Here is a 72,089-nt window from a genome sequence, read left to right as displayed (position 1 = left end):
GAAAGTAAAGAATGCATGCAGTTTCCGGTTGTTGACTGGTTGTCACTAAAACGTTGATAGCAACAAGGACCCTACACGGCGGTTACTTCCCTTGGTTATACAACTTGCGAAAAAAAGCTTTTTTCTTTCGAAACGGCTGTAAAGTAGAGTTATGTTCATTAACCTTAGTCTAACATTTTGAAAAAAATGTGTGCATTTTTACCCCATTTTGACTAGGTGGACTACATTTAGACTTGTTTTTATTTTCATAAATCCTACCGCCTTTGAGATTGGTCCAAGATTAATTATAATAGATTTTAAGAAAGCATTTCAAAAACATTGTCTAGTCCATACAGTATACATAAACAAATGCACCCCTCCATGCCATATAAGTCACGCGTAACAACTCACCGCTTCTTCTATTTTAGTGTTCTGAACGTATGGTTTCTAAAATTTTCATCATATGTCATTTCAGGATTGCTGACTGAAAGATGTGGCAGCAAATCACATACGCAGCCGATATACATCTCCAATCCTTCCAAGATATTCAGAAGTCCTCATGTCTACATTCAAGTACTCGTCTGCGAGCGTCCTGGTGGTGTTGTCTTGACGCAGACAACGGACGTTGTCTCCTCGCTCCAAGTCCTCAGACTGTCAACACAATTATTTCAATTTGTTTATAAAACTGATAATTTGGTTTCAGCCTATGATACGATCTCTTACAGTAACTTTATATTTTAAATAGCTTAGAAATCGTATTACCTCGAAATCTAGAGTCTTTGGTTCATCTGGTCTGAGCTGTGCCCGCGCACGGTTGGCAGCCCGCTTCAACAAAGATTTCTTTGGACGTGCCACGTTGTCTCGGCCACGGTGCTCGAGAAGAACTTCTTCTGCAATCGTCATTGCCGGCCATTTATCCCTATATATAAAAATCTATGTATTTTATTTTGGTTCTTTCGCTAAATATTTAACTCACCGTCCGTTCTAGCGTCGGCATGTCGGCATCTTCATCCTCATTAAAGACAATTATCAAAGTACAACACCTTCAAACACAATACAGGTGTTTCCTTTGATTTAAAAGTAGGCCTTTCTGGACCAGGCTTTCTAAACCGGGCCTTTCTGGTACTGGGCTTTTTTGACCCGACTCCTGTCATTTCAATAAAGCGCAATTAAAAAAAAGATTATACTGAAGTATATATAATCGTCAAAAAGCGTTTTTCAAGAAATATCTTCAATTATTACGCGTCATGACGTCAGTAAATAGCTATGCACGCGAAATAACCAAGATTCAGCGGTTACGAAATAACCAGATCCCTTTTCCACAGTAGACGCGTTGATGGCATAGTGTCTCGAAAACTGTTGTCTGCTCTAGAGGATTACCTCAACCTCGATGTTGATAGGGAATTCCTGGGAACTGTCAGATGGCTGAATTGTCACAAATAACGTTATTTTCCTGAATTATTTTAATATTACACTTGTTGCATACTTGCAAACATTATATAAAGCGCGATTGCTTGCCACATGGACACATTTTTTGTAAATGTTTGAGATTTAAGTTAACCACCATCCACGTCAACAGTTAAATAAAAAGTGTACCAGTTATTCGGATATTGATAATATTCGATGTAATCACTATCTAGATTTGGTTAGTTGCTGGCCTAAAACTTTTATGAAAGACGAAACCTCTCTGTCTTAACAGACTTTTTGGGCGACTCCAATAGTGTCCAACGTTTAAAAAAGTTGATCATCTCCAAAATGATGAGGGTCAGGTTCAGGAAAAGTTTGCTAATAAAACTTGGAATTCTTACTTTGGTTTTGCTGTTTACTATACCATACTTCATGAGTAAACTTGACGATTCAAGCAAACAAGATAGCTTGAAACGGAGAAGTTGGAATAAGGTAATATAGTTTTAAGCATTTTTTCCTTGTTCATTAGTGAATGAAACTAGTAATTTTCTGGAAGCCGTGCAGTTTTTGTTTAATGTAGGCTAGTGATGTTTCATAAATTTTGCTTTATGTGGCTGCTATGTCTATGTAATTCCCCAAAACATTATGAAAATCCATATCTCTAAGAAGAATGGAGATATTCGTGAATAATATTTCTTAATGTTCTGCTGTGACATCTAACACGATAAGTTCTGTCTCTGTATTGATACTGTTCTAAAACCAAGAATCATAAAGTAGTGAAGACTTATCAGTTAATGTTACTTCTAAGAAACATTTTTTTATATTATCAGCTCGCCAGTGATGTGAAAGAAATGTTCCCATTCAATGATGCCAAAAAGAATGTGATGCCCAACCCTCTTGAACGTCACGCAAATGATTCAAGTGCAACACAGAAAGTTTACGGTCCAAGAGCCGAGTTAAAGAAGGGTGTCTTGGGAAATTATGAGCCTGACTATAAAATAGCTCATGGTCCAGGTACAATTTCATAATTAAGTGTCTAGAAAGATGTTGATCGTGTGTAATTATTATTGCAAATTAATTTTATATTTAGGCTTATAGCAGTATTTATACTGATATAGCAACGTAGTGTCTACTTGCTGTGTGAAGAGTTGATGACTCAATCCTTACCAGTGCACATTTAAGGAATTAACACAGTTCTTTACTCTATTTTTTTTTAAATGAAATTTACTCAAAATTTCATTTATATCTGGTAACAACAATTAAATTCATTAAAATAGCCTTTGATTGGTTTTCCAATTTTGGGAATCAGACCAAATATTTACTTTCCCTTATCAGAGATTCAAACTGATCAATTAATAATCAAATATTTTCATCCATGCAATAACATTTCCAAGTTGTAGTCAATTTCAGTATTTTATAATTTCATATTCATTATGCATTTTTGTACTTATGCATTCTACTGTTTGCAAATGAATTTAGACTTTGAAGGTTTCGGGACATTGAATGATCATAGCTTTTGCTCCACCCAAATACACCACCTGAATTCTGAATCAAGTGCAACATCTATAGCCTGTCAATTGATTTCATACATTAAAGAAAGCTGACAGTGATTAAGTGTATTCTTCTACAAGTCAAGGTTTATGTTATTGCTAGGCCGCAGGCTTATACACTTACAAAGGGTCCATAGTTTGCCTTGGTTTCATTTAAACGAGCCAATTAAATAGTAGCCTAAAGTTATGCTCTATGAACAGCCAAAAACTTTTGTTAGAAACCACTTTTGCTGCGGTACAATTTGACTGTATCTTTGTTGCAAAATGGCATTATGTTTGTGCTTGTATTAGCTAATTGATTAGTAGGCTATGCTGAGTTTATTTGCAAACAGTTATATGTATTGTCTGTCATGCTATTAAAATTATTTTCATTTCAAATTGATGTACCTAAAAATCAGTATCCATTTTCAAAGGAAAAGAGACTGAAATGATGAATGGCCATAGTCTACAAACTATCACAGACAATTAGGTTGCAGTTATGTCAGCTGATTGATGTGTTGTTTCAGGTGAGGGAGGCCAGCCTGTGTTTGCCAGCATGGAGGAAAAAGCAGCAGCTGACCAATCGGTTCGTGAGTTCGGTTTCAACATGGTGGTCAGTGACAAAATCTCCCTGGACAGGACAATACCAGACACACGCATGGATGAGTATGTGGAAGTGATTCAGTATATTGAGAATCATTGTCAACAAACAGACAATAGGGCAAAAGTTGCAGGTGTTGAACAAATGGGCATGTAAGCAAATTCCATGAAGCACTATAGTGTATCATGGGAATTTGCTCGCTTGCCCGACTGCATACATAGATCATAAAGGAAAGAAAAAATGCAATCAATATTTATATTTACATTTTAGGTAATTGTTCATTTGGTTGAACTAGCAGTATCTTCTGCAATTCAGAATTTCTTATTTAAACAGACATATGTATAAAAGAATATCTGATATTTGTAACCTTGTATATAATTGCACTTATCCAATCAAAGAGCAATATTGAAATGAACTTTGACATTATAACTCCAAGATCAAGTTCTATCTACACAAATGACTAGGCAAATGTAAGTATTTAAGAATGCATTCTGTGTTATGAGTATGCTTTTAGGAAAGTGAACCAACAGTTACTGATGTTTAGATAAATTTGTTTAATATTATTAATGTGCTCATTATTATGTTGAACTATAAGGTTTATACGTTCAGTCTGATGGATCTAAAATAAACATGTTTGTACCCCTTGATTGATATATCTAGGGGCTATATATGATGCACATGCGATTTCTGTGACAGTTCAATTTGTTGAACAAGAGTAACAGTCTTTTAATTGGAAAAAAATGGGCTGAATTCTTGTACTCACACACACGAACCTTAACAGCAATGTTGGTCAGCATAGAAAATTGTACGCTTGCAATTTGTGTGACTTTGTTTTTAATTTTGGTTTTACAAGAGTTATGGGCCTTGAGTGAATGACAAAGTCAAAATAGGTCTGAAAGGTATTACTAGTAATTAGGCTGACCTAACAATAGCAGAATGTTAATGCATGCTCTGAGACTTCTCTAGTTGAAATCATTTATGTATTATGTTTGATGCAGATATCATCTGAAATGTTGCAGTTATCAACTAAATGTACTGTCTGTTATTCAGGTGTAAGTACTGGAACTACCCAACGCTGAAAGAGCTGCCAACAGCGAGTGTGATCCTGGTCTTCCACAATGAGGGCTGGTCCACGCTGATCAGGACGGTCCACAGTGTCGTCAATATGTCTCCTCCAGAACTTCTTAAGGAAGTTGTCATGGTAGATGATTTTAGTGACAAAGGTATGGTACATTACAAAAGTTCCTGTTGCTTTCATTTTATGTTAGTTCAGAACTAATATAAGACTAATGCTACTTTCGTATTATGAAGTATACCAACTTTAATAAATATCACCTATGAGGCAGAAATTTATGCAGGTATTATGGAGTTTGTCAATATATTTCCACATATACATAGCAGAAAATTTACTTAATGTGAAAATTGTCACAGTTTCATAGGTGTCACAAAGAAACACAACATAAGAACTTTGCTGGTATTTTCAAAGTTTAAAAAAACCTTTATGAACATGTATCACAGCATCACAGCACTTGTTACGGTGTCTTTACTTCTATAATCATACAGAGCTCTACAGCTATGATATTTGATAAATACATTTTTAAACTTAATGTATTTTATGGCTCCAACTTTTGATGTGCGGTAGGTAATTTAAACAGTGAGTTAACACTAATCATTACATGTACGTTTTTTTCAGCGCACTTAAAGGAGCCCATGGAGAAATACATAGCAGAATACAACAAGAAGCACAACAACGTGGTGAAGCTGTACCGCAACCCAGAGCGTATGGGGCTGATCCGAACCCGTACACGCGGGGCCGAACTCTCTACGGCAGATGTCATCATATTCCTGGATGCCCATTGTGAACCCAATAGGAACTGGCTTGTGCCCCTCCTTGCAAGGATTGCTTATGATAGGTACTTGTGGAATCTTGCTATGATTTGATACATACATATTGCTACATGTATTTTGAATACATTTTGATACTGCAAAATCTTCATTCAGTGTTACGGTATCTTTGAATATCTTATAGATTATTGCTAGAGGTACACTGACTATGTTATTTTTTTGTAATACAGGTTTTAATTCATTAAACCAATCATAAAACATAATGTAAATAACTTTATACAATATTTTAGGACAATCATGGCAGTGCCCATAGTAGATGGTATCAACTGGGACAACTTTGCGTACGCGTCTGTATATGGCGCCGCCACAGCCCACCACAGAGGCATATTTGAGTGGGGCTTCCTTTACAAGGAAAGTCAGGTGCCACAGAAAGAGCTATCCCGCAGACAACACAACAGTGAACCATACAGGTGAATGTGCATAATTGGCTTCATAACAGGTGAATGTGCATCATTGGCCTCATACAGTTGAATGTGCATGATTCATGGCCTCATGCAAGTGAGTGTGCCTGATTCATGGCCTCATGCTAGTGAGTGTGCATGATTCATGGCCTCATGCAAGTGAGTGTGCATGATTCATGACCTCATGCTAGTGAGTGTGCATGATTCATGGCCTCATGCAAGCGAGTGTGCCTGATTCATGGCCTCATGCAAGTGAGTGTGCCTGATTCATGGCCTCATGCAAGTGAGTGTGCCTGATTCATGGTCTCATGCAAGTGAGTGTGCATGATTCATGGCCTCAGGCAAGTGAGTGTGCCTGATTCATGGCCTCATGCAAGTGAGTGTGCATGATTCATGGCCTCATGCAAGTGAGTGTGCGTGAAACATGGCCTCATGCAAGTGAGTGTGCGTGATTCATGGCCTCATACAGTTGAATGTGCATGATTCATGGCCTCATGCAAGTGAGTGTGCCTGATTCATGGCCTCATGCTAGTGAGTGTGCATGATTCATGGCCTCATGCAAGTGAGTGTGCCTGATTCATGGCCTCATGCAAGTGAGTGTGCATGATTCATGGCCTCATGCAAGTGAGTGTGCGTGATTCATGGCCTCATGCAAGTGAGTGTGCATGATTCATGGCCTCATGCAAGTGAGTGTGCGTGATTCATGGCCTCATGCAAGTGAGTGTGCATGATTCATGGCCTCATGCAAGTTAGTGTGCATGATTCATGGCCTCATGCAAGTGAGTGTGCATGATTCATGGCCTCATGCAAGTGAGTGTGCCTGATTCATGGCCTCATGCAAGTGAGTGTGCGTGATTCATGGCCTCATGCAAGTGAGTGTGCTTGATTCATGGCCTCATGCAAGTGAGTGTGCGTGATTCATGGCCTCTTGCAAGTGAGTGTGCGTGATTCATGGCATCATGCAAGTGAGTGTGCCTGATTCATGGCCTCATGCAAGTGAGTGTGCGTGATTCATGGCCTCATGCAAGTGAGTGTGCCTGATTCATGGTCTCATGCAAGTGAGTGTGACTGATTCATGGCCTCATGCAAGTGAGTTTGCATGATTCATGGTCTCATGCAAGTTGTGTGCATGATTCATGGCCTCATACAGGTGAATGTGTGTGATTCATAGCCTCATGCAAGTGAGAGTGAATGATTCATGGCCTCATGCTAGTGAGTGTGCATGAGTCATGGTCTCATGCTAGTGAGTGTGCATGATTCATGGTCTCATGCTAGTGAGTGTGCATGATTCATGGCCTCATGCTAGTGAGTGTGCATGATTTATGGCCTCATGCAAGTGAGTGTGCATGATTCATGGCCTCATGCTAGTGAGTGTGCATGATTCATGGTCTCATGCTAGTGAATGTGCGTGATTCAAGGCCTCATGCAAGTGAGTGTGCGTGATTCATGGCCTCATGCAAGTGAGTGTGCTTGATTCATGGCCTCATGCAAGTGAGTGTGCATGAGTCATGGCCTCATGCAAGTGAGTGTGCGTGATTCATGGCCTCATGCAAGTGAGTGTGCATGATTCATGGCCTCATGCAAGTGAGTTTGCATGATTCATGGTCTCATGCAAGTTGTGTGCATGATTCATGGCCTCATACAGGTGAATGTGTGTGATTCATAGCCTCATGCAAGTGAGAGTGAATGATTCATGGCCTCATGCTAGTGAGTGTGCATGAGTCATGGTCTCATGCTAGTGAGTGTGCATGATTCATGGTCTCATGCTAGTGAGTGTGCATGATTCATGGCCTCATGCTAGTGAGTGTGCATGATTTATGGCCTCATGCAAGTGAGTGTGCATGATTCATGGCCTCATGCTAGTGAGTGTGCATGATTCATGGCCTCATGCAAGTGAGTGTGCGTGATTCATGGCCTCATGCAAGTGAGTGTGCATGATTCATGGCCTCATGCAAGTTAGTGTGCATGATTCATGGCCTCATGCAAGTGAGTGTGCATGATTCATGGCCTCATGCAAGTGAGTGTGCCTGATTCATGGCCTCATGCAAGTGAGTGTGCGTGATTCATGGCCTCATGCAAGTGAGTGTGCTTGATTCATGGCCTCATGCAAGTGAGTGTGCGTGATTCATGGCCTCTTGCAAGTGAGTGTGCGTGATTCATGGCATCATGCAAGTGAGTGTGCCTGATTCATGGCCTCATGCAAGTGAGTGTGCGTGATTCATGGCCTCATGCAAGTGAGTGTGCCTGATTCATGGTCTCATGCAAGTGAGTGTGACTGATTCATGGCCTCATGCAAGTGAGTTTGCATGATTCATGGTCTCATGCAAGTTGTGTGCATGATTCATGGCCTCATACAGGTGAATGTGTGTGATTCATAGCCTCATGCAAGTGAGAGTGAATGATTCATGGCCTCATGCTAGTGAGTGTGCATGAGTCATGGTCTCATGCTAGTGAGTGTGCATGATTCATGGTCTCATGCTAGTGAGTGTGCATGATTCATGGCCTCATGCTAGTGAGTGTGCCTGATTCATGGTCTCATGCAAGTGAGTGTGACTGATTCATGGCCTCATGCAAGTGAGTTTGCATGATTCATGGTCTCATGCAAGTTGTGTGCATGATTCATGGCCTCATACAGGTGAATGTGTGTGATTCATAGCCTCATGCAAGTGAGAGTGAATGATTCATGGCCTCATGCTAGTGAGTGTGCATGAGTCATGGTCTCATGCTAGTGAGTGTGCATGACTCATGGTCTCATGCTAGTGAGTGTGCATGATTCATGGCCTCATGCAAGTGAGTGTGCGTGATTCATGGCCTCATGCTAGTGAGTGTGCATGATTTATGGCCTCATGCAAGTGAGTGTGCATGATTCATGGCCTCATGCTAGTGAGTGTGCATGATTCATGGTCTCATGCTAGTGAATGTGCGTGATTCAAGGCCTCATGCAAGTGAGTGTGCGTGATTCATGGCCTCATGCAAGTGAGTGTGCTTGATTCATGGCCTCATGCAAGTGAGTGTGCATGATTCATGGCCTCATGCAAGTGAGTGTGCGTGATTCATGGCCTCATGCAAGTGAGTGTGACTGATTCATGGCCTCATGCAAGTGAGTTTGCATGATTCATGGTCTCATGCAAGTTGTGTGCATAATTCATGGCCTCATACAGGTGAATGTGTGTGATTCATAGCCTCATGCAAGTGAGAGTGAATGATTCATGGCCTCATGCTAGTGAGTGTGCATGATTCATGGTCTCATGCTAGTGAGTGTGCATGATTCATGGTCTCATGCTAGTGAGTGTGCATGATTCATGGCCTCATGCTAGTGAGTGTGCATGATTTATGGCCTCATGCAAGTGAGTGTGCATGATTCATGGCCTCATGCTAGTGAGTGTGCATGATTCATGGTCTCATGCTAGTGAATGTGCATGATTCATGGTCTCATGCTAGTGAGTGTGCATGATTCATGGCCTCATGCTAGTGAGTGTGCATGAGTCATGGTCTCATGCAAGTGAATGTGCATGATTCATGGCCTTATACAGGTTAATGTGCGTGATGCATGGACTCATGCAAATGAATGAGCATGATTCATGGCCTCTTACAAGTAAATGTGCCTGATTCATGGCCTCATACAGGTAAACGTTCCTGATTCATGGCCTCATACAGTTGATTGTGCCTGATTCATGGCCTCATACAGGTAAACGTGCCTGATTCATGGCCTCATGCAGGTAAATGTGCCTGATTCATGGCCTCATGCAGGTAAATGTGCCTGATTCATGGCCTCATACAGGTAAATGTGCCTGATTCATGGCCTCATGCAGGTAAATGTGCCTGATTCATGGCCTCATGCAGGTAAATGTGCCTGATTCATGGCCTCATGCAGGTAAATGTGCCTGATTCATGGCCTCATGCAGGTAAATGTGCCTGATTCATGGCCTCATGCAGGTAAATGTGCCTGATTCATGGCCTCATTCAGGTAAATATGCCTGATTCATGGCCTCATGCAGGTAAATGTGCCTGATTCATGGCCTCTTAAAGGTAAATGTGCCTGATTCATGGCCTCATGCAGCTAAATGTGCCTGATTCATGGCCTCATAAAGGTGAATGTGCCTGATTCATGGCCTCATGCAGGTAAATGTGCCTGATTCATGGCCTCATGCAGGTAAATGTGCCTGATTCATGGCCTCATACAGGTAAATGTGCCTGATTCATGGCCTCATGCAGGTAAATGTGCCTGATTCATAATTGTGCATGGTTCACCGCATATAGGTGCTTTTGTGAACAATGTTTTCTCAGCAGCGATAGCCGCAATGCGTGATGATAATGTTGTCTAAGAATATTCAAAGAACTGAACAAAGTAATATGTTTCATTATTTTTTAATTCAATATTTTTGTATTGCAAAATTTTGATAAGCATTAAATTTTTGTAATGGTTTGTTTAAGAGCTAAATGCCAACTTGTGCATTATGTGTGGCGCTAGTTGCAATCACTTATTGAAACAGTTTTAACCATTGTAACTCCATATATACAGGTCTCCGACCCATGCTGGTGGGCTATTTGCCATGGACAGGAAGTATTTCTTTGAGCTTGGTGCCTATGACGAGGGGCTTCAGATATGGGGAGGCGAAAACTTTGAACTCTCTTTTAAGGTTTGTTTTTATCTCTGTGCAATATTTTCAAATTTATTTCAATGAAAGGAAACCGGCTAGAAGTATTTTTACTTGAAATCAAATAGTAATAGTTAGATGGTTAATTTTTTTCTGTTATGAATCCACTCACAGAGGTTGTTATAACATGTTCTTTATTGGATGGATGGCTACCAGTATTTTGTAAACTGTAACTATGTTTTCCATTTAAATAATGAGATAAATTACTGTTGTAGGAAATATGGCATACCTACATGTATTAGTGTATCATTTTGTATGATTGAAGATCTGGCAGTGTGGGGGGAGCGTTGAGTGGGTGCCATGTTCCCATGTCGGACATGTATACAGAAACCACATGCCATATGGCTTCGGGAAAGTAGATGTCAAGATCCCAGTCATACTGCTGGTAACATTCTGATTCCTTATAGTTTCTTAGAAAATAAACTGATATTCGGGTAACTTTTCTAAGGGTTAAAAGTAAATGATGTCAGAAATACCCAAATCAATACATACAGTCTTTCAAATAGACGTAAATGTTGTTGTTTTATGTGGCAAAAATAGTTACTCGTACAATGTAGTTCCAGATAAGCTTTAAAACAAAAATGTATTCAATTCACCTAGAAGACTGGTGGGCATTGAAATAAGGAGTAAAGGTGAAAGAGATTGTGTTATCTTGTGTGATGCAGAATAATGAAGGAAATACAAACAATTTTGCTCATATTCTTTTCTGTCCTGTGTGTAGAACTACATGCGTGTGGTGGAAGTGTGGCTGGACGACGACTTTAAGGAGTATTTCTACACGCGGGAGCCGAGCGTGCGGGGATACCCCATCGGGGATCTCTCCAAGCAGCTCCAGTTCAAAAAGGACCACAATTGCAAGAGTTTCCGCTGGTTTATGGACAACATAGCGTACGAGGTGTATGACAAGTTCCCTATACTGCCCCCAAATAAGGCATGGGGAGAGGTAGGTGTAGGTGAAACCTTAAGGGGAAATAGATATCCAGGAGTTGCCCATCATAGAGCTTCAATGTGATTTAACTTGTGTAGTTTACAATGGTATACAGACAGAAACAAAATTGTATAAGCCTGTTAAAAAAAAATAATGTGCATTTGGAACTCATAGATTTGGAAATATTGTCACTTTTGAATTTATAAATTTAATTTATTTAATTGCATAAAGTTATTGAAAGCATTTAAGGTGTTCAAATATAAAAACAATTGTAGATTTTGATGTATTTGGCTTTATTTTTTGTGTCACATACAGGTATGTTATGTAACGTTTTTAGCTTACTGAGCTATTGGGAGACGTTCTTTGTCCTGCATCCAGTATCAAAATTTTGAAACTTTCTAAAATCTCTGAAACCCCATGGACCAGACCCATGATATTTGATATGCGGCATCAGGTAGTGGTTCTTTACCTAGATGATTCAGATTATGTCCCTGGGGTCAAAAGTGGACCAGCCCCTAGGGTCACAAGTTTTCTACATACTTAAGTAAAATCTAGTAAAATTCTTCTCTGAAACTGCAAGGCTAAGACTTAATCATAATTGAAATGGTATGTAGCCTCATGTAGTGGTTGTTAACCAATATTCTTAATAACCATTGACTAGTTAGTAATTTAAATAGACAGTGAGCGATGTAGGACCATTTTGGCCCTTTTGTTTAGACATGTTATTCCTTTAACAAAATACTATCCATGGTCTCTCAGTCGCTTTTTGTATAAAAGTAAATATAAGTATTTTGCTTCCCTTTTCTTTTACAGGTGAAGCAGAAGAAGGGAATGCTTTGCTGGGATACGCTCGGCCAGTCTGTTGGTGGTGGACCAATCGGTGTCAGCCATTGTCATCACTACGGTGGTAACCAGGTGGGTTGTCGCCGGCCAAGCCCGGTGACCTCAACACAGCTTGTATTACCTTAGACCACCATATTGTGCTGATCTAGAATCTATTACTAACACAGTCTTACTAACATACTCTTTATATCCTTAATGCACATAACCTTTATGCATTACATGCACAATTCTTCTTATATTGTTAACCATTTCATATAATACCTTTAACATCAGGGAAGCACAATATTACTAGTATGCATATTAACTTGCTATCCCATACAGATTTTCTGCTCTTTTAAAGCTGAAAGCTATATATTTTAAGATATTTCATTTTGAATTAACCTAGTCGATGTTGGATTGCATTCCGAGACTTATTTCTAACTTTTCCTACCAGCAGGCATTCGCCACATTACTAGTACTAACTGTATTTATCAATCAATTTTTAAAATGTGCATGTAAATCAATTTGTTTATTTATGCTACACATTGTAAGAAGCCTATTTCTGTTCACTCTGTTTCTTTTCACTCATTTTTTTGCTATCTCTATGGTGTCTTTACAAAACTTGGCAAAGTTTGCAATCTCTGAAGCTAACTTACTTACCTCCCTTGATGTACTGCCTAATTGCCTCCCTTGATATACTGACCCAAGGAACAGAAAGACTGCTCTGATTTTAAAGCCAAAACTAAAACAATTTGCAAAATTAGTATAGATTTTCATCATTATCAAATAACAGCTAATTAAACTAATTTTTGTGGTCAAACTTTAAAAGCATTATTCTCATAACTATTTTCACACATGTAGTGCGACATAGATAACTTGACGGAATATGAACACACCAAATCATGTGTTATATTTGAAATCAAATACTTTATGTCATACAAAAAGTCCTACTCAGGATACTGTGAAATAGATTCAGCACGTATGTTTGTCCTGGGTGACTGTAAGTAGAGTGTGACATCACAGGGCTTGTCAGGTCGGCCCCCACCGGCTGCCCCGGGGTGGTGACTCTTTCACATTTTCAACAGCTGGGCAGGAAAACACTTGCACATGCCTCTCATACTAAAAAGTCCGTTTGAATTTTTAGATTTGTAGGGGATTTTCTGTAATGACTAACAGTCTTGTGGTGCTTTAGATTGCTTCAGATTGCTTTGTCTCATATCTCTATTATACTTTAATATACTTGATTTTTTTAATATTTTGAAACACTTTTTATCTGGTAATAGTTGCATGTGTGAGTGCTTTACAGTCTTAGCATGCTTGGTGTGGTAAGTATGGTCATTTCTTTTCTTAAATTATATCGCTAAGAAAAGACTTTAAATTGTCTGGATTATGATATTATTTCAATATGATATTAATGTTGTATAAAATAAATCTGCTTCTTACAGAAAATAATTTTGCTCACCTGCATATATTTGTTTAATCTTAATACATGTACATATGTTTTGTGAAATCCAATGAGTGGAGGTAGAAATTTCTATGTAACGAACATGGATGGTTTATTACACAGATGTTTCGGTTGAACACCAAGGGTCAGATAGGGGTTGGTGAGCGGTGTATTACAGCCCCGGGCGGAGACACCCTCCACATGAGCTTCTGTGCCACAGAGCCCACAGGGCCTTGGGAGTGGGATGAGGTAGATGCATGTTTTCACTATCTTGTTGCTCATCACTTGAGGAAATATGAAAATTTGCATGATTCTTTCAGTATACCATTTGGAAAACAAGGAACTAAAAAGCAAATATTCAAGACCAATCCTGTCAATTATAGTATGCAGGGGTATTTTCCCAGTAGTCAAATAGAGGATGATTATTTGTTATAGAGGGATATTGATTTGATTTTATCAAGTGAGCACAGAAAGCCGTATCTTCTGTAACAGACTGCACAAATTGGTATGTGCCCCTGTCGGGGTTCGAACCCACGACCTCTCGCTCTGCAGGCGGACACTCTACCGCGTCGCTATAAAAGCTAGCTCTATAGCGAGACAGTTTAAGTGCCGCTATATACATCGTATACCCGGTTACACATTCCCCCTCCATTTTGAAATTCGTCCTCGAATTTCGGAGACTATGGTCAATTCACAATGACCTTGAGGCATATCGTATAACACGGGTCCCTCGTTGGGCGCCAAATGTAACAGACTGCACAAATTGCTATGTGCCCCTGTCGGGGTTCGAACCCACGACCTCTCGCTCTGCAGGCGGACACTCTACCGCGTCGCTATAAAAGCTAGCTCTATAGCGAGACAATATAAGTGCCGCTATATACATCGTATACCCAGTTACACTTCACAAGTGAAAATATCATATTTCAGTGTTTACAAGATGCAATATATTCAATATCTCACTGAATCAAACAGAAATTTTTATTTTATGATTCAAAGTCACTACATTAAATTATGCGTGAATATAACATGGTAATGAAAATGGTATCATTGATATTTTGTCCCAGCACCTTACATGCTTATGGTTAAGTTGGATAGCAAAACTGGAGTGATGTCAAAATGTTATATTTCTAATATTGTTTATAAACCACTGAAAAGGATATAATGAAATGGTGTTTAATCCTATGTTTCAATGTACTGCAGACGTCTGGCCTGTTCCGTAATAGAGACTATCAGAAGTGTGTGGAGGCAGGCCACGACAACAAGTTGCACCTGGTCCGCTGTGAGCCGGACAAGTCCGCCCAGATGTGGATCATCAATGAGATCAAGACCTGGGACAGATGATCCACTCAGGACGGGGGATAATCTTGTGTTGTGTACTTACGGCCCGCAGGAGATTCTGCTTGGCTCTCTCTCTTTGTCTTACATTATGGGGATAGGGCAACTATGTTAGACTGTGATTGATTTTGGAAGGGTATTTAAGGGAACTGGTTTTGGAAAATATACCTGTTAATGTAGATTAGATGTGATTACTATACAAAACATTGCCAATCCTGTATTGATTTAAAGAGATACATGTAGCTACAGTGACATTGAATTTGTGTTTGAACATGAACAGATAGTTAATACGGTGGTGGGTTAATCTGATGAACTATTTTACATAAACTGGAATATGATATTTTTATCTTGTAGTTATTGGTACTATATCAGTTATTGGTGCCTTGCAATGTTTGTCATGTATTTTAACTATTGTTTATCTAAGTATATTTATTTTTACATGTGTTTTAAATCTGGACAATTTTATGCATGGTGTTTGTTTATAAATATTACTTCTAGGTAAAAATCTACTTACATTATGTACAAACTTTCTGCTCATTTGTACAAATTAGCCCAGATTGCTGTACCAAAGACTCTGTTCATGAAATGCTGTTATTTGTGCTCAATAACATTATACACTGTGACAAAAATATCTCTTAATTTTGTAAAAAGGAATCAATATTGAAAAATTATATTTCTGTATTGAATTTTATATATTTTCCATAAAACATAAACCATGTATTCTTATTACCGGTACATAGTAACATTAAAACCAAGAAACTTTTTCCTTTAAGGAGTTCAGTGTAAAAGGGCATTCCAAATCTGTGTGTAACAGGTTATCAGACCAAAGTCATCAACATAGTTATCATTTTTCTGCAAATATGCATTAATGGCCTATTAAAAGACAGGCTAATATTTATTATGTATTGTAAAAATCAACCAAAATGTACATAACATATTTTATCTGCTTGTTCTCTGAAAGCCATACCGGATGTTTCTGAACCTGTGCACATTTACATTAACTGATGTTATTTTTGTATACTTTACATTCATATTGTCCCTATGTTTCCATTTAAATGACCAGAAATGACTTGTGTGTATAATTGGTAAAACCAGGTGAATTGTGGGCTTTATAGGATTCACGCTTGTCGTCCCATCTGTCTGTCTGTCGTCCTGCTTTTGTGTTGTCAATATCTTTCTTATTCAAGGTTGGATTTTGAAAATATTTGGCAGAAGTGACCACCATACCATAAGGATGTGTTGCGCACATAACCCATGTCCCTACCTGAAAGGTGAAGGTCACAGCAACCTTCTAATCTTAGTATGTTTTGCTTTATAAGCCTGATAAAAGTTGTTGTCTGAGCCATATCTGTCTCATTCATGCTTAAATTTTAAAATTGCCATGATCAACGTGACTGACAGTTCCACTAAGTGACCACCATAGCATGACGATGTGTTGCACTTGAGACCTGTTTCCCTACCTTTAAGGTCAAGGTCAAAGCAACCTGAACTTTGTATGTCTGGTTTATATCTTTGACACATACTGTTAGGTTTAAAAAATATTTGGCAGAAGTGATCACCAAAGCATGAAGATGTGCTGTGCACAAGATGTGACCCTACCTTAAACTTCAAGGTCACAGCAACCTTCTAAACTTTGGTTGGTCTGTCTTGTCAGTTTTGTCCAGTCCATCTCTCTCTCATTGATGGTCAGATTTTGAAAATATTTTGCAGAAGTGACCACCATACCATGAGAATGTGTCGCTCACAAGACCTGAGTCCGTTTCAAGGACAAGGTCACAGCAACCATCCAAACTTAGTATGTTTTGCTATATAAGCCTTACTGGTGATGGTTTGTGTTACAAAACAGTATCAAAATTTTCCAATCTTCCTCATGTCAATTCTGTGGTACATTTACCTGAAATGAAGCATGCTCAACTTGATTGCTTAGATTGTTTTATTCAGGCAATATTTCCGACACTTGGGCATGCTGGGTTATTAATCACATTCTGTGATAGCTCTAATTTAAATTAAGTGAGGAATAAGGATATTTTATCAGTATTTACAAAAAAGTTTCTGTTTCATGTTCAACACATTACCTGTTTACATAAGTCTTTGGAAATATATTCATGGTTGGCGGACAGGAGAATATATGTTTGTCCCAGACTATTTAGACTGACAATTGGCAAGCCTGTTGACTGGTTGCAGTCTTTATAGACTTACCCTGGGCCAGCATGTTGATTGGTCCCAGACTATGTAGACTTGCCCTGGATCAGGATGTTAATTATTCCAAACTATACAGACTGACTCTGGACCAACATGTTGATTGGTCCCAGACTATACAGACTGACTCTGGACCAATATGTTGATTGGTCCCAGACTATATAGACTGACTCTGGACCAACATGTTGATTGGTCCCAGATTATATAGACTGACTCTGGACCAACATGTTGATTGGTCCCAGATTATATAGACTGACTCTGGACCAACATGTTGATTGGTCCCAGACTATACAGACTGACTCTGGACCAACATGTTGATTGGTCCCAGACTATACAGACTGACTCTGGACCAACATGTTGATTGGTCCCAGATTATATAGACTGACTCTGGACCAACATGTTGATTGGTCCCAGATTATATAGACTGACTCTGGACCAACATGTTGATTGGTCCCAGATTATATAGACTGACTCTGGACCAACATGTTGATTGGTCCCAGATTATATAGACTGACTCTGGACCAACATGTTGATTGGTCCCAGATTATATAGACTGACTCTGGACCAACATGTTGATTGGTCCCAGATTATATAGACTGACTCTGGACCAACATGTTGATTGGTCCCAGATTATACAGACTGACTCTGGACCAACATGTTGATTGGTCCCAGATTATATAGACTGACTCTGGACCAACATGTTGATTGGTCCCAGATTATATAGACTGACTCTGGACCAACATGTTGATTGGTCCCAGACTATACAGACTGACTCTGGACCAATATGTTGACTGGTCCCAGAGTATACAGACTGACAATTGGCAAGCCTGTTGACTGGTCGCAGTCTTTATAGACTGACACTGGACCAACATGTTGATTGGTCCCAGACTATATAGACTGACCCTGGACCAACATGTTAATTTGTCCCAGACTATACAGACTGACCCTGAGCCAGCATATTGATTGGTTTCAGACTATATTGATTTCTCTTTAGCATTTACTGTGATTTTCAATGTTTGTTTTAGAAATGACATGATATGACATCTTTTAAAAGTTCTTGCATGTTATTATAGCTACTTAATTGTTCATAACAATGCTAGTCTTAATTGATTGCTTTATAATGTATGTATCACACTATCTGTGCAAGATCTTATAGTGGTAATATGGAAGTATGCCTTTTATTCATTGACATGTTGAGATTACAAAATATTTTGTAAAAGTAACTTACCTTTTTCTTTTCTTTCTCAAACTCAAAGATCATTTTTCAATTTTCTCAACAATTGAATTGATGGTTAATTTGAAAGAAATTACTTATAACTTAAAGGCAATGACCTGCAGTGCACAATGTCCTTGTACACCTTCAGCAGGTTTCACCAATCTAGATACACTACATGTAGTTTTAGACTTACAATGTTCAAATGAAGAAAACTTACCAAGGTTGTATGCAAACTCTTACTAAAATGATCTGTCTTAGAAAGTGTGCAGTCCTGTCTGAAAGTATCATATATGACTATGTACAATGATGTGTGAATGCGTGGTGACCCCATATTGTTTTGGTATCCTTTTTAAGGGTTTGATGTGCAAAGGAGGAATATTTAATTGAAATAAAAAGGCAAAACATAGTATTACAAACAAGCTATTTTTTTTTTGAAATATTGCAAATAGTCCATTTGATGTCCAATTTTAAGTAAAAAAAAACAACAGTACTAACTGCGCTAATTTTATGATCATTTTACGGTCATTTATTTTACATATTAGTAATCAGCAAAGAATACACATTTAATTGATACTAAAACTATGAGGGGTCCCCTGGCTTAAACTTATAACATTAATTTTGAATGGCTCAAACTTATTTGTACATTGGATACCATTAAACGACTCCCCATTCTTATTCATGAAAGCCAGTGTGAATAAATCTGGAATGTTTGAACCATCGTTGCTATGACAGTTGCATTTGTACGGGTCACGCGCCAGTGTCTCCATTGGCTGTGAGGACTTGCTGGCCAGTATCAAGCAGTTCTCACGTGTACTTTTTAAACCATAATTATGTCATGTGATAATAGCTATTTCTGTATGTATTTTAGATGCATTCCATGTAATGATATCATGACGATGCAAGATGATAAATAAATATAAATTGAATTATTGTTCTTTTGTGTTTGTTTGTTGTTTTTCATATATCCAAGTTTTGGCGCAGGCTTTAAGCTTTTTTTATACATATTCTGTGATGCTAGAGTTTGATCGGCTGCAACACCCAAATATATATTATATTTTTTTATGGAGCAGCAAATCTACGTAAACTCAAATACTTAAAATGCTATTTAAATAATAAGAGACCTCTTCAAATGATTTGAAGACCTCTTCAAATAAAAAGAGAGCTCATTCAATTACTGGGGGCAACAAATGAATTGTAGATTTTCAAACAAATCTGTACTTATCCATTATTGATTTGAATGAGTGTAGGACAAAATCCCCCCGGACAAAATCCCCCCATCAATTTTTCAAGGCGGGCATTATCCCCCTCATCAATTTTACAAGACACCCCTCAACAAGGTTAAAATAAATAAATATTTTTAATATTTCCATTTTTTCTATACTACACATGTTTCATTTACACAGAAAATAATGGATAAACAGTCATTACATGTATTTATTATCTAACATACAAAACAGTTTTCACAGTTTTCAAATTAAAGATAACTCAGTTTTAATAACAATTTCACACTTCACCTCTGCTACATGTTTAATATTTGAAAATAACAAATATTTCAAGAGGGGGATTTTGTCTACCTCCCAGATCATGATGTAATAAGATCTGAGATCTTATTGGGTCTTATTCAGGCTATTTATGAGCTCTTTATTTCAATTGTTGAGATCATTAATTTGGCTAAATTTGAAACAATACAATGTATAATTAAGAGTTATAGATATCTGCCATTGGATAATATGGTCCCTAATTAATTTGGCGATAGCTGAGCTCTCATTCACTTGGATATAGCTTATTAATTCAGTTGACTTTGGGTATATCTTCAATTGAATTGTAGAATTCTAAAAAAAAAAATGGTGTTATCTCTTATTCAATTGATGCCCAGTGCTATCTTTAATTTGATAAAAAAATTCTTTAATGGAATTAAAGAGACCATTTATCGAATAAGTATTTGAAGACCTCTTTAAATATATATATATTCTTTCATAAGCGGCTACTAGAAAGATCAATTGTGGTTGAAATTTAGGTCGATAAGTGTTATCTACGCTTGCGACGTGATATTGAGACTGAATTTAAATATTTTGGACACTTATTCGAAAACTTTATTTATACAAGTATTTTAAATGCCTTCTCAGTGATCAACTAAACACAACTAACGGAAGTCAATATACATGTACAGGCGTATAGCCTCCGGCTGGCTGAATGCAAGGGAGGCTACTGCAATACGTATATGCGGTTATATAAACATGGATTTTTGATTCATAACATGACTATGTGTTTGGTAGGATTTACTGATTAAATATACGTTAAAAGACATTTTAACCGTTCTCAAAAGATACATCGAGGTTAAGGAATTGAGCAATAAACAAAGGAATAAGGGATTAATACAAGGGAGGCTACTGCAATACATATATGCGGTGTTATATAAACATGGATTTTTGTTTCATAACATGGCTGTGTATTTGATAGGTTTTATTGATTAAATATACATCTTAAGACATTTGGGACGTTCTAAAAAGATACATTTTGGATAGGTTAAAGAATTCATTACCAAACAAAGGAATATGGAAGGAAGAAGCCAACTTGCATTACTTATTGTACTGCACACGTTAATACCGGGATGCAGCCTCCTGCTTTTAAACAACGATTCGCCATTTTTCTCAAAGGTAGCTTGGCTTGACCACATCTCCACCAACCAGAAGAACTACGGTGTGGCTGTCGTCGACGTCAACCACGATGGACGCCCGGACTTCGTCGTAGCGGGCTACAGTGGCCCTAACTTTGTGTTCACGTATGACAATGCCACTGGACGGGCCTCGAACATTGCCCTGGAGGGAACTCCATTTGAGAGCCTGAGAGATGTACCCGGAAACGCAATAGGTAGGCAATTTCCTTGCATTTTCGTTAACCAATAATCTAACATGTATTCTGGTTAAATAGACCGTCATATAATCTATTAACATTGTTATGAAATGATTTTATAGCTGAAATTTGCGTTTACGTTTGCAAGGTTTAGGATTGTTTACTGATTATTAGTTATTACGGTACGAACGCATTTTGGGGTCCGACATCTCAATATGTTCACTCTTTCTGAACGTTATGTCATAAATCACACATCAGGTGTTGCGGCGTGCGACATTGACGGTGACGGGAAGGAGGAGATATATTTCCTTAACACAAACCAGGCGTACGCGGGCCGGGCAGCTTACGGTGACAAGATATTCAAGTGGCGGGACGGGCGCTACGTGGACCTGTACTCGGACCCTCACAACATAAATATGCCCGCTAAGGGGTTCGCCGGCCGCTCAGTGGCGTGTGTGGACCGAAAGGGGACAGGGAAATACGCCTTCGTGGTCGCGACTTACTCGTACCAGAGTCAAGGTAATCATGATGCATGAACTTCCCTCTTCGAAAATTCACCATAATGTATCGTTTTGGAAAACAATCGAACCTTAATATAAATGTTGAGCCATATGGATAATATACTCTCATATTTTAGGCCCCGGCCAGCACTGTCACAAATCTTTTTCATTAACCAGCTAGTACATGTACATGTTAATATTTTTATTGTATAAGTTCATCACCGTGTAGATTTCAATTAACATTCAGCTTGTCATTATAAAAGTTCAGTTTGCTTGATTGTGCCATTGTTTTATTTCACTAGGTGCGTTTGCCCTGGTGGAGATGGACGAAGCGGCGAGCGACCTCAACACCGGAATTATCAAGTTACGGAACGTCGGTGAGGAGGCGGGCATCGCTAGGAGCACAGGTAGTCGCTTCTCTGAAAAAGAAGGAATGAAGGGGCCTCATTACTCTGTGGCATCGGCAATCAACATCCTTAAAGCGCTCCGATTTCTGATAAAGTTCAATGAAACGGAAGAAGAAATTATTGATAAAATGTTTAGAGTATTTTATGCACGTGTATTAAAGCTGCACTCTCACAGCTTGAACGTTTTGACAACTTCTTTATATTTTGTCCTGGAACGAGCCAATTTTTGTGAAAATCCATGGAAACCAATTATATAAGACTGCTGACAAAAAATAGATCGCAGATTTTTATATTTAAGTTCAAAAAATGACTTTTTATGCATTTTTCTTAAACCGTTAGTAAGCCATAAACATTAATTTTCGAACGGAAATATGAAAATCTGCGATCTGATCTTTTGTCAGCAGTCTTATATTATTGGTTTGCAGATATTTACGCAAACATTTGCTCTTTCCACGATTTTTGTTTTTAAAAAGTAAAAGTTTTAAAAATGGTAAGTCTGTGAGAGTGCAGCTTTACTACAAAAGTAAACAAAAGTGTTTTCTTACAGAGGTTATTATTCTTTAAATTATGATGACTCTTTTTGACAAAGAAAATAATGTAATGGACATTTCCATTTAAGGAGGGCGTGGTATCGTCGTTGGACCCATTCTCGGCAACAACGGGGTGTCTGACATTTTCTTCGGTAACGAGGGTAACCGAAGAATGTTTAACGCAGGGGCCAACTTCCTGTTTAGGAACCTCGGCAATGGCACATTCCAGGATGTGGCGGACAGCACCGGCGTCCTTGACGGAAATGAGAACGTCCGCGGCATTGCACTGGCGGATTTCAACAGGGACGGTTATGTGGATATAGCCTACGGCAACTGGGACGGCCCCCACCGGCTGTATATTCAGAAGAGAGATAACGGCACAGTGACGTTCGAAAACGTTGCTACTGGCTCGTACGCTACACCAACACCTATCAGGACTGTTATTGCCGCTGACTTTGACAATGATGGCATACTTGAAGTGTTACAAAATAATATATTTTATCGTAGCCAGCAGCCCAATAAATTGTTTAAAATAGTTCCGGAAAATGGTCAAATAGATATTCAAACGTTGAATATTGGCGACGCTCTGGAACCAGAAGGCTATGGCACTGGCGGAGCAGTGACAGACTTTAATGGCGACGGAAAACTGGATCTCATGCTTTCACATGGCGAGGGAAATTCACAGCCACTGACTGTATTCACAGTCAATCCAGGAAACAACAACAACTGGATACGTATCCAACCGAGGACGCAGTTTGGGGCGCCGGCGCGCGGGGCCGCTGTAAAAGTCACTTCTTCTGCCGGAACGAACCACTTGCACGTAATAGACGGCGGATCGGGTTACCTGTGCGAAATGGAGCCTTACGCGCACGTTGGCCTGGGCACCGAGACGCCGACACAGCTGACTGTCCAGTGGCCGGACGGAACCTCCAGTACACGTGTACTTACCACAACTGACATGAACAAAGTACACATCGTCGACAAACCTTCACAGGTTAGTTTACAGATCTAAAAAATGATACGTCGAACTTTCTTGAGAACTACATGTTATTATAATGCGTTTCGCCCAGCCCAGCTGTTAAACGTTTTTTGTTGTGTGTTTTTCATTTGTTAAAACGACCTTCCTTTTCTATTTTAGTCATCAGAAGGGACAATGGGGGAGTTTGCGGCAGGTGGTGACTGCCCGGTAAGTTTCTGGAACACAATGTTGGCTGTCCGGCGAGGCGTATTCCGTATGTGCCCCCTGCCGTAGTCGTCGCATGATGCATGTACTTGAATCCGTCCTCGTCAAACTAGTGCTTCGTGGCTCAAGGAATCTCATGTGCAATATGAAGTTGTTTAATTGTAAAGACAACTTAATAAAGTTTACAATCAGAAACTGCAATGATCTTTTTATGCCACATAAGTAGGAAAACCCTTTGAAATAACTCTTCCGTTCAACAAAATCAGAGCTTGGCACGTATTCACGTGCTAGTATTTGGGCACGCTTGTTTGCTTGTTGGGTGCATGACTGTCGTATCTACTGTAGATCAGGCTATGTAACACATCAGCACGCGTTTACGCTGTGCGTCTCCCATGTAAGCGGCCGGAAGATGGGCGGCATCACCTCTTGGAGCGGACTGTGTCAATGCTAGTGGCTCTTTCAGTAAAATTACACTGACACTGGTATTTCATTTTGTAAATACATTTTAAAAGATGTAACATCAGTTCACAGAAGATTTGGGACAATGACTAAGCTCAAACTAATGCACTATGGCCTGCATGGCGTTTAAAGCCACATGGCTGTTTGGATGTCTGTGATAAGACGTTGTCGCTTGGTGCAGCATATGGTGGCTTACATAAGCGGTGTTGGACAGGGTCATGGTGGATTCGATCAGTTCGTTAATGTGAAGCTACGGTCAGAATGGAGCGGAGGTAGTAACACCGGCTGCTGGCCTGCTGCCTCTAACCCTTAGGCTAGACAACGCCACCTGGAGTTGGCGAAGTCACAGTTCAGCATGTACCTCAAATGTAACAATTCGCGTATATTAACAGCATGTCGCCTTTACCGTAACGACACACACATCTATCATTTGCATTTTACAAAGAAAAGCCTGATAAAATCGAATGTACATGAACTCTTATCACAGAATTTGGCTGTATATGGTATTTTTGTATTTACACGTTCTTGTTATTTATTACATTTACATGTTTTCCACATCTGATATTTGTCTCTATAACTGTATGGCTTGTCCATCCCGGAAAAGTGATGTATTGTCTTGACAATAATGTTTTTCATTTCAGAGTGGGAAATGGAAAGCTCAACAATGTAAGTTGGCATAGGTTGAATAGTTATCTTGTATATTAGTCTTGTAACTAGCCGCTCTTTCATTCGTTTACTCACCGTCATTGCTTAAATTTCCTTACATGCAATTATGAAGAAGATGTTCTTCATCATGCCAGGAATCTCTTTCGCATTTATCATTTCACAGAGACAACGGCACCGATGTCTGAGGGAGAAACCAACTCACCCTTTAAAGACCGATTATTCCTTCATTTTATGACGAATCATGCCAAACAAATATTATCGAACTTTTATGCAAGTGGGCCTACCAAAAACGCCAATTTTTGAGCTACGTATACTTCAAAGACGAAAGATTTATAACATAGTCACGGTGCTGTAATCTCATTTTCGCACCACACACAAATGAATGGGTGCTCTCATAGACGCGCCGTACATTTGAGACTTTTGGACCAGTTCGTACACTATAGATAAGCCATGACAATCGGATCAATCGGAGTGATTTTAAATCACGAATTCATTTATACTGGCAATATGTATGGAAAATGATGATTGGCAAAACAATAACCATGGTCGATCAATTAATATTATGAATACATTAATAACAGCAAATGTTTTGAACGTGCTCACTTGCCATTGCAACCGTCTTGTGCTACTTTTATTATTATTGCATTTCAGACCAGGATCTGCCGGTACTATGCGAAGGTGATCGAGTCAATCGAGGTCCTGGCTGGACATGGACGGACGAGGTAGCGCAATTTAACGCTTATGTTTGATGACCGATACCTGTATCAAGAGATTTATTGTTTTTAATTTAAAATGCATATCTTAACATTGCATATACATGTATGACGTATATATATATGTTTGCAGAACCGTGGCGGGGCGGGCGTGGTGATGGACGGCGCAGACTCCAGATATATTTCCTATTACATCCAGCGAGGTGATCCCTACTGGGTGCTTGTCCGCTGGGACGTAAACGGACTCACCCTACCCTACCGGATGGGCTCTCGTGGCGAACAAGACCTTTGCCGCTGCCGCGACTGTGGGCGGACACCGGAATGCCAGTGTTCATGCTAATATAATTATAATGCCCTCTGTGGTCAAACACGCCATATGTGAACTGAATGCGTTCCGTTCTCTATTACTTTGTTAAAATGACTGCCATATAATAATAATAATAATAATAATAATAATAATAACACAACTTTATTTAACGAAGGTTACATACTAAGTGTACAATCATTACAGACATACTACTTATTTCCAGCATGGCCTTCACACAAAAAGTATTACAAAAACACATATGCTAATTAAGCAACATAAAAAAAAAACATACAAACACACTATCACTATCATACATTTCTTCGACAAACACAACTCAGTTTAATATGATGATTATAAATTACAATAATTTCACACTGTAAATAATGTAGATATATTCAGTAAAACCACATTCAATCAATATATTTTCAACATTTACATATTTGGTAGTATCCATTACAAGTTGTTGCAAGAATGTCATATACGTACATTAACACAATTCACAATTCATGTAAACAATGAACTTTTTATTATAATGTGAATTAAATAAAGTGTCAAGATTGTTTTTCATGTGATAAAATTATTCTGCCAATAAAAAGCCTTTTAATGCATGTTTAAAGGCTGGTAGCTTATCTTTACATTTAATGTATGTAGGAAGAGAATTCCAAATTTTCATTGCTTTATAGGCAAATGTATTTTTGATATAGTTTGTTCTAGGTTTAACAACAAAAAAATCCTTGTTTTCTGAAGAACGCAAGCTATAGTGCTCATTTTTGGCAAATGTTAACGAAGGAGTCAAACATTTCATGCTTTTGAAAACAGTTAATGAAAGATGATAATAGCACCTGTCTTCAAAAGATAGCAACCCTGACTGTTTGAATATGTTTCCACAGTGGCTATTTCCCGACTTAATATAATATATTTACATTGTAATAAGTATGTTGTTGTTTGACATGGATCATTGTCTACATGCTGGACTTTACTGTATAATGATTCGTATATTTTGGAATATTGTAACCGTCTGTGTTTAAGCCTTTGTTTTATTTCTTGTACATGTAATAAATGTTTTAACAATGACCTATGTTTTGTTTTTAGTCAGCATATTAATTTATAGTCTCCGGATATTTTGGATGAAACACACTTTTCCCACTAGTATAAGATATATATACCAATATTACCGCGGTATCCCTTCGCCAATAGTCACCGATATGTCGCGGAGAGTATACTCATTTTCCGTTCCGTTGCCATTGGTAGTAGACCCCGGATCGGTTAAACTTGTTTGTTATTTTCTCACTTCAACGAACTATTATCCTCACCGTTCATAGAAAGGGGCATATTATAGTTTCACCTGCCGGGTTTCGTGCAACATGTTTTTAGATGAATAACTTCAGAAGCATTGTCCAATACTCACCAAATGTAGTCGGAATGTGTACGGGCATAATATCGCGGACAAGTTTGATACTCGAAAGTCATCGCCCTTTAAATATTGAAACTACCACAATCGGTCTTGTTCGATCAATTTCTTTAGAAGTCTTTGTCGGATCATCACCTAATTAAGTCAGTGTATAGGCATACAATCTTAGACCAGCCTTATTGCTTAAGTTACTCGAGAGTTATCGCCCTTTAGGTACAAAAATTGCCCCAAATCGGTCTTATCCGACCAATAGCTTTTAGTCTATTATGAAGCCTTTGTCTAATCACCACCAAATTTGGTCAGAATGTGTATGGCCAAAATATCTTGGACAAGTATGATCGTATCGCTCGAGTTACTCAATAATAGAAATTACCTAAAATCGGCCTTGTCCGCCGAATAACTTTTAGCTTAAGCTTTTGACCGATCATCACAAAATTTAAACAGTATATTTATAGGCAGAATGCCTCGGTCAGGTTCAGGTTTGTTAACCAGCTTATTCACTCTAAAGTTATGACCCTCGAATTGGCAAATGTCCGCTCTCTAAATTTGGCTAATGTACAACCTGTTATCACCAATCTTGGTGTACTAGAAATAGGACGGGCGTATTTTTCGACAATTGGCGCTTCAGTTATATGTAGGAGATACTGTTTTATACAAAAAATAATGTATCCAAGAAGCTCTGATATTCTTATATAAGGTAATTTAAGAAAGCAAACACTAGAAAAACGGTAGAGGTTCTTCAATAAGTTAAATTCTAAATACTTTGAGATCTATTTTAGGACTTAGCTGTTTGTCTGCGTTTTTGCAGTAAAATGCATTGAAAATAGGATTTGATCAAAATCACATCTATTTTTTTAAATAGCCATGCTATATCTATTTATTACGCATAGTGTTGTACAAGACAATAATTAAGTTAGTAAGTCGAATGTTCGAGACACTAAGTAGACAAGTCCACTTCCAGATACTTAAAGAAGCAAAAATTTCGAGCAAGTAAGTCCAAAATTATATATAAATTAATATTTGGTGTTATAAGCCTGGAGGTTGACTTTCGGTATGTTTAGTCAAAATAAATACATCGATTTTTTTAGTTGACACTTTATATATAAATGTACGTTTTTGATAATTTCCATTATTCTTTTTTTCGATCATGATTGTAAGTTTTAAACCGTGTTGGCATGCAACACTTTTGAAATCAAACTAACGCTATAGATTTGTTTGAAAATACATGTACATATGTTTGACCATAAAAAAACAACAACAACACTTTTAGTGAATGGGGTTCATATATATAGCATTACTTTCACTGAGTCATATTGATGGTTTATTTGACATATCCATCGTTTATTTTTTAACCAAAAGTCTATGTAAAGGATAGACACCTCGTGGACGTATCTATGACATACATACCCGAGCGTAGCTCACAGATTGAACGTTTAGACAAACTTTTTTTTATTTTTTGTCTTCGAACGACCCATTTTTTTGCGAAAACCCATGGAAACCAGTTATATAAGACTGCTTACAAAAAATTAGATCGCAGATTTTTATATTTAAGTTCAAAAATTGATGTTTTATGCATTTTTCTTAAACCGTTTAGAGTGAAGGTTTACGCCGTAAAACAATAATTTTCGAATGAAAATCTACGGTCTGATTTTTTGTCAGCAATCTTATATCATTGGTTTGCAGATATTTAAGCAAAAAGTTGCTCTTTCCAAGACAAAAAAAAAATAAAAAAAAGTTGTAAAAATGGTATATCTGTGAGAGTGCAGCTTTAAGTTTTATATGTAACTTGTGGGAAGATATGTATTTTTTTCAGTATTATTAACTGTTGTTTGGATGTATAATTATCGCCATTGAATTAGTTACCAAAGCTAGTGTCTGCTAATAGAGATAAGTCAAAAATAAATGAAATGAGAACAGCATCATGTACAAGTCAGTGTTTTTCTTAAATGGGGCAGTCTTTTGGGGATAAAGTTGACTTGATATTTATACATCGGACGATACACCACAGTCGGGGTTGAGAACGCCATCCTTTCTGTATGCCTAGACGTTTAACGCAATCATCAGGTTGTCTAAATATCCAATGGGTTCCAGTCAAACACACCATGCCCCGACCCTTACCTGATAGGGCAAAACTTCTTTAGGTGCATTACGTACTCTTAAGTAATAGTTTCACCAGTGATGAACAAAAAAGTCACGTGACCACAAATGCAAACGCAAGTAGTATTTTGGCCCGATTGATCGTCAATCCAGGTAAGATTCTTATCGATATTTTTGTTATACGTGAGAGTTCGTTAAAGTGACATAGCGCAAAAAAGAATGCATTGTTTTGTCTTTCGATCGGTGTATTGGTCACCATTCATGTCTGCATAGTTTCCGAGAACACTTTCATAAAAATATTGTCCAGGAATGCAAACGCACGTAGGTAGTATTAAAATATCACATATTTAGATACAAAGCCACATTGTTTTCCAATGTTTGTCTTTCAATTGTTCAACAATGGTTTTTATTTGTTTTTTGAATATTTTCGATCTATTTTAAAACTACAACTGCTATAAATCTGGTCATTTTGTCCACGAGAGACATATGTTGAGGGCATTATTAAGATACATGTACATCAAACATACAGGGAATAAATAGTATGTGGGCGATTCGACCCAGAGGTATTTGGCGTTGTAGAAAGAAGCCTTAAAGCTGCACTCTCACAGATTGAACGTTTTGACAATTGTTTTATTTTTTGTTTTGGAACGAGCCAATTGTTGCGAAAATCCATGGAAACTGAAACCGTCAGTAACGGTTTAAGCCATAAAACATTAATTTTCGAACGGAAATATGAAAATCTACGATCTTATTTTTTGTCAGCAATCTTATATCATTGGTTTGCAGATATCTACGCAAAAAAAATGCTCTTTCCAAGACAGCAAATAAAAAAAGTTGTAAGAACGGTAAATCTGTGAGAGTGCAACTTTAACTTGGCATAAACCAATGAATATGTCCAATGCATTTTGTTGGGATGCATTTGCTTTAGCTGACATACCCTGTTAGTAAATTAAATACGCCTAAGTCAAAGTTGAAGTATAGAGAAGATTTTACTAAATATGTTAATAATTAAGTTTTACAATTACATGACTATACTCACAAAACGGTGCAGGCCGAAAGCCATACAACGCTTTAAGCGCATATACATTTGTATATACTTCTGATGGTACAACGTGTATTGTATACGAGAAATGGAGCAATGAAATAGCGAATGACTATTGATTGGATTATGTACAGTGAGCGTAGTCAAAACTTAAATCAACGATGATTATAAGCTCTCGTCAACAGCAGGGCCGCTTACAACGTTTTAACGGTTTATTTCGTGCCTTTCGGGCATTTAAATTTCATTCATGCACATCCACGGTACCTAACTCCGCCCCTTGAATGTTAAATGTGTGTGCATTGATCGATCAGGCGTGTACACGAAACGATAACACAGACAACTTTAATACATTGGATGTTGTATGGTTTTATGCGTGTGTGTAGAATTCTATAAAATATGGACAAAAACACTAGTAGTTACATAGGACCGTCAATATGTGATATTGTAAAAGAGAAAATAGAGCGGTTATTTTACGTGGAAGTGACGGTTGCGCCGCTTTCCCATCCGGCCGCCGACGGCGTGCCTCATTCCGTCTTCAAGATCACCGGGGACAGGATGGACAGGGCAAATGCTAGGGTTAGTTATTAGTTTTCGAAGTTAAGCTCTCCCGTGTACCCTGAGCACGAAGTGATAGTTTTACGCTCGTGACTTATATAAATACATGGTATTGTCACTCATTAATATCTAATATTGCTACAAAGTTCATATTTGTAATAGCGAATGCAAGCACAACAGCTAAATAACAGTATTAAGTGGTCGTCATTATATTTTGTCCAATGAGAAGGCAGTATTTCTCATGTTTTTTAATCATTTATTTCACTGAATCACGAATGTCAGCCGTTAAAAATTGATTTGAATCATATGAAGCGGTAGCTATAAACACAATCTGGCCCAGCTAGTCGGTAGTTTACACAATATAATGTCGACAACTAAAAATTGTGTACTGCAAGTACTGCGCTGTATCAAACCATTTTTGTTTGTACGTACATACTGTTAAACAATCTTTTACCATTACAAAGTGGCCCCATTTTCCTGATATTTTTTTCGGATTGTTTGTTGGATATCTTTAAATGTATATCATTCTAATTATACCCTCGCTTCACAAAGAGACGTGGGTACTATAGGAATCACACGTGTCTTCACGTCCGTCCATCTCGTCCGTACGTCCCGCTGTCGTGTCCCGTCCATTGACATTCATTGTGGTATTTCAAAATTATTTCAAATCTTTAATTTCTAACACATATAACTTCTTACGCTTGTGGAAAGGATGGAAAATTTAAATGGATGTATAGAAAATCGATACCTTAGTGGTATGCTTTATATGCATGTGCACGAGGAAACTGTGCTTTTGCAACTATGTTGAACGTATAAATGCATTTGAGACCTGCCTACCGGATGCTTAAAAACTTTCAGCTATCAAGAAATGTGTTAATGGTCTCTCAAAACATTTCAATGAGGATGCCAACGTCCAAACACTAGGCAATAAATCACACAACATTCCATGGGGAATCGTAACAAGTGTTCTTAAAATGTCTATTAAATACCCTTTTACTATTCAAAGGTTGATTATTTGATTTATTTTTTTAAACGAGCACGTCTTAACAAGTGGTACAGTAACTGTAAAAATGACAACGTACACACATCGTTAATTATTTAATATTAACTGAAATTCTTGATATGTTGTCGAACGCTAATAGAAAAGATGGCCATTCAATACATGCTGATATGAGAATGCGTATTAAATCTTCTTTTTTTTGCACAAAAATACATAAAAAAGGTCTAGTCACTATAATGTAAATGCCAACCTTAAGTGGCTAACATAAGTAATGTCAAATATAGATGTAGTGTTGCAAGATAGAATAGTTGAAAACATGTCTATTTTTCTTTACTCAACTTTACCGTGACTGGCGTGAATGTTACTTGAGCGTAATACCTTTAATTTAGTTTAATCATATTTTATTGCATATAAACAAGTTAACATAGCACATTTAAATGCAAATATTTCAGCACATATGTATAAATATACAAAAGAGTTGGGCCACAAGTTATTACAACGTTAGAAATCGGCCTTCCCCGTTTTGTCAGACTTATATCAACAAAAAGAAATGGCATAACAGTTTAAAATTGTCACTGTGATACAAACTGCTATGTTAAGAAAATTATGGTGTATACAAATTGTATTTAAATGAGCTTAGTTCAACTATGATACGATGTTAATGAAAGAATGCAAGAGAAAAGGGAAAAAAAGAAAAAGTTTGTCGCCATTACCCCCTTTTTAATTTGCTGGAATGACAGCTATAACGAAAATCGTTTAGTATTCTTTATGTATTTTTGAACTTGTATAAAAATAAACTCATTCTGTTCATCGGTTAGATTGTCGAGGCCAAACAATAGTTTGTCGACATTAAGTGGATGGAAGGCACGGGATTCCCTAAACATTATTAACCGTTCTATTAAATGTTTTTTGCACTGGAACAGGAAGTGTTCGGCGTCTTCAGTATCAGCAGTTTGCTTTAAGTGATTATAATGGAGGTCAGCGTTAAGATTGCTACATTTGTTTCGCATACGTGCATGGTGAACAGAAGCAAATCGTTCACCTTTGGTGTAATATGTTGGTATTGTTGGTGCTTTATATAATACTTTAATTTTCGTTTTGAAATCTGATAAGGAATCCGAGTCTCTCGTTGCCTGATCAAGATCATTCCAAATACTTATAGCTGAGGGAATAACTGATGTGGCATATATTTCTGTTCTTTGAACTAATGACTGACTCAAAAGCCTTAGAAATGTCACAAAATACAATACATGTAGATTCTTTTTTATCAAATGATGTACATATTTGATTGTATATATCGATTAGTTGATAAACTGTTGAGTGACCTGGTAAAAAACCAGACTGTTTGGAGTAAATAAGACTGTTAAAATGCAAGAAATTATAAACGTGTTTAAAAAATATTCTTTCCATACAGAGGGGAAAGCACAGCGTTTTTGACGTTTCTTTTAACATTCTTTGACTTATTTGATCTGGACCAGTTGATTTGTTTACGTCAAGGTTTTCTAAAATGTCAATGACTTCCTGTTCGTTAATGGTAAGTTCATTTAAACAATAATTTGTTTTTAAATTAGAACGAGGTAATGTACTACTTGAGTCATTTACATTAGATATAGATGAAAAGTAGTTATTTAGTGCGTTTGCTTTTTCTTCGTCTGTTTGCGCGTAGGTTCCATCACTGCCTAACAACGGTGGTATTTTTACTTTATTGCTACAGTTATCCTTAATCAATAATTTAACGGTTTTCCAATACTGTTTCGAACTAATTGACCATGTTTCGTTTAAGAATTTTTCTATATTGTTGTAAAATGTTTCTTTAGCATGCTTTTTCATATTATTGACTTTATTACGCAATTGTTTATAGACTTTCCAATCAGAAACTTTGTTAGAAATCAACGCTTTTTTCTTATGTCTATCTCTGTCACGTGAGGATTTTCTTATTTGAGAGTTGTACCACGGCTTATCGTTTGGTCTTATTGTTATAAAATCGGTAGGTATACAAAGCTTAGCCAAATCGAGAAATGTCGAGGTAAACAATTCACTTGCTTCTTGTACACTAATTTCATTAATAAATGACCAATCTGTATTTCTTATAAGATTGTTGAGTTTAATAAAATCTGCTTTTTTGTATCTCCATATGCGTCTTTTGTATGGCACGGGCCCAATAAAGTCAATTTTAGTTATTATGTAGGTACCGTAATGATCGCTTACGTCTGAAGGTGTTTCGTAAATTCCGGAATCGCATACTGTAATATTGTTTGTGGTAGCTATAGGGTCAAGAAGGGTGCGAGTGTTGGTAGTTATTCTCGTTGGTTCATTAATATAATTTGTCATATTATTTAACGATAAAATGTCACGAAATTTATGGTTGCGATTATTTAATTGATCTTCATTTATATCCCCAACTATAATAACTCGACTTACGTGTTCTGATGCTTTATCTAAACACACATTAAGTTTATCCCAGAAGTCAACGGTATAATGGGGCGGTCTGTATATCGTGCATATTAAGTAGCTATTGTTACGATCATGAATTCTAATCCATAAAGATTCAGGAAGCAATTTTCCTAAATCTGGTAATCGAGTTGGTCTTAGATGTCCGGAAACATAAGTAAGGAAGCCACTTGAATGCGATGTAACATCTTTTCTAAACATGTACTGGAACCCCTCTAAATCTAATATGTTGTCTGATATATTAATATCCAGTTTAGTTTCAGTAAAACAAAGTATGTCTAAGTCAAGGAAATTGTTCTTTATGTACTCTAATTTGTTGCGAATACCTCTAATATTTTGATGCAGAATAGATAAACAGTGTTCATTGTGAACTATAGGTCCTGGATTAAAATCAACATCGCCAGCACGGTATATCAGCAAAAAAAGTAAGAAAAAGTGCCAAAAATCTAAGGCAGAAGCTATGCCATGGTTATCGACTTTGCAACTGTAACGATCACTTAACTGATATTGACAAATTAGAGTGGTAACTAATATGCTGTGTAAAAGAGCATGAATTTGATATCTATAACGATTCACCTGATTTACGCGTCTTAGTAGCAAAAGCAACATTTCAAATATAATGAATACTAGGTTGAACGCACATCTAACAGCTTTACTTAGCTGTCTACTATAATTAAATAATCCCACAGCTGCCCGCCATGACATCAAATCATTACCCATTTGGTAAGATAATCTGCGTCAGGTACATGGCAAGCTGAACTGTGGGGATTTCAACATTAAAACAAAGGAGGAATGGCGACACATATCTAAGGAAACATAACATATGGAAGGAATAAGAAAAAAACAGTGGATAGGTACAGTATCCTGTCATAGAACAGTGGCTAAACAGTTCCGGTTCTCTTGAACAGATAATCAATGTAATGCATATAAAAACCTTGCAGTAAAAAAAAGCAAAGTTAATTTCGCAGAGTGAAGGAAGTTCAGGTATTTAAAAGTCGTTGTTAATCTATTAAGCTGACTTATTTGAACTGAAAGTGAACAGATACATTTTACAAACTTTGAATTAGCACGATGGTTTATTTACGGTTTACTCTGCTAAGCTGGTCGAACAATTACATATACATTCAATAAATAGCAAGGTGACCAGCTAGCTGACCCTGTCAAAAATCGTGATTCTTGTGGTAAAATTCAACTCCCCAAGTTTATAGGAAATGCAAATACTATTTTTAGTTTAAAGTAATATCTCTGGTCGATATATAATAAGTTAAAATGGTAATTTGATGGATATTTCGCTATCCAGTTAGGTAAACTATAATAAAGCTTTAACTTGTGAGTAATGTTCTAATTAATAAAACAAATAATTCGCCAACATTGATTAAATTAACACATTCCACTATACGGGACAAATCAAAGCATGAAAATCATGGTTAGTTAATGGAGACAATGAATATAAAGATTGCTTGATTATATTGGCGTTTGCCTTTGGTAATGCAACCTTAGCAAGCTTTTAAGAAAAAATATATACTTTCATCGAGTAACCTTAAATTGTGAACGAATATAGTATAGAGCACATATAAGAAGTTTTGCTTGTCCTTATGGATTTAGACTACTGGACATGTACTTTGCTTTGACATTCGTGCTCATGTGTTCGGCTCATATGGATATATAATTATATCAGTGTATAGGCCAGTGACGGATTTATCAGTGGGAATAAAAGTGAACTTATAACAGTTTTAATAAACTTATATGGGAAAAGGGAATTATATTCCATGCAAGTGTGTTCATTGACAATTCGAGATAAAAAATAAAGAATACATTTGCAGCAATCCACACTAAGTCTATCTTTCAACAGGAATACAGGTTAAAGGTAGGATATTTGCCATATAGTACGTGTCAGATATGTACATACGAATTCAATTCACCTATCAATGGGTAAAATATCATCAATGTCACCATAAGGAAACAGCACACATAATGGATGAAAGAGTTTGTGAGACAGTTCAGACAGAGGTGGCGGCTGGACTCACGGGAAGGTCGGGTCCGAGTACACGGGAAGTTGACCATCATGCACAGCCTTCAAAGCGTTCATGTTTCTAATCTGTATTTTCTTATCCACACCGGCTACGGTCATGATGCCATATACGACGCCTCCGGAAACCCATGTATTTATGAGGGATCCTTCGCGTTTTAACTTCCGGGCCTCATATGCTAATTTCTGCCTAAACTTTGTCAGAGAGTCATGGACAAATATACGATCACCAAGGGATTTTCTTGCGTTGTACATTGTTTCTCTCGCTTTTGAATTGGTGAATTCAACTATGACTTTCCTAGTAGAATCAGTGCGGAATCGGCCTAGTCTGTGGGCTTTGTCAATGTCGGCAGGTGTCAGATCAAGATTCAACTTTTTGGCGTGATTCATGATTTTGGCAGTGACGTTCTCATGATGGTCGCCCGTATCCCCTTGAATACCATGAATCTCCAACATAGAACGACGACCATATTGCTCGAGTTCGTCTCTTGCCTCGTTGGCGGACGCGATACACTCTTTTAAGTGTTGGTTTTCTTTGCGTATTTCTGCAATTTCTGTTTTCAGATCGTTGAATTTACTGTCGACAATCTTGGTGAATTCATCCTTCAGGTCGATCAAAAGCTGTTCCTTAAATTTTTCAACCATCTGGCTTGCTACCTCTTCCAGGTCTTTCCTTGTGCACATTTTTACCTCCGAGTCCGAGTCTATGTCCGAATCTACACTATAGTAACTCGCGTCACTCAGGCTTCCTGCCTCCGTCGACTCCCTCAAAGGATTTCCTACTCTGTGACGCTTGTAGACGTGTAAATTTAGGGGTTTTTGATTTGGGGTTGATCTATTTCTCTTTTGCCTATGTCCTTTCGCGGGCATTTGGTCACTTATTCAGATAATTTTAATGTTTGCCTTATGCAAAAATGATTGCACGAATTAATTAGTCACAAAATCCCCTTAGCAATTAAATGATTACTTGTGGATGTACTACATTACAAAAATACCAATATTTCTGCAACCGGCTACTGTAATCCTTTGATTTTTTCACATTTTTTCAGCAGCGCACAAAAAAACCGCCATTTATTTTTGACCGGAAGTGAATTTACCTTTATGTTATCTGATTTGTATATAATGTATGCCATTTGCATATTTTTCTATTTATAGTGGTTTGCAATTTATACGCAAAAATATTTATTTGAAGTAAAGTACAAGGTTTAATGTCATTAGCCATATGTGGACAATTCCTCGCCCTTCTGGCATAACAGCTAAATGTCATTGAACATGGAAACATCACTAATAGTCCAGTCAGATCGTTACCCGAATACTTGAGAAAATTGGAAAAGCGCCAAATTTTGAACACACTGTCTTAAAAACATACTGAAAAAATTGAGCCCTAGACCCGCTCTGAAAAATCCAAAATGGCCTACAAAATCCAAAATGGTCGCCATACATGTTTTGACATTTTAATTATTCATTAAGATAATATATCAATACAATTTCAGACCAAATGAGTTATTTTCAATACAGGAAATGATCTTTATAATTTTTTTGAATCATTTCGAGTAATTTATTTGGATTAAAATAAACAAGTTATCTCCCCTTGGTTTTTTGTTGAGAACATTGTGAGAGATAATGCATAATTCTCTGCTAATTTAAATGAATGTATGCCTGAAACTTACTGCAATGTTTCGTTATGTTAAGAGGTAAGCTATGATATTTACCAAAAAGCTGAAATAGTAATAAAACAAGCACCATGGCAACTGATAAAAAAGAATGCCACATGTGAGGCAACATAGACTATACACGTATTATATATTTAATGTACTAAGAAGATGACCAATGATTAACATTTTATAGTGATAACATTTAATGCAACATATTGTTATTTTGTTAAAACATCATAGAATGATATATTTTCTAAATTTGGATAGAACTATACAGAAGCTATACAGTATATTTTTAAGTGACATACAGTATTAGAAATTCTATCTTTTGATTTTTCAACATGAACCCAAATTATAGAGACTAACTTTTGTGTAGTGCTACATCATGTAGTCTAAGATTAGTTACTTACACAAGAAACATGGCTGTATTTTACGATATGATATAAGCTGTCTTTTCGGCAGAGTTGTTTCAAACTGTCTGCAGACATACTGGCTATAAATATATTGTCATGTATTACGTAGTTCGTAAGATCTGGATTAAATTCTTGACGTTTCGTTCATAGACACCATTAGTCAGCCGAACGTGTCCACGCGATATTATATAAAGAAGTGCGCACAATTACTGATGAAGGTCGCCATTATTGTGTTCGGATTATTCCTTAAGAATTTAAGGATTTCAGAATCCACACACAAAACACAAGTGTTTTTCTTAGGAGCAAGATTTTATACAAAAGGCTAAAGATTGTTTTCTTCGATTTTTAATTTAAAATATAATTAAGATTTAATCTTATTCACCATACGTAAAACAAATCTTAGTGACCGTTTTCGCCATGCTTGTCAAAATGGAGTTCCATCTGTTAACGTTTTCATAAATTAAACTTTCCTCAGCAAGAAACAATCATCAGGCATCAATAAAATCTGACACAATTCACAGATTATTTGGAAGTGTTTGATGAACTTTATGTTCAATTTACATAAAGCCGGATATTTGATTATTTTGGTTTGTTAAATATTGGCGATGGTGGTGATGGTGGTGTGTGTTTCGGTGTGATGTGCGTGCGTGCGTTTTAAATTATTACCAAACCGTATATAAAAAAACCGGCAACAAAATTGAAACACTCATATTCTACTCATACACTTAAGGGTTAAATGACGGTATAAGAATTTTAAAAATGTCTTGAAGAAAAGTATTTTGGGGAGATGAGTGATATTCTGACTTTTACCCCTATTTTTCTTACTTAAGGCAGATGCTAAGTTTATGAATACGGCGCCAAATAAATGGAAAATTCTCTTCTTAAATGTATTTTGCAAAAATTAATCTTGAAGCCATATAGTGTTTTAAATCATAAGATAGATTTAAACGACACCATTTGCACCAATCTCGGTGGTTGCGCTTGCGTGCAGGACCGACGTTGAATGCGTAGACGTGTTGACCTGCTCGGATGGTCAAGACAAGCACTGTCAGTGATGGTGCTATAACTGCCATCAATCGGAAATTTCATCAGAACAGAACAGAACAGAACAGAACATTTAGTGTTAACTTGAACATATACAGTTCATCGTTATTACAATAACATAACACATGGCTATAGCTGCCATTAATCCGAAATTTCATCGCTGAATATACGACAGGTATTTTCAGGGATATTTTACTTGCGCGACACTCTGGTTTCATTCTATGAGAAACATGTGCACTCTTTCACTCAAGTTCATATATTTCTGCGTAATTTGTAATTGATGTTTTTATAATCGGCAAACCTTCAGGGTAATTAGTAAGTATTAGTTATACCAGGGAACCAACGACAGGATTCATTTGGCTTTGGATCTATTTGTTATCGGCAAGCCGCAATATTAGATAGCAAGTAATACTCGGGTCTGCCATCATATCAAGGGACTCGAGATCAAGTTTTTTTACGATCGAAATAAATGGAAAACATTAATTTTCTTCTTTTTTTCATTTACACTTTGACATAAACAAGTTGCATATATGCTAGTTTTACAGTACTTTATGACATAAATGACAAGAAGGGTTACTTTGTTTGACGTCCATCGGTACCGTAAAAACCGTTGCATGTAGCCGAAAAAATAGTCTACGTGTAAGGACTATACATTTTGTAGTGTAGCCATACCACTCGATCTGTGACGTCACCTTCTGTTTTCGCCGCGGGAAGATTCGAGGATGTTTTTTTTGTATTTAAGAAACCTCAATTCGCGTGTTTTTGACCCTACAGATTTTTGAAATAATTAATTAAAACGCCCGCTTTATGATGAAGTACACGACAATACCTCTTTTGATACAAAATAGCGATTTGCTTTTCGGCGTAACAAAAAAACTTTGCATTAAATCTGAACAGTTGCCTTGAAAATTTGGAATAATATTAACGGACACGATTAGCATTCGCTTGTAGAGTTCCTTTCCCCCCTAAGAGTGGGCTATGTGAATTAGCTATGAAGATGGTATGGTGAACAAAAAACGTGACGTATCATAATTTTACCTGCGGCGTACGGGTGGATAAAGATTGCATGACTGGTGTTCGACGTCCAGTATGTTGTCAGAATGAGTATTGACATAATTCTTGACCAGCCATATCGTTCTAGTCACTCAAGAGTTGGCACCCTTAACTGGTTACAGAAATCACCTCAAATTGGTCTTGTCCGCTCAATTTCTTTGTCCAATCACCACAAATTTTGTCAGAAAGTGTATCCAAATAATAATATCGGACAAGTGCTATAACCAGCTTTATCGCTTCAATCACTCAAGAGTTATCGCCCTTTAATTATATAAATTACCTAAAATTGGTCTTGTCCGATCAATGTTTTAGATGCCTAGGTATATTTGGTAACTTCAATAGTTTTGTAACAATTATAGAACGGCCATTTATAATGAATTAATACCACCCATGGTCATGATGACAGAGTTATGAGTCAAGTGCAAATTGATCAAATTGAAAAAGTCCCAGAAAAAATGAATAAAGAAAAAACTATATTCCTTAGATTTGTTGAACTTGAACATGTGACGTACCATGAAATATTGGTCCAAATGAGGTAGTGGGCGAAAAATAGACATAGAGGATAAGAGTTTGATTCAGTGAAAGATCGGAATGCATTTTTCTGAGTGAGCACCAAAAGCTTTATTTCACGAGTGTCATAGACAAACATATTTTAACGAGAGAGGCAAAGCCACGTCACAAGTGAAATTAAATACGACCTAATATTGAAATCAACAACTTTTCTTGGAGAAGGGGGGTTATGCTAGTTTTAAGATTTATTGGTATTAACCATATCATGCCTATATACAAAACGTTGCTCTTGATTTTTTTTCTACTTTTGATATTGCTTTTGACAAGCACATTTTCCAGACCTTTCATGGTATTGCGTTTGGGTTCACTAGGGTTAAGGTCAAGGTAACCGTTGCTTAAAATGGTTGGTACTGATATATTCAGTTACGGGTGACATATTGACTACTTGGTATATAAAATAGTTTGAAGAACCCGTTCATGGTCATGTATTCGGGACGCCGAGAGTCATGGTCAATATCAAGGTCACAGTTACTAAAATAGACAAATGGTAAATACTGAATAACTTTAGTTAGGGTTGACTTATTGTGACCATCCATACGTGGTATATAGGAAGAGTGTACGGATAACTTCCATGGGATTGCATTTGGGGCCCCCAGGGTCAAACTCACTTTTACTAAAGATAGAAAAACGGCTGGAATTGAATAACTTTATTTAGGGTTGACATATTCTGACCAAACTTGGTATATAGAAAGAGTTTATGAATACCTCAAGTCAAGGTCAAGGTAACTGTTACTAAAAATAAAAAAAATAAAAAACAACAAAAAAAAACAACAGTTGATTCTGAATCTCACAACGAAGACTGGGGTTCTTTTGTCAATCATTGAAAACCTGGTTTTGTCGCATTGCAGCGTTTCTTATTTACTTTTTAGCTCGACTATTCGAAGAATAGGTGGGCTATACTACTCGCCCCGGCGTCGGCGTCGGCGTCCGGTTAAAGTTTTAGGGCAAGTTGGGATTTTCACTTATAAGTCCAATACCCTTCATTCAATTGACTTAATACTTCACACAGTTGTTCAGGGCCATCACATGATGAGGTTAGATAACTCCATATTATTCTTTACACAGATTATGGCCCCTGATTGACTATGGAACTTAGGTTAAAGTTTTAGGGCAGGTTGGGATATTTCTTTAATAACTTCTATACCCTTTGTTCAAATGTCTTAATACTTCACACAGTTGTTCAGGACCATCACACAATAAGGTTACAAAACTCCATATTATCCTTAATACAAGTTATGGCTCCTGATGGACTTAGGTTAAAGTTTTAGGGCAAGTTGGGATTTTCACTTATAAGTCCAATACCCTTCATTCAATTGACTTAATACTTCACACAGTTGTTCAGGGCCATCACATGATGAGGTTAGATAACTCCATATTATTCTTTACACAGATTATGGCCCCTGATTGACTATGGAACTTAGGTTAAAGTTTTAGGGCAGGTTGGGATATTTCTTTAATAACTTCTATACCCTTTGTTCAAATGTCTTTATACTTCACACAGTTGTTCAGGACCATCACACAATAAGGTTACAAAACTCCATATTATCCTTAATACAAGTTATGGCCCCTGATGGACTTAGGTTAAAGTTTTAGGGCAAGTTGGGATTTTCACTTATAAGTCCAATACCCTTCATTCAATTGACTTAATACTTCACACAGTTGTTCAGGGCCATCACATGATGAGGTTAGATAACTCAATATTATTCTTTACACAGATTATGGCCCCTGATTGACTATGGAACTTAGGTTAAAGTTTAAGGGCAGGTTAGGTTTTATTAATAACTTCTATACCCTTTGTTCAATTGACTTAATACTTCACACAGTTGTTCAGGACCATCACACAATGAGGTTACATAACTCCATATTATTTTTAATACAAGTTATGGCCCCTGATTGACTTCGGTTAAAGTTTAAGGGCAGGTTAAAGTTTTAGGGCAAGTTGGGATTTTCACTTAAAACTCCAATACCATTCATTCATTTGACTTAATACTTCACACAGTTGTTTAGAGCCATCACATAATGAGGTTAGATAACTCCATATTATCTTTTATACAAATTATAGCCCCTGATTGACTATGGAACTTAGGTTAAAGGGCAAGTTGGGATTTTAATAAAAATAACTTCTATGCCTTTCATTCAAAATTATTTACGACCATCTTACAACAAGAAACACACATCCATTTTAACCATAAATACAAATTATGTCCCTTGAATATTTTTTTTTATTTTTTCTAAATTTCTTTTGACATTTTTACATTCTTAACCATATTTTTTACCGAGGGAAAACTAGGAGGGCTATACTATATGGCCCTTGATTTTTTTTTGATTTTTTTTTTTAATTTTATTTTAATTTCTTTTGAAAGGCATATTTATTATTCTTTACCACATTTTCATAATGGGAAATCAAGTTATTTGAATGACTTGCATCATTTTTCGGGTGGTGGGAGGGCAGCATCAAAGTCACCTTATCTATTGAATAAGTTTAGTTAGGTTTGACATAAATAGACCAAACGTGGTAATATTACATCGTTATTGTATTCACTTCTAAGTGAAAGCGGCGAAGTCGAGCGCCCTGTCTTACGACAGCTATTTGTTTATTTGACTTTTTATTGCTTTTGACAGGCACACATTAACGCCATTACCGTGTTCAATCCTAAGACAAAGCTGTGTATAGTCGAGCGCGCTGTCCGACGACAGCTCTTGTTTAATAGTTTTTTGTTATACCGCTATCCGTGGTACACCCCTTATGGAAAGTCTTGATCGCTGATGAATTATAAATTACGATTTTGTTGGAAATCTATCGTCAGACATATGTAATAATTCGCACCAATATGCAGTATTACACATTTAGGACAAAGTATACAATGGTTGTCTATCTCATTCATCTAAGGAGGAAATACAAATATTAACAGAACTATCAAGTTTGAGAAAAATATTCAAACAATTCCCCAAATCTCTGCACCATATGTCAACATTGGGGCAACCATTGTTTGGTTAGAAAAAAAATCATTGTGATTAAGAGTACTGAATTATATCTGATATTTCTAAATTGAAAGATTATAGTCTGAGTAAGACTAACAGCCAAATCCTGTGTCCTTTCATTTACTCGAGCATGTCTCCTGTCTTAAGACAATCGGCTGACAATGTTTATGGGGAAATTATGTCATTTGTTCTCTCAACCAAAACACATTTATACCACAGTCATGGCCAATGAATTCACATAATGCAAGCCGCTAGTAACTAACCGACATGGAATTCAGCAAAACATTAATAAACATACTGAAATTGGCATTTGAGATTTGTCATCCGTGCATCGTAATAACGCGCAAAAGCAGTGGAGGTACAAGCGTGTATGTAGCCACATCGTGGCGCCCGTGTATTTAATTATGAAAATGGCATGTACATGTATAAATATTGTTTAAAAAGGTTTGTCTTGCCATTGACTTCCTCTTGTGTGCCCTAGGCCTTTCCAATAATGATTTCCATCTGATTTAGAACTACCTGCATGCGTTCGGTGACGGGAAGGGCGTGGTTCAGAAGTCTGTGCGGCTGTCATGTGATACTGGATACAGGGAGTACGTGGAACGGGAAACCAGCGCCGTCATTCAGCCCATAGGTAGGCAATGTCGAGTCCGGGAAACAGTCTTGAAATGATTGTATATAAAGCTATGTTTGATAATACCAGTATCATGATCTCACCATTGGTTTAACTGCTGGTCTTGATACAAATATTTTTACTGTTGATTTCGGGATTGGTTATGAAATACAATATAGCTTAATATTTTTAGATATATCTACATCGAAGATGCTAAATGTATTGAAAGTTTCATTGTTCGTGCTATGATCATAATTATGATGAAGATTGAGTTAACTGCAACGATGATTTCGTGTGCATGTCCATGCCTTCTTTTAGATGGCAGCAACAACGAATATACAGTCCGAGGAACGGATCTGGCCCACACACTGGCCATGACGCTACTTGAAGATTATGAAGTGGCCAAAACCACCCCACATATGGCGGTGGAGCAGACAACGCCCAAGGGAAAGGTACACCGACGCTTGTCAACAGCGCTGGAGCAGACACTTATCAAAACTAACCACAAGCGCAGCAAGTATGACCAAGCATCGGACGCTGTAGTGAAAGCCATAGCATGTTGCATGATGGCGACCAACGAAGAGGATGAGGTCTATGATGATGACGACGTCATACTAATTGAAGACTCAGAAGATGAGGATCATCCAGAGGGCGATATAAGTGGTGAAACTGAGGATATGGATGGTGATGATGATGTGATGATCATCGAGACGCCGAGCAATCCTGAAAATGAAAGCAGTCCAGAGAATGAAGACCGTCGTTTTTTTAGTAAGGAGTTTGGACAATGTTCAGGGGAGAGCAATAACGAAGTGACACCTGATAAAAGTGAGGGCGAAGTTGACAGTTTAACAAAAGCTTTAGAAGGACTGCAAACCCCATCGGCAGATTTAGCGAAACGTGGAATATTTAAATTTCGACCAAGCGCGGCTGTGCGACCTCTGAACTTCTCGGTAGAGAGTAAAGTTCCTGATACCCATAGTGACAATGTGGAAGGAATTGAAGCAGAGAATGAACGTCAAAACAAAAAATATGAAGAAGAAAAGTTCTCTAAACTGAAGAAGCGGGGAGTTACAAAGTGTATTATATCTTCAAAAACTCGTGGTCGTGCATCACCTGAGCCGGAAGACGTACATTTAAGTAAGAAAAGGTGCACAGGAAACATAATATGTATAACTGATGGCGATGAAGAGTCGAGTACGGGAGACACCTCCTCGAAACATAAAAAGAAGAAAAAGAAGAAGTCAAAGTCGAGGTGGGATAAATCTCCAAAGGCATCCCGCAGAGACAAGGAAAATAGAAAGAGGAGTACAAAGGATGGTTCAAATAAACGGGGATCCGACGCAACTAAAAGCGATTCAGACATACAGGGCTCTGTCGCTACTCAAGGCTACGATAAGTGGAATTTTGTTCCAACTTCATTTGAATTCAGACGTCACATGATCGGTAGGTCCCCCTTAACTCCAATACATGTACATGTCAGCGACACCAGGGGGGTGACAGTAGTGGATAGGGGGTCTGACAGCGGACCGATCAGGAATGAGGTGGCTCAGATAGGCGGGCAAAGGCGCCTCGTGTCTGACAACGTTTCGACCGGAGCTTTGCTGGACCAGACAGACGGTCCTAAACGTCCGCTCCCGACATCTAGTAGCTCGATGAAAGAACAGAGGAACCTTCGCTACATCGTCATTGACGGCAGCAACGTGGCCATGGGGTAAGTTTTTGCCTTGCGCTGCTGAATATTCGAGTTGATGTATCTGTATACAAGTATATTGCTTGTTTGTGTTTTTATGTCCCCTAAGCTCATCTGAGCATTTTTGGAGGTATTTCATACAGCAATCTGGGTGACCAGGCAAAATCAAATCATTGTCTCTGATAAATTTAGGTATTTTGTGGTTACAGGGTAAAATCATACAAAACCGTATACAGAAAACAAACTATAACGAGCACAGATTCCACACCAGAACAGTTGCCCCAATACAATCAGATTGTTTTATACTGGGAAGGATAAAAATTACGATACCTTACGGATGATGATAGTTTTGTTCATTTCAAGTCATGGTGGTAACAGTAAGGAGTTCTCGTGCATGGGGATCCGCCTAGCAGTGGAATACTTCCGGAATCGCAGGCACCGCGACATCACGGTTTTTCTTCCTCAGTGGCGAAAATGCCGACCGCCCCCGGGAGTGAGCGTTACCCATCGGCACGAGCTAGACCGTCTGGAGGAGGAGGGGTTTCTCGTCTACACGCCCTCCCGCCGCATCGGCAACAAACTCGTGGCTTCCTACGACGATAGGTAACTAAAACTTCGTTTGTATTCACTATGGAATATATATATATAAATCTTTGACGTGTTCTGAATAAGTATTTCGAATCCGGCAATGGAATCCTGTCTTGCATATGTTACCAGTGAAGTACCTTTCGGTTAACATTTCAACACAACCTTTCGTTGCTAACTGGTAATCGAACTTCAGTGCCTGCTTGAAACCTTGATTAAATTTAAGTTCATTTTAAAGTATGTTGACGCCTATCATTATATTAAATTTACGTTCATTTTAAAGTATGTTGACGCCAACATTATGGTGAATAAAACGTTGTGCAACATAGTAGCGCTTGTCTTAATCAAGTCAAGGGTGCTCACTGCTTAGGAGATTTGCTAAATGTCTGATACTGCCGGACTGTTGCAGGTTCATCGTGGAGCTTGCGGAGCGGGAGGACGGGGTGATTGTAAGTAACGACCAGTACAGGGACCTGCAGCTGGAGAAGAACTCCTGGCGCCGCGTCATTGAAACTAGGTACATTACCCAACAAGCGACGGTCAACTTGATTGCCCTAAGATAATGAAGAGTCAGCAGGTCATCATTATCCGTCCATTCAGAACATATACCACAGCCGTGTGCCTAGTTTTTACCGAAATCATTAATAGCATAAATGAACAGTTGCATGTACTTACAACAGAAATATCCGCACTACTGTATCAGTTCAGGCCCTACATGTAATTGTGCGAATGTTTTTGTCCAGAGCGTTTCTTGGTTCATTTGTGTTTGGGGATGTATAAAGTTCTTTTTAAGCAACGATGGCATCATTGAAGTTACCATAGTAACCAAGACACCAACCTTTAAAATGTGTGGTAATTAATGTATAGTCGTCAGATTTCAACCAAACTTCCAGTCGAAAACGACTACAAACATGAAAATTGATACAAATTTTTGCTAAATGGTTAAAAAATAAATAAAATAAGACTAGTCTTAGAAAGCAGCGGCCATCGCACGAATCCTTCTAGGGACAAGACTAGATTTGTCAAGCTATATATAAGTAACTACCAATGCTTCCTCCAGGCATCGAGTGAAATGGCCGGCTTGTAAATGCTCCGTATGTGAACAATTCAAATTCAGAAAGCATGTATCATTCGTGAGTCAGCATTGCTATTAAACTTACCATGTCTTTCCAGGTTGTTGATGTTTACGTTTGTCCGCGACCATTTTATGGTCCCAGAAGATCCCCTTGGACGGTATGGGCCCAACTTGGACGACTTTCTGACCCTCGACAAGCCTCCCTACCGCTTTTCCGTACCATCACGTGACCTGCGCGAAACGTTGACCCGAAGATCCGATCCAAGCTATAACCTCCACAAACACCTCGAGTACGAACCCTTCTGCATGTGTACCTTTTAGTTCCTTCTACTTGAAGTGTTTCTTAGCTCATCAGACGTGTTTCGAAGAATAGTCGAGGTATTGTCATAGCCTTGGTGTCAACTGTGGTTGTCCGGTTAGCGCAGTGGTTAGCGCACTCGCTTCTCACCAACGCGATCCGGTTTCGATTCCGGCCTTGACGGACAAGTGTTTTCTCCGGGTACGCCGGTTACCCCCACAACACAAGACTACACTCTCGCGCAACATCGTGCCAACGAGAGTGACTTAGTATAAGTTTTCATAGATTTCTTTACAATCGTTGTAAAATATTTATCGTTTAAACTAACTGTGTCTCCGTCGTGCACAATTGTAATATAATGTCCAAGCGCTTTAAATAATGAAAGTTGGTACATAAAAAGTGTAATACGCAAAGGTACAACACGGCCCATAGCTTTGTCTTTAATAAATATTGAGTTATAAACTTATAATAGTTATGCCCCCCTTCGAAGATGAGAGGTATATTGCTTTGCACATGTCGGTCGGTCGGTCCTTCGGTCCGTCGGTAGACCAAAGCTTGTCCGAGTGATAACTCAACAATTCCTGGACGTATGGTCATCAAACTTGACATGAAAGTTGGTACTGACCAGTAGATGACCCCTATTGATTTGAGGGCTCATCGGGTCAAAGGTCAAGGTCACAGTGACCTTGAATGGTAAAATGATTTTAAAGTTTGCCCAAGTGATAACTCAACAATGCCTAGACCTATGGTCATCAAACTTGATATGGAAGTTGGGCCTGACCAGTAGATGACCCTTATCGTTTTGGGGGGTAATCGGGCCAAAGGTCAAGGTCACAGTGACCTTGAATGGTAAAAGGTTGTACGAATGATAACTCGACAATGCCTGCACCCATGGCCCTCACACTTGACTTGGAGGTAGGGGTCATTGGGCCAAAGGTCAAGGTCACAGTGACCTTGAATGATAAATGGTTGTCCGAGTGATAACTCAACAATGCCTGCACCCATAGCCCTGAAACTTGACTTGATTGTTGGGCCTCACCAGTAGATGACCTTTATTGATTTTAGGGGTCAAAGGTCAAGGTCACAGTGACCTTGAAAGCAAATTCGACAATTCCTGGACATGTGGTCATCAAACTTGACATGAAGGTTGGGATTGACCAGTAGATGACTCCTATTGACTTTGGGGGTCAGCGGGACAAGGGTCAAGGTCACAGTAACCTTTAACGCAAAACAGTTAACAAAACTTTTCCCAGTGATATTTCAGCAATGCCTAAACCTTTGATCATCAAACTTGACATGGAAGTTGGGCCTGACCTGTAGATGACCCTTATTAATTTTAGGGGTCATCGGGTGAAAGGTCGAGGTCACAGTGACCTTGAATGCGGAAATGTTGTTTGAGTGATTACTCGACAATGCCTGCACCCATGGCCCTCAAACTTGACTTGGGATTGCCTCTGACCTGTAGACGACCCCTTATGATTTTAGGGGTCATCTGGTCAAAGGTCAAGGTCACAGTGACATTGATAGAAAAAAAGCTTGTCTGTGTGATAACTTGACAATGCCTACACCCATGGCCCTCAAACTTGACATTTAGGTTTTGGTGACTAGCTGATGACTCCTATGGATTTTTAGGTCATAGAATCAAAGGTCAAGGTCATAACACACTTTATCCTCACACTTTGAATGGTCATAATCTTAAAACTGCCTCAACGGCATCCAATGACAGTGACAAATCAGGTGTCATTTCGGTCCATGCATATTTCATTCAATTGTCCATATAATCCTGACATGTCGCTCAGGGTGAGGGGGCATTATGTTTGACAAACATCTCTTGTTACTTTAGTATTAGAAATGTAAATATATCATTACACATAGCATTTTATTTGAGTGCCCATGGTGTATGGACGCAGGCGGCCCCGACATACATACACGTTGTTAAAGGCTTCGAATTCCTAACTTAAAAAAGCTCCAAAATACCGTCGAAACATGCCGCACGTTTGCTGATATTTACTGTCATGGTCTACGCTGAAAACATCTCAGATTTTGGGGCTTTTTAACGGGGGAGTTTGTTGCCACGTAGTTATTAATTGAAACCCTATTTATGAATGCTATTATCTTTTTATAAGTAGACAAATCATAAATAAAACATAATAATGCTTTACAATTCAAACGTTTCTTTTGAGCATCACTCCATGTTTTACGCCTTTCAGGTATCTTGATCCCGTAAATGTTGGGTGTTTTGATTTGTTTGTATATCATTTATCTCACCCAACACAAATCAGTTTTCGATTCGATTTCAGATCCATTTCCGGTGGCCGTGATGTCGGAAGGGTTGCCGGCGGTTTCCAAGCCGACATGCTATTACACCGCCGCTAATTTCGACGATCACTCAAACCTAGCCCAGCCAGATGTTGGATGGCCCGCCCAACCGATTGACTTTTATACTAACAACCGCATGAGTCCCGATGCTGATTTTGATTGTATTTACTCCAGCGAGCCGGATTATGAATTGCAAACCAGCCTGCTTGACTTTTATTCTCGCTTCCATTTAAACCCCAACTCTGAAAACGACTGTAATGCTGTATACCAAATGGAGCTAGAAGTTGAATCACCAACCGCACCGACGGACATATATGCTCGCTGCTATGTATATCCCACCGTTGAATACGAAGCTACCATGTACCTGACCGAGCCTGAAGTGGGATTGCCCTCCGCATCGATGGAGTTTTATTCTCGTTTTGTGAATCTCATCGCTAAATATGATGATCCCGTGTACACGACAGAGCCGGAAGAAGGATTGCCCGCGATGCCGATGGAGTTTTATACTCATCATTTGATTTCCAACACTGAATACAACACCCCCGTGTACCAGCCTGATATACTCCCGTGTACCAGCCTGATATACTCCCGTGTACCAGCCTGATATACCCCCGCGTACCAGCCTGATATACTCCCGCGTACCAGCCTGATATACTCCCGCGTACCAGCCTGATATACTCCCGTGTACCAGCCTGATATACTCCCGTGTACCAGCCTGATATACTCCCGTGTACCAGCCTGATATACTCCCGTGTACCAGCCTGATATACTCCCGTGTACCAGCCTGATATACTCCCGTGTACCAGCCTGATATACTGATCACCAGCCAAATCGCATATATATTTATCGTATGAAATACTTTTTCGCAGTTTTTATAGCCACGGTTGTGTGATGTCTAAGTTGATTTCTTATGTAAATTACAAATGAAATTACAATTATATCAATATAAAACAGTCGAAGAAACGACGTCAGTTTAATGGATGTGTGGGTGTCGTGACGACAGACAATGTTTTCCACCAGTCTTACGGCCCGTCCCGAGGGATCTGTATCAGGCCATATTTCTCAATATGTGTTTCTTTATAGACGTATCAGGGTACACTATTGTATTATACCTTTTGTTTGTTGTTCAGTTTTCTTGATTTGAATCTGAGATAAAGATATGGTTGCCTGGAAGAAAACTTGGAAAGTAAGGTTTCTATTTTATTTGTTGCCAATTATTGCATCATTTGGTGCCCGTACTCTGTATGAAAAAAAACGTTAATTGATTTGATAAGCAAAATAAACATTTTGTATCAGTCTTAACTGCTTTGTCTGTACATGGAAAGCTACGTCACCTGAAATAAAGCGGCATCTTAACCCAACTCTGGTAGTTTCGGTCTTAATTAACTTATTGGCTGTTTCCCAATTCTAAGGGCAACGGTAAATTAATATGTAGGCAGAGTTGGGACATTAATAATTCAATATGTCATGCAATAAAGCTGTAGCCCATGTTATTTATCTGCCATCGAGTTTATGAAGCTTAATGAAGTACATGAAAACCTTTGATTTCCATACAACAAAGTCAAAGTTACACTCACGACGATTGAGTAACACCATAGAAAGTCACTGACCGGAATCTGCTTTAAATGTTACCAGAGATTATGCTATCAAAATGTTCTCTGTAAGTCATTGTGTAATAAATGTTTATCGAGTGAAGTACATAGAGTAACGGTGACATGTAAATGAAATAAGTAAGCATGGCAAACGCCAGTGAGTTTCGGATATGTAACAGAAAACGAGTAGGCCAGAATCGACCCTTTGCTGACATCTTCGATGGACGGTCGGACAGCGGGCGACCGGATGTGGAGACCAACAGCGAGAATGACAGTAGCTCGGAATATGATACAGATTTAGATGACAATGGTATGTTTTTTGTAATCTTTATATTTTAAGCGCCCTAAATTAAATGGCTTTGTTTATGTCATGATATGCTAGTTGTCGGCAACGAAGTGTATTACAAAGTTTTGACATTTACACGTTTCAAATATAGATAAAGAACTAATGCTTTAATTCAATTGTTTACTTCGCGGTGATTTTTTGCCATTTCATGAAGTCAGTTGTTGACGTTGTTAGAGGCGCTTATATTGGGCTTGGAAATGCCTCCGTCGGAATTTGCATTAAAAATGTTCTTGGCAGTGAATGTGCTCTGAAGGTTCGGGAACATGTCTTAAATGGTGCGTACTGGTGTAATTAAGAAGTAATTATTCAAAAATAAGACAAAAGGTTTCTTGGTTAGTCTCAGGGTGCTAGCGGTGGGTGAATCGTTTAAATAAAAAAGTGATTATTGATAAATAAATCCCTTTTTCAGAGTTTAGCCTGACACAGAGTGAAGAGGGCAGACAACGACAAAATGAGGAGAAAAACGAGGGTGTGGGTCACTTGACATACACGAGCACGTGCCGGGAACTGGGAACCGTCCCAAGCCAGCGAGTGGCGATGGAGCTGCGACGGCATATAATGAGGCTGCAACACATAGGCCTCAACACGGACCAGTGCCGCGCTCTCGCATGCGCACTCCTTGTAAGATAAGATTTTTTAACTATGCGTAAATATCCATTGCGGGTCAACAATTCAATCAGAAACAATCGTCTAGTGTGGTCAAATATTCAAACTAAATTCGAATACTAGTCAACCGCTGGTTGACCACGGCCGAGTATCTGTTTTAAGATATTTCTAGTTACCTATGTATCATGATTTTAGAACAAATGACGATATTTTAAATGCGGACCAGAATATTGTACTTTTTTGCACGGTAGTCATGTAACGAAATATTCTTATTTTAGATCAATAATAGGAGGTATCAGTTATGTTTATAACATTGTTTTTATCGTTAGTAAGAAAGATTTAATTCTTCGATTATAAATGCAAATGTGTACTTTTGATATTTTGTTTGTAGGTAAACGTCCTGTACGATGTATTGGAAAGAAAATTAATACTGTTACTGAAAGACTCACACATTAAAACTACATTTTTGTACCCGTGTTTCAGCACAACACGAGGGTTCGGGTCCTGGATCTGGAAGACACGGGACTCACGAGTGACGGACTCGTAGTCCTTCTTAACGCTCTTCGTAGTAACGCCAATATTACCAGCCTAGTAAGCAATGCACTTGTTTACACATAAATAACTTACACAATTTTCTTGAAAATCATTGAATACGGAGCATTGCATTTACCCTAACTCGTTTTGATCAACAGTGCTGCGTTATGAAGAAACGGTAACTAACGAAATATTTGCGTACCCAATTTGTGTATAACAGAAAATAAACCACATGTATGTATTTATCTAATAAATCCAAACAATATAACATTGACGTGATAACCATATGATACTCATATTCCCACAGAGCCTGTGTGAGAATGTGGTGGACGGTGTTGGTGCGCTGGCCCTCGTGGACGTGCTCCGGGACACTTCCTGTCTGACCCACCTCAGTCTCTCCGGTATGTGGTGACCGTTCAAATATTTTCTCCTTTTTGTTTTCATTTTAGTTTGTGTTTTTTAAATGTGGAAGAAGTGTCAATGCTTAATGTCGTCGTCGTCGAGGAGCCATTCAACATCCGCCCTTACAGACCAAAACATTCCGTCTGTTCGACACAATAAGTTGGCATTTAAATTTCAGTGATTTTTGTTTTGTTTTTTCCCCATCACCCGTCGTCCGTCTGGGCAAAACCTAGCGGTGTTAAAGGGGTGTTTCCTTTAGGGTTAGGAGTTTATTTGGTTTTATATTGAAAAAACAACAACAACAACAACACATAAATGTGCACGTTTTAGGGGCTTTTTTGAAGAAAGAAAAACCACATAAACCAGAAATGTTGTCCCTCGTCCGCCAACAATTGCCAGTTTAGTGTGAACTCACAGGGATTTTCCTTGGATGGGTTTCTTTCAAAGTTGTTCATAGAAAAAAATAACCATGCAGAACTCTGGTTACCATGGCAACCGAAAGTAAACAATTCAAAATCTTAACAAAAACCATGAAGCTTAGAGCTTAGATATTTGGTGTGTTGCATTGTTTAGTACTCTACCAACTTTGTTCAAATTATGCCCTTGGGGTTACACATATCTGACATATTTATATATAATGAGAAGTTTAAAAAAAAAAATATTCTTGCCTAAAACCTCTAGGCTCAGACCCTTGATATTTTGTATGTAGCATTATACAGTAGGCCTCTATTAAGTTTGTTTATATAGTGCCCCTTGGATCAAAACTGGCCCGCCCCGGGGATCACAAGTTTCCTATATACTTATAAAATCTTGGTGTCTGAAAGCGCTTGGTCCAGACCCCTGTTTTGTATGTAGCATCATACAGCGGTCTTCCACTAATTTTGTTCAAATTATGTACCTGTGTGCAAAACTGGCCACTCCCTGGGGTTCACAGGTTTCCTATAGACTTATGCGGGGAAAACTTATATTATTGTCTGATACCGCTAGGCCCAGACGTTGGATATTATGTATGTAGTAACATAAAGAAGTCCTCTATCGAGTTTGTTCAAATGACATTGACTGTGACCTTGAACCATTCTTTCTTATTTTTAAATTTTCAGCAATGAAATTTGGACCATATGTACATTTTTTTGAAAACATATATCAATGTTATGTTCGGATGACATTGACTGTGACCTACTTTCTTATTTTTGAAGTTACAACAATTAAATTTTGACCATGTTTGCAGTTTTGCAAACAAATATCAATTTTGTCCTCGGCTGATTAATACTGTGACCTTTTGGCTTACTGCCCTTAACCGCTACAACATTTGAAATTACTCCATCATAGTTTAATCCCTTGTTGCATTGGCATTAACCAATAAACTCATTCATTCTCATAAAACAAAGGTTTCAAACTTTCACTCAGGTGAGCGATTTAGTGCCATCATGGCTCTCTTGTTTGCCTATGTATTTTGTTCAGAACGTATGTTTTATCCTTAAACGTCTTATGCTCATATCAGCATCTTGGTCAGACTTGAAAAGATGACCAAAGGATATACTAGTTTTGTGTCGCCTACGTAGCATAGCAGGCACATAAACATAACTTTGTCCGGCGTCATCGTCCGAGTCCTTAATTTCCACGGCCCCTGCGTCATACTTTCGTTTCTGAGCAATTACTTTTGAAAAGCTTCGTTTTAAGTATTCAACTTTGATATGAACATTGGTCATTGTCAGAAGATGACCACTATTGATACAAGGGTACGGTGACGTTTATTAGAATAAAATTTGGCACCTTCGCTTGCGAACATTTTTGTTGGAGTTTCTGATACTCCTCTCTGATCATTTTTCATTAGATAGTTTGTTTTAGGTTTAAAAACAGTTGTTTGAATCTTATATACGTATGCTTAATTGGTGCATCACACTTAAAATATTATTATTAGATTAAACAAGTGGTTTACTCTTTCTGTAACACAGATATGTCCAAAGCTATCAATATCATTGACAATTTGGATTTGCGTAGAAAGTCCCATAACTCTGTATGAAATATTTCCTGACATCTAAGAAATGGATTTTAAGACGCATGTGTCGGCTTTCGGTGCTTTAATTGTTTTCGTTTATAGATTTTCTCATTACACAATAATAACACCATAACCTTATTCTAGGCGCGCAACTGGGTGAACGAGAGATGGATTGTATCGCCTCCGGTTTCCAGGTAACGAGCTCTTTCATAGCCGTCTAGCTGTTTGGCTTAGTGCTGATACATTGTGTTTGTCATAGACCAGATAAATAACTTTTTTTAAATGATGTCTTTTTCAGGAGTGCGAGTGTAAAATAATGATGTGATGTAATTTTAAGATCTATGTCATCGTTCTATATGCTCGTCTGCATGATTGAATGTAGGTGTTTTCTACGGCATGGAAAAACAACTACGATCTTTCTTGATGGCACATGTGTCAACAATATTGTAGCAAACCGTCTAGAAAATAACAATTACTCGTAAACTATTGACATGATTGTTTCACTGGATGGGACTATATGTTTGCCCTCCGTCCGTCCGTCCGTCTGTCTATCGAGCCGAGCCAACCACGGTGTGTTTAGTTTGTGTATCATTAGGGTTAGGAGTTTAAATGGTTGTGTGTTTAATAAAAAAAACCCACACAAATACATGTTAAGGGACTCTTTTTATGGAAGGAAAAGTACATAAACAAAAAAGTTCGTACGTCTGTTTGTCCATACGGAAAAACTGGACGCTGCAGTAACTCAAATATGCAACCTAGGTGAAAGAAACATGGTACATGTATGTGGATAATGGGCCACGGGGACATTGTGCGCGATTTATTATCTGGGTTATTTTTATAAAATTTCGAATTATATTAAAGCTACATCCATGGAATTTGGTATGTGGTAAGAAGATTATGTAGGTCATTTTAACTTATATTTTGAGATACTTAAATCGTTCAAACGAGATACGTATAATGAGATTTTTGAGATTTGAGAAACATTTCTTAGGAACCACGGTACCCCCGTTTTAGTGGCTTGAAAAATATATGATATGGTTTATTTTAGAATATGTATGGTTGTCGTAGTCTGCATCCGCTTGCAAGTATCTTGTATTTTGGTCTAAGTTGTTTTTATCTTACTCCGAAATGTATAGAAAACTGTTATGGTAGCGCGTAACCTGTGAATGTATGGAACATGGTACAGTTCCAGGTGTACAGTCTCAATTCGCATACATTTTTTTAAAGTACCGTAACTGTCTGAAATACTATTAGCTATAATGCGACTTGGCCAACTGAGAAAACATGAACGGGCACTAGCATCTGTTATGGTGTTATTGAATTATAAGAGCCAATTTTAGCCACACGTTTTGTTTCTGTTTATAGGTATTTGTTGTAAGTAGTCCAATGGTAGATTCTCCTGAAAACATATGAAAAAGGAATCAAAGATCTTTAATTCCTTTCATTAATGTCACACGTGTTTCTTTCCCGGAGAAATGAGGATATTTCACCGAAAAAATAATTTCCGGCAAGCGACTTACTAATACGAATTCCCATGTGAATATTTGGTACATTTCGATTTAATCATTCCAAGTCGTAATATTCCTGCTCCATAAAATGTCTTAATAATTTGTCATGCATCTAACATCAGTGGTGTGCCATCGGTTCCTGGGGACTAACTTGCAAACATTCTTTTTTCAGGTGAACTCCACGCTGGTCTGGCTTGACCTCAGCCACAATAACATTTCCTTAGGAGGAGCTAAGAAGTTGGGTCGTGCTTTAGGTATACTGAAATTTATAACCAGAGTAAAACAATGTTGCTACCGTACTGAACCTGTTAAATTATGGCTGAAAATGCGAAGTTCGAACCTCCTAAGTGGTTACATTTTCCCGGGGTTGTCTACACCGTCGGAATACGTGGTGTACGTCAAAACGTGAGCTAGAATCATATCATATGATTTGATATGAACTGCATGCGATTAACTCTACTCTAATAGTTATTAATTGTCATCTTAAAGACTGTAATGTTTTCGCGTGTTTATCCCCGAGTTCCATGCATATTTCAGGTGACATGCGGACATTACAGTATCTGGACGTCAGCTGGAATCACATCCGGTTGGAGGGCGCCGTCGGCCTTCTAAAGGGCATCAAGGTAGGACTTCCGTTTCTGTCTTTAAGGTCATCCTTGGTTATTCGCTGGTAAACAATAACACAGCACCGCGTCACGTGCGTCTCCCAGTGTTATAGAACAAACTTGATTGGATTCTAATCAGCTTAATCACTCTCAACTTCATACTTCCATGGACTTATCAGATAGTTAAAGTATTATTTAATGAAAATGCATTGAACAATTGTCATAGATAATATCGTAAGGATTGGGGACATAGCTATACGAGCTGATCTTACTACAATAGATGCGTACCTGGTATAACGTACAGTGAAACTGCGTTCCCTCAAACAAGCGGTCGTTCGAGAACCGGCGTTCCCTCGAGGTCGGAGCTTGGTGCCGAACTTTTTTCCTTCTATTTTCATATAAAATATACCCACGCTGCATCGAAACCTAATTATGTCCAGCAGTCGAGCAATATCCTCGGTCCCAAGTACACAAATCGTGCACAAAACCTTATGGCTCCCTCGAGGACATAACTTCACACTTTTCCCAACGCGTGTTCCAAAATAAACAAGCAATTGCTAGGTGTTAAAATTTCCGCTAGTTGCAAAAATTGCAACGACAGTTGAAAGGCAATTTGATAAGGTGTGAAAAACCGTTTTTCACTGTTAACGCATGACCGATATTAGTTGATATGGGCATTTGAGATGATAATTATGAGAAGTTAATGACGAGAAGTTAACGCTTTAGATGTGGTCAGAAGGTTCTTTGAATTCACTGCCGATGCTGACCGCGATCTTCAATCTTCAAACGCTCTGTACGCTGTCACGTCACATAACAGAACAGAACAGAATGTTGATTTAACTTAAGCATATACAGCTCATCGTTATAAACACAAAAATAAATACACCTAATCAATTCAATATTCATAATCAAATCAATATTGCATGCATGAAAAAACAAAAAAAAAAGAATAATTTGCATTCTATTACTTACAATCGAGTTACACAATACCACGAGAGAGAAAAAGCAAACTTTAAATTACTAATTTAGCAGAAGTGAATGTGAGGAGGTCTTTAGGGGTGAATTATACATTCAAGTCTCTTATTTTAAAAGCTTTGGTACAAAAAATAGCTAATCTTACAAACAGAGATTTATTGTCAGAATTGAGTAATGATATAAATTTTACCATACTAGGATGTCTGACATAATATCTAGGAATATAATTCTGCCTTATATCATTATAAATTGGACAAACTAATACAAAATGAAATTCATCTTCAATATCGTTTAAATTACACAGTGTACATTTTCTATCTTGTCTTTGAATATTGTTATGTCTCCCAAGTTCAATGTTTAGATTATGGGAGGATAATCGGAGCTTAGCTAAAATATTTCTATATTTGAAATTTTCCATTAAAACAATGTAAGTTGATATTTTAAATGTTTCCTTGATTTCCTTAAACAAATACAAGGATGAATGTGTTTCCATGGTAGCACGCCAACCGGTTATATACATGTCTCGTAATCTGTCTCTGAGCATGGGGACAAATGCACATACAATTACAGACTCAGGAAATTGCCAAACGTCCGCAAACCCGGATGACTGAAGGATAGTTTTAACTCTGTCGACCCAGTTTAGACTTTGTGGGTTAACCCGAAGTTCCCGGTATTGTTCTGTAATAATTGCCATGAGAATACAGTTATCTTGTTTCTCATTGTATAACTTGAGAAAATACTTAATAATACGAATATGTCGCTCAATATATAATGGAAATCTGCCTAGCTCTCCATAAAGTGACAAGGTATTTGTAGAGCGTTTGACATTTAGGACCCACTTGCAAAACTTTCTATGTACTCTTTCAATAACCTCTGTCTGGATATAGCCCCATACTTCACAGTTATAGTTCAATATAGACAAAACAAGTGCATCAAACAGATTAAACGTAATATCAATAGGGACGCGGTTATGCTTGAGTAGAGCCTTAAGTGCATTCATAGAGCGCAATGCCTTTCCCGCCAGCGTGGTAGCTGCCTGCATGAAAGATCCACCACTGGAAAATACAATACCGAGGTAGTTAAATGAATTGACTATATCAACAGCCTAATCGTTATAAGTCCACTTATCGGATTTTCATATACGCCCCCCCTTTTCTAAATACCATTATCTTAGTTTTTTCCACATTGACCGTCAAATTCCATTTGCTACAATAAGTACTTAAATTATTCAAGGATTCCTGTAACCCCTCCCTCGTCTCTGACAGAATAGCGGCGTCATCTGCAAACAGCAATAAATATATTGAGATCTCATTGACTGTGAGACCTGCATTTAAGCTTTGTTGTAAATGGAGTTCGATATCATTGAGGAAGAGAGAGAAGCAAATCGGGGAGGTTATTTCCCCCTGGAACAAGCCAATGTTACTTTCAAAGAAATCAGACAAAGACCCCAAGTGTTTTATGCACATTTTCACCTCGTTATACATCGACCGCAACAGGGACAAAAACTTTCCATCTATACCAAGTTTGATTATCTTATACCAGAGGCGCCCCCTATCAATGCAATCATATGCCTTACGGAAGTCAACAAAACAGCAATACAGTTTTTTCTTCTTTCCTAATTGCCTTTGTATAATTGAGTTGAGTACAAAAACCGGATCAACCGTACTGTACTTGCTTTTGAAACCAAATTGAGCATCAGTCAGAATATCTTGCTCTTTAGCCCACATTTTAAGTCGGTCATTTAGTATAACTGTAAATAATTTAGCAAAACAGCTTAGGAGCGTAATACCGCGGTAATTATTAGGATCAGATGTATCTCCCTTTTTATATATAGGAATTATGGCTCCTGTTGCCCATGATCTGGGAAATGATTGGGTATTAACTATATGATTAAAAAATAATCCTAGAGGTTTAATTATAATAGGTATTGATGCCGTAAAATACTCATAGAGTATATTATCAAGAGAACAGGCTTTATTGCTGCCTAATTTCTTAACAGCATTTATAATTTCCTCGTCACTTATAGGTTTATCTAAATTATCAAACGTAGGGCCATTATAGGGTTTAGTATCGAAATCTTCGACATATTCCCTACTTTCGTCGTCTACTTGAACCTCTATATTTGATATTAAATTATGGAAATAGTCCTTAAATTCTCTATTTGATATATTGTCTCCGGAATTACTACTTGTCTTCCTCTTAAATATCTTCCAAAATTCTCTAGGCGACTTTTTACGCATATCATTCATTTTTCTGCATCGCTCTTTATTAAAATTATTTTTGGACGTTCTACACTGATATTTATAATCCTTCCTTCCTTTAAAAGCTGCTATTCTATCTACATCAGATAATGAAATATTGTACTGAGACACAGCGTTTTTATAAACAATATATTTTCGTCTGCATTCTTGGTCATACCATTCCTTCCTATTTGTGTGTGCATTATCAAAATATGCTGAACATTTGGCCTTTTTCTCAAAGTATTTCTGACCTTTATTACACAGAAAGGTCGTAAAGATATTAGTTAATTCGTCTACATTTCCTTCCTTGGAAATTGCATCATGTAAATCCTTCTCTAAATTGTGAATATCTGCACATACGTCCGCTACAAAGTTATCTTTAAATTTTGTGTCCCATTTATAATATATCCTGTTATTTGAAACACAATCATCGAGTTTAGTATGTGTTTTAAATGAAAAGCATAGAGGTGCATGATTAGAAAAGGTATTAAAATCCCCAACGATAAAACTCCTTAATGCATTGAAATTGTCGAGAGATGATAACAAATAATCGACAACACTTTGTCCATTGTGGGTCATGTACGTAATAACGATTGAACAGTTTTGCGAAACCGACAAGATGCGCCAATCAACAATCCTTGATTTTGCGAAACTTAAATCTGACTAATGCCAGCGATTTCCACAACGCAACACATAGTCGGTGTCTTAGTAAACAGTCTGTTTGACGACTTCAAACTTAAAATACACTGAAAGATGTTTCATATCAAACTGGAAAATTGAAAATTGGGTCGTTCGAAACATCGGTTCCCTCGAGGTTTTGGCTCGGTCCCTGGCGACCTCGAGCGATCGCAGTTTTATTGTATGTACTGATGATGTGATCAAGAAGTCCTGTCGACTTCTTTTATGGCGACTAGACGAGTTATAGCACCCCCTTCGGTCGAATTATCTCGACTTGTTCATTTATTCACTCGATGTAGACAGAAGTTTTATCGACAAATCAGGTTTAAGACGTTATGGGTACTTCATAATAATGTCGTCGATTAAAAAGAAGTCGGCATAACCGACAAGTCGACACATGTTTTTGCTATAAGGACATGTCATTGGCAAGTAATGTATGACTTATTGAGTATGTAACTTTACCTGCATGCCGCACCTTATTTCCACCTTCGACACCCAGTTTATTCATAGTTATCTCAATTGACACGGCGGGCAATCATTGAAGCAACAACATGTTGATATGCGTTGCAAAGACTCCAACGCGCCTGAATACCACAGGCAAACTCGTACTCATAAATAATAAATGAGGTGAAATACGAATGTGATATTGGATTTACATATTCATTTATAACCTCTTAAATCCACTTTTGTTTCCGAAAACTGCATCTGTTTTTCCAGAAAGTATTATTTCATTTGTTTTCTTTCGAATTAAGTATTTGAACCCCCCTCCTTCAAAAAAGCGGGAGTTCATGCTTTGCGCATGTCGGCCCGTCAGTCGGTCGGTAGACCAAACATTGGCCGATTGATAACTAAGGTATGGTTAGTCCTCAAACTCGGTAGGGAGGTTGGTCATGACATCAGAACCACAGTGATTTTGAATACAAAACCTTTTCAAATCAATATAAGAAGTACGCTTTTACCTACTGTAAACTAGGTGGAGAGGATATTCATGACCTTCAATTACCCTTAAATTGCGAAATGACCGTCAATTACCCTTAAATTGCGAAATGACTGATTGGCTGAAAATAGGGGACATAGGTGTTTTACAAACATCTCTTGTGCTCTAATAATGGATATCCGTCCGACAAGGCCCAGATGGGGACATTTGTCACGTGACTGTGGCGGCTGTTGTTGGAAATGAAAGTACCCTTAGGCTAGTAGAAAACGCAACGTTTAAATTAAAATACGCTTCCATCTACAATATATAACGTTGGTGTCGTGGTCGGCAACGTTTTTGTCAATTTTTAGCGTCGTGCAAACACTTAAATGTTGGTCATAAATTAGAAAGCGTAAAATACATTCAAATGCAACTTGTTACATACGATGACAATGTTTTGCTTTCTGTCGAAGAAAAGTGGTCTCGTTTTGATGTTCTTAATACATTAAACCCAAGATAAGCACGTGTCTGGAGCACGTGAATCTGGCGATGAACGGGCTCGGGTTCGAGGGGTCCCTGCAGCTGGAACCCACACTGCTCGAGAACTCATGCCTCCGCTATCTCGACGTCAGCCACAACCGCATCAACTGGGAGGGCGTCTCGTTCGTCGCCAAGGGACTCCGGAAGAACGCCACACTCCGGGTCCTGAAGGTACATTTTCGAGTCATTTACAATTACCATTTACCCTGTATTTTTTTACACTTACTCAGATTATTTATCTTTTAATTTATAAATGTGATTGTTGTTAGGTACAGACTGTTATTGTTTTAGTTTATATTGGCAGTATTGACAGGCCGCTGTATAATGACCCATACCTGAACTGAATTAACTGTTCAGGTCCAAGGAATCACGCAGCAAATTAATCTGGCCGCAGGAACCTAGCCAGCCTTGTTCAAATAGTTCAGAAATCCATATTTATATTTCTCTAAACTTGACTGAAGACCAATCACTGTGCGTTGCACTATGTCAAATTTAATAAATTGCATTTAATGAAATTCTTTTTATTTAAAGGTGTTGACTCAAAAACTATTTAATAGCTTTTGCGTGGTAGATTTGAAATTATCAATCATAGAGATAAACAGATACTCATTCATACTATTGAATATTGTACAGTGACTTATTTTCTTGGCGAATCCTCTCCATTATGTTTTTGGCTACTTGCCTTTACATTGATCTATACTTCTCCTTCATTTTGTCATACGCTACGTTTATAAATACACTTGTCCTAGTTTGCCATTGCCTTAAGAGTCCTTGATCCGCCTTACATTTGTGTGTGTGTGTGTGTGTGCTTCAGATCGGCCACAATCCTATCAACATGGAGGGCTGTTACGAACTGCTCAAGGCGGTCGCCGTCCGCCGCAGTCGAGTCATACACATTGGTCTTGAGGTAAAATACAGTTTTAACAAACAAGGCATTCCCTTAGACTTGAAATGACAAACAGTTTGGTTCGGAGTAACTTTTTAAAGTTGACTCAGTGATTTATTGTTTTCACTTAGTACTACATGGACATTTGAAGAAGTATCATTTGTTCTCCACTGAGAAAAAAGAATTCAATGAATTTCTATAAACGGTAAATATTCCGCCGTCGTCGTGTGGTAAACACAAATAAATCGTCATTAGGGTCATGTATCCACTAATACGCTACTATAGTAACGTATTAGTGGATACATGACCCTAATGGCGATATACAGTGTATTAGCTTCTTTATTAATACCTGCAATATTACATATTACATGTTTTATCGGTCGTCATATCAATAATAGTGCCAGAAAATGATGTTATAAATTCAGTGTATGCTATTTCGATCAGTAAATGGTTACCTTTGTCCATTTGTGTATCTGATGACCACATTGTTTTAGGTCGCTGAGATACACTAAGTATCACCTAGAGTCACAACTTAAACATAATAAACATGTCCTCATAAAGACCTTGACGTTTGTATAAATGATGGACTGGTGATACTAATACAAAACGAACTTGTACATAAAGAAGAAAACCCTACAGAAATTTCATAACCTGAACGCACTGATTTTTTTTTATCACTTGATAATGCCAAGGGTCGAAACTGAAGAAAAACTAATGTAAGAGTTATGAAACTTCACTGTTCAGCTCTTATTGATTTGACATATGAGATCATTTAGATTTTTGTTTTGGCTTCAAAACATAACGTCATGCAGTCGACATTTTGACAACAAAACATTATATGGTACCACAATACGTTTCTATTTATTTGTTATCAAGAACAAAAAGTTAGTAGCTTATATTTCCTGAAACAATTTTATATTTTAAAAATAAAAACTACTACAATACTTATAATTTAAGAAGTATATAATATGAACATAAAAAAACAAAAGGGTAAAATGCTTTTATTGCCCGGAAATGGTTTACTACTTGTGACATCAGCCCTCTACCTCAAACACCCACGACACCCACGTTTCATGTGGTCTCAATATCACAATTTTAAATACTTCAATCAATTTCCAATCTCATCTCATTTTACCACAAAACCGCATAGCACAATGCCCATACTACATGTATATGTGTTACTCTTTAAACACGCATTCTCTAAAAGATGGTGTTGGTACCATTTGAGTCGTTTTTTAGTTATTACTCAAGTAATAAAGATTGAAATAACTGTCGTTTTATAAATTGTTGTGTTTTATTGAGTGTCTGTCGGCGTGTACATGATGTATATTGAAATAACTTAAATTGTTATGTTAATTAAACATGATTTGTATAGAATAATTATATTCAAAACATCAATAGTTCTTGTATACGAATGTATAAGTGCGATGCAGATGTTTTTTGATTTACCAAATGCATTTTGTTTTTGTGTGTTTGTTTTTCTTCATAGAAGGCCACATTGTAAATATGATGTTGTTATAGTTGAACCTGTAATTATGTCATAATATTATGTCATAATGTGTCTATACCTTCTCTAAATAAAGATATTATTATTATTAATATTAATATTATTATTATTATTATTATTATTATTATTATTATTATTATTATTATTAATTTAAATTGGTCCGCATGATCATTGACGTCACGGATGACGTAATATTGCAGAACATTCCTGTGAACGGCGCAGTGCTGACGGTGGTGAACGAGGTAACAACGACCCGCCAGTTCGCCATCACTCACGGTGGCGTCCTCGATACAAGAGACGTCGTCGGCATCAGAAAAGGTAATTTTAAGGTCCAATATAACACTTGGCAATGATATACAACACTTGACACTTCTTTCGCAAATCAAAAAGAAATCGAGCAAATAATCAATCCTGTCAGTGCGATTTTCAAACGTCGGACATGTTTAAAGAAGCCAACGTAGATCAGTGTGATCAGAGTCAAGATCATGCACAGGTGGCATATAGCAACAATCCATCGAATGTTCTAAACATATATCAACAAAGTTTGCTAAATTCATCAATAAAAACCAACCTTTCTTGTGTTTACCATCCAAACTCAGTCAAAACAACTTTCCATTAATTATTTTCTGTCAATAACGGCCATTTTTCTATGCAAGCGCCTGGCTGATGGCATTGAAGTTGACCTTGTTTTCGATTGGACTCTCGCTGGGCACGGCCAATTGAAAACATGGTCAACTTCAAGGCCATATAGTCATATATTGACTTTAATATATCATTTAAGACCAAACACTGAGTCAAATTCATGTGGTTCAACCAATTGCTTGTTTGTACAGAGAAGCCAGAAGACCCGATCACCCTGGTAGTACGTTACCTATCGAATGTTGGTATCCGAATCATCGACCTTTTCCGGATGTTTGATTCCGACAACGCAGGCGAAGTGAGCAGACGAGAGTTCATCCGGGGACTTAAGGTAAAGACACATACACGTTTATTGTTTGTATTTAGCGACTTATGTAAAAGAGCATTTGATAAAACAAAATTGGTACTGATTCTGCAAAAGATGAGGACCAAGAGCAGAATTGGTATTGGTGGTTGACATACCTTGAACATGAACTTACAACCAATTTTTAACAACTATAAAATATCTTTACGTGAAACTGATTGGACCAACCTTGAATCACCACGGAAACACATACTAATCGGTGAGTAACCGACATGGCTACACTTGTAGTACTTGCGGTCATTGTAAGTAATTCCTAACGATCTATATGAGAGATTCTAACGATATATATCAATAGCAACTTGTTTATTTGATCCCTATGATTCAAATGAAGATATTCAGATGAAGCCATACCTCATATATTCGTTAAATAAATGTGTCGGTATGCTGGTATCCTGGGGTGTTTTATCGTTCCAGCGTGTGGGAGTGCCACTGTCGGACCGTGACCTGTACAGTGTGGCTCACCGCCTCGACAAACACAGGAAGGGCTACATCAGCTATAGGTACTCACAAGCGTCACCATTATAGGAACCAACGAGTTTTAATAATAAAACCCATACCATAGTCATGTTCCAAATTCATTACCGCATTTACAAAGATTCCTAAATAAGATAAGTTTTTTTCAGAACGTCATTGTTAATGTCTTTTTCCTTTACAAAGTATCGTTTAATTGTCTGTAATAAATACAAATATAGACAACAGTTATTATGTTTTCTCGCTTTATCGGTAACTCCTTTGCGTGTTATTGCTCTGTTTGTCCATGATGTTGATAAGATTATGATATACTCTACAGCCTTTTGTCCAATGGCGTGAGAAACCATATCCGGGAAGAGCGTAAGGAGGAGACGCGTAAGGAAGTGAAGAAACGGAACCGGCTGGAGGAGCGGCGACGCATCCTGCAGACGGAACTTCCGGAGATTTACAAGCGGAAGTACGATGATGATCTGTTTATGTTCTACGCCTCCTCCACCACGGGCACCCCGACCCGCAGCCGTACCGGAAGTACCGCCAGCCATACTGGAAGCCAGGTTCCTATACTACCCCCTATTCAGTCCGCAACTTCTTCGTTCGCGTCAGCATTACAGGCGGACACTCGGGTGTTGGATGAGACGGAAGTTGTGGCGCCAGTCAACGGAAGTTCCGGTATAGAGACTCCGGCTTCAGTGCACTGGAAACGGACCACGTCCTCAAAAGGCGGTGTGAACAATTCCTACAAGCTAATGTGGCATATAAACAAATACCTTGAAAGAAAAAAGACACAAGCAAACTTTGACTTGGTGTCAACTGATTCAACCGTTTAGCACTGGCAGATACATTAACATGTACGCGTTTGCTCCAAAGCAACGAATTGTTTATGTTATAATTATTGGAGTCCTATGTTACTCAAATTTTCAAATAAATCGCTCATTTCAAACTAGTTTACGTTGTAAATAGCTATATAACATCTCCGTTCAAAGATATGGTTCCGATGGAAGCGTATATCGTATTTATAAATGTTGTATTATGTGCGATATACTCATTTCTCTATTTTTCTCAAGTCAGTCCGGCCTTCATTATGTTAGCTTCTCAATGTTATGGGAAAATTTATGTCATGAAATGCATTTGAAAAGATGCCCATTTGGCATAAGGTTACTTGGCGTATACCTGACCATAAAGGCCATGAAGGAAATAACCTCCGCAATAGTACAAACTAAGGTAATCAATCAGGCGATCAGTAATTCCTATCTGCCCTTAAAGGTATAATTAGGTCTGCTCTCAGCGAAATTACTGCAAAGTTTTAATTATCTGGTCCTCAATTTGTAGATCGGAGATAATTTATATTGTCTTTTAATGTATGATATATTCTCCGATGATCTGAAATTCTAGTAGCCGTGCTTGGAAGCGCCGCCTCGCGCTTTTTTCTCCAGGACAAGAGGCAGTTCCCGTCTGCGTGCGAATGTGGCCGCATGCTGTCAAGAAACCATATAAGATCCGTCATAAATATGAAAGACTAATAAAATGCTCAGTATTAAAACAAAAATAAAAATGTGGAACATTCTTTGAAAGGGATTTATGGAAACTTGTAGCGACTGTGTTGATACTTATCTTAGTAAACAGATTTAGCAGTGTGAAATTAATGAAGATTAACGACATGTAAAATAGAGTTTTTGGCGTAATTCAATACAAAAGGAAATGGTCGTGAGAATGTATTTATAAATGTGAATTATGTATTTTTGCGACAGCTTTTTCGGAAATAGAATGCAGCGGATACATTAAACAACACCTTTATGTGCAGTGAAAAAATCGCGATGGAAAAGAAATAAAAAAAGCTGGAGAAATTGATGCTCAAATTAAAAGTAAAATAGGTAACCCCTTTTAACACAAATGGATAACGGTACAGTTGAGCATAATGTGAGTAGCGGTGATTCGGCCGTGGTCAGAGAACTGTCGGTATTCGCGATGGTAACGGTGACGCTGCAGGCATTGCTCATGGTCCTCATCGTCCTGGGAAACTCGCTCGTGCTCGCCGCAATCTGCCGCTTCCAAGTGCTCCAGGACGTCACTGGCGTGTTCGTAGCAAACCTGGCCGTGTCCGACCTCATCATAGGCGTCACACAGCCGTTCCAAACAGTATTTTTCTTCCTACCGGATCTTGAAATGAACAAGACCGCATGTATTATGCGGTATCTCGTTATAACATTTGCATGTAACGCATCCATTTATTCTCTAGTTTGCACTGTCATTGACAGATACATCGCAATTAAGTATCCATTTACGTATCATGAACTGATGACCAAGACGACGGCTTACTGTATGGTGGTTGCGATATGGACGGTGGACTTCATGTTCCAGTGCATTCCGCTGTTCGGCGTCAATAACTACGACCAGGCGCCTTTCTGCCTATACGAGCTTGTCATGAACAAATGGTACCGCCTCTTCAACTTCACAAGCGGCCTCTTTTTTGCCTTCTGCATGTTTTTAATTTACGTCCACGTTTACCTAATAGTGCGAAAGCACGTGACTCAAATAGAGTCGGAGGTGACAGCGGAGGCTCGCGCGCTCCTAAAGCGGACGAAGCAAATGAACAGTGCGGTTGCCGTGGTTGTCCTCTTCTTCCACATTTCGTGGCTCCCGTTCTTTTTCATCCAGATGACGATGCTAGACGCTGCCGACGTCACCAGGGACAAGGTCATGGTCGCCAACTTCCTCGTCTTTCTTGGCATTATCAACTCTGTGGTGAATCCCATTGTGTACGCGTGGAAAAACAAGCGATACAGGCGCGCATTTAAAAAGCTTCTTTGCATCAAGGCAAATCCCGATGAGACAACTATTTCAACAGTTGCTTAAGAACAACCGTGATTGCTTCAACTGGTACTATGTGTACGTTGTGCATGAGGAACTATTTTGTTTCATCGAAATCCCGGATTACATATGACCAAGCATGCGTTCAAAGTATGCAATATGCCAAACATTATAAACTCGGCAGTATAAGCATGTTTTTTTATTTTTTTTTTATTTTTATACTTTGTTATTTAATTTTCAAAAATATACAGATTGGTTTGAATCTATACTATAGAATATGTGTTTCCGGTCCGGGTCGAAACAGCAAACCCGAAGGCACGTGCAAAAAAGCCGGAAACGAGGCTTGAAGATTTACCAGTTGTCTGTTTCCCTGCGTACCGTCATTCCGATAACGATAGTGTAAGGGGAAGGAACACCAGACCACCGGCCACACAGCGTTAGATAATTCGATCCGCGCCGGAAACACATGGGGATCCTTTATGTTTATCTTGAATTTTCAATTTGTGTTAATATATTGACGTAGAAAGCGTAATTTAAGTCAAATAGTTTCTCTATAACAATGCATCATATATTTCAATATATTTTAGTGGGCGGATTAAAAGCCACGATAATTCGATGCATGCTGAGAAAATTTGCAAACAATAAAATAACCATAACTCTCTGTGAAGTACTCAAATAGAATCACTAGGCTTGATTTACTAAATAGTAAATCACTCCTGTCAAATTTCAACCAGATTTGACCATGGGGTTTTGAATAAAATGTCCACACACAAATAGCTATATATGTACAATATATATTGAAAAAAGGGTCATAACTCTGTAAAAATAGTCCGAAGGAACCTTGTCGACGACATTAACCACCAGGCTCGTTAAGTGCCTGTTTGGCGTTGAGGCTGTGCCTTTAAACAGGGTCATTCTGAATGGTTTGACTAATGGGCTTGTCCCTTCATTATATTATTTACAGATACATGTAGTAGGCATTCTTGTGAAATTTCATTCAGATTCTGCAAAACGTATTGGACATTAAGTGGACACAATAATATCTGTGTTAACTAAAAGCTTTTGCCAATAAATAAAGAAAATGGCCTTGCTTATGTGAAAATAGTCCGAGCAAAAACTGAAGACAGCGTGCACAAGTAAGTCTGATGGGGATGAAGCGCACAATACTGTGTACTCTTTATATAAGGTAAAAGAAAACCGACGTATTGATAGTAATCACTCGTGTAGAATTGCATCCAGAAATCTACCCGGCCTGAGGATTTGGAGACTAAAGCACGCTTAAAATTGACTGTGTATTCAATATATAGAAAAACAGACGGACGGACGGATATATAGACGGACGGAAAAGCTAAATCTAATATACCCCTCCCCCACTTACAAATTTACTATGCCCCTATCAGATATTTACCAACTCAACACGTCACTGGTGTTACCTTGAGTATTCTATACGTAAAAAGCGGCACTTGAACTGCGTGGCTGTTGATAGTGAGCGCGGTAGGATGTCCACCTACGGAGCGAGAGGTCGTAAATCCGATTCTCACTGGAGGCA

At 38.0% G+C, this 72,089-nt stretch overlaps 6 protein-coding genes across 6 annotated transcripts in view; 5 read left to right on the top strand and 1 right to left on the bottom strand.

Annotated features, from left to right (window-relative positions):
- LOC128209627 (uncharacterized) overlaps nucleotides 1-23 on the bottom strand; it is a 12,284-nt gene extending 12,261 nt beyond the window's left edge. Inside the window, exon 1 of the mRNA XM_052913739.1 lies at nucleotides 1-23. This exon is cut by the window's left edge and continues 205 nt beyond it. The gene's annotated coding sequence lies outside the window, so the exon portion shown is untranslated.
- Nucleotides 24-1,364: 1,341 nt separating this feature from the next.
- Nucleotides 1,365-19,350, top strand: LOC128209626 (N-acetylgalactosaminyltransferase 7-like). Its single transcript, XM_052913737.1, has 12 exons — nucleotides 1,365-1,878; nucleotides 2,217-2,400; nucleotides 3,443-3,581; nucleotides 4,567-4,739; nucleotides 5,210-5,429; nucleotides 5,652-5,831; nucleotides 10,345-10,462; nucleotides 10,746-10,865; nucleotides 11,202-11,423; nucleotides 12,222-12,323; nucleotides 13,798-13,923; nucleotides 14,875-19,350. Exons 1-12 carry the CDS (start codon nucleotides 1,735-1,737, stop codon nucleotides 15,013-15,015), a joined length of 1,869 nt encoding a protein of 622 aa, XP_052769697.1. The 5' UTR covers nucleotides 1,365-1,734; the 3' UTR covers nucleotides 15,016-19,350.
- A 1,500-nt stretch (nucleotides 19,351-20,850) lies between these two features.
- Nucleotides 20,851-27,047, top strand: LOC128209625 (cartilage acidic protein 1-like). The gene is made up of 8 exons (XM_052913736.1): nucleotides 20,851-21,295; nucleotides 21,536-21,796; nucleotides 22,080-22,184; nucleotides 22,804-23,708; nucleotides 23,853-23,900; nucleotides 24,998-25,022; nucleotides 25,674-25,744; nucleotides 25,869-27,047. Exons 1-8 carry the CDS (start codon nucleotides 20,980-20,982, stop codon nucleotides 26,073-26,075), a joined length of 1,938 nt encoding a protein of 645 aa, XP_052769696.1. The 5' UTR covers nucleotides 20,851-20,979; the 3' UTR covers nucleotides 26,076-27,047.
- A 3,870-nt stretch (nucleotides 27,048-30,917) lies between these two features.
- LOC128209624 (uncharacterized) lies at nucleotides 30,918-51,744 on the top strand. Its single transcript, XM_052913735.1, has 7 exons — nucleotides 30,918-31,168; nucleotides 44,858-44,978; nucleotides 45,276-46,668; nucleotides 47,011-47,250; nucleotides 47,642-47,749; nucleotides 48,406-48,597; nucleotides 50,906-51,744. Exons 1-7 carry the CDS (start codon nucleotides 30,989-30,991, stop codon nucleotides 50,979-50,981), a joined length of 2,310 nt encoding a protein of 769 aa, XP_052769695.1. The 5' UTR covers nucleotides 30,918-30,988; the 3' UTR covers nucleotides 50,982-51,744.
- A 644-nt stretch (nucleotides 51,745-52,388) lies between these two features.
- Nucleotides 52,389-68,652, top strand: LOC128209280 (leucine-rich repeat-containing protein 74A-like). Its single transcript, XM_052913239.1, has 13 exons — nucleotides 52,389-52,826; nucleotides 53,272-53,483; nucleotides 53,952-54,059; nucleotides 54,310-54,403; nucleotides 56,548-56,597; nucleotides 58,084-58,165; nucleotides 58,449-58,534; nucleotides 63,842-64,036; nucleotides 64,680-64,772; nucleotides 66,459-66,576; nucleotides 67,092-67,228; nucleotides 67,676-67,761; nucleotides 68,052-68,652. Exons 1-13 carry the CDS (start codon nucleotides 52,661-52,663, stop codon nucleotides 68,557-68,559), a joined length of 1,935 nt encoding a protein of 644 aa, XP_052769199.1. The 5' UTR covers nucleotides 52,389-52,660; the 3' UTR covers nucleotides 68,560-68,652.
- A 970-nt stretch (nucleotides 68,653-69,622) lies between these two features.
- Nucleotides 69,623-70,585, top strand: LOC128208336 (D(2) dopamine receptor-like). Its single transcript, XM_052911893.1, has one exon. It carries the CDS (start codon nucleotides 69,623-69,625, stop codon nucleotides 70,583-70,585), a length of 963 nt encoding a protein of 320 aa, XP_052767853.1.
- Nucleotides 70,586-72,089: the final 1,504 nt, after the last annotated feature.

The sequence above is a fragment of the Mya arenaria genome, chromosome 11 (genome assembly GCF_026914265.1).
Source record: "Mya arenaria isolate MELC-2E11 chromosome 11, ASM2691426v1".
Taxonomy (NCBI): domain Eukaryota; kingdom Metazoa; phylum Mollusca; class Bivalvia; order Myida; family Myidae; genus Mya; species Mya arenaria.
Note: the sequence above shows the minus strand (reverse complement) of the source record. Positions and strands in the feature narration are given on the sequence as shown.

Excerpts from the sequence above, each read along its gene's own strand:
- LOC128208336 (XM_052911893.1), top strand. The coding sequence starts at position 69,623 with ATGGATAACGGTACAGTTGAGCATAATGTGAGTAGCGGTGATTCGGCC.
- LOC128209626 (XM_052913737.1), top strand. The coding sequence starts at position 1,735 with ATGATGAGGGTCAGGTTCAGGAAAAGTTTGCTAATAAAACTTGGAATT. Across the intron at positions 2,401-3,442 it reads TAAAATAGCTCATGGTCCAG|GTGAGGGAGGCCAGCCTGTG; the intron begins GTACAATTTCAT and ends GTGTTGTTTCAG. Across the intron at positions 5,832-10,344 it reads CACAACAGTGAACCATACAG|GTCTCCGACCCATGCTGGTG; the intron begins GTGAATGTGCAT and ends CCATATATACAG.
- LOC128209280 (XM_052913239.1), top strand. The coding sequence starts at position 52,661 with ATGGCAAACGCCAGTGAGTTTCGGATATGTAACAGAAAACGAGTAGGC. Across the intron at positions 52,827-53,271 it reads TACAGATTTAGATGACAATG|AGTTTAGCCTGACACAGAGT; the intron begins GTATGTTTTTTG and ends TCCCTTTTTCAG. Across the intron at positions 67,229-67,675 it reads AGTTCATCCGGGGACTTAAG|CGTGTGGGAGTGCCACTGTC; the intron begins GTAAAGACACAT and ends TTATCGTTCCAG.
- LOC128209625 (XM_052913736.1), top strand. The coding sequence starts at position 20,980 with ATGGAAGGAAGAAGCCAACTTGCATTACTTATTGTACTGCACACGTTA. Across the intron at positions 21,797-22,079 it reads TTACTCGTACCAGAGTCAAG|GTGCGTTTGCCCTGGTGGAG; the intron begins GTAATCATGATG and ends TTATTTCACTAG. Across the intron at positions 23,901-24,997 it reads CGGCAGGTGGTGACTGCCCG|AGTGGGAAATGGAAAGCTCA; the intron begins GTAAGTTTCTGG and ends TTTTCATTTCAG.
- LOC128209624 (XM_052913735.1), top strand. The coding sequence starts at position 30,989 with ATGGACAAAAACACTAGTAGTTACATAGGACCGTCAATATGTGATATT. Across the intron at positions 47,251-47,641 it reads GTGGCTTCCTACGACGATAG|GTTCATCGTGGAGCTTGCGG; the intron begins GTAACTAAAACT and ends GGACTGTTGCAG. Across the intron at positions 47,750-48,405 it reads CGCCGCGTCATTGAAACTAG|GTTGTTGATGTTTACGTTTG; the intron begins GTACATTACCCA and ends ATGTCTTTCCAG.